General features: G+C 36.6%; 1 long non-coding RNA gene across 4 annotated transcripts; it reads right to left on the reverse strand.

The window, feature by feature from the left end:
- Positions 1 to 372: 372 nt before the first annotated feature.
- LOC121414228 lies at positions 373 to 51,545 on the reverse strand. Of its 4 annotated transcripts, none has more exons than XR_005969826.1 (5): positions 51,507 to 51,545; positions 38,908 to 39,962; positions 23,920 to 24,069; positions 12,798 to 13,028; positions 373 to 1,411 (listed from the first exon to the last, which is right to left on the reverse strand). It is a non-coding gene; the product is annotated as an uncharacterized LOC121414228 (long non-coding RNA). The 4 variants fall into 4 exon arrangements; XR_005969827.1 differs by lacking the exon at positions 373 to 1,411 and adding an exon at positions 12,297 to 12,544; XR_005969824.1 differs by lacking the exon at positions 373 to 1,411 and having other exon boundaries at positions 12,677 to 13,028.
- Between the last annotated feature and the right edge of the window lie 7,954 nt (positions 51,546 to 59,499).

Raw genomic sequence — 59,499 nt, forward strand, 5'->3', positions numbered from 1 at the left:
CATATCAAGTTGTACCATGGGGAAACATGAATAGCAAATTAGCCCTTTGACAACTGATAATGTAATTCCCATTGGTTCCAATCCATATATATGGTAACAGTTCTAAACTGAATGGTTGCTATAACAGCAGTCTGTGTATTCATATCAAGTTGTACCATTTGGGAAACATGAAAATGTGAATAACAAATTAGTCCTTTGACAACTGATAATGTAATTCCCATTGGTTCTATCCTATATATATGGTGAAAGTTCTAATTAAAATAAATAGTTGCTACAGCAGAAATCTTTGTGGCTAAGGCTATATATATGCAGCCATAATAAGATATCTGCAGGAAATACAAGGATATTCATATTGAGTTGTACAATTGGGAGACATGAACGTGTGAATAACAACTTAGCCCTCGACAACTGATAATGGAATTCTTGTTGGTTCTTTATGTACAGGGACTATTAGGGTTCAGAAGTCAAAGGGTTAAAACGAATAAAAAGAAAATAAGCTTTGCATTGTTTTTGCATTAATTTACAGTGCTCACCAATGTTAAAATAGCACAAAATAATTAGTTATCACACATTGGGAAGCTGCTGAAGTGAAACCAGGACTGCCTGAAAGCATCCCTCGCAGCCTGCGGCATTCGGATCCTTGCTCGGGAACTGCTTACCTTTGACCGTTGCACCTGGAACTGAACTCTCCGCAAAGGTGTTTGACTGTTTGCGAAGAGGCACCCCCTGTGAGGTTGGATCGGCCGGACTCAACAGGCCCTACAGAGCATTTACCTGACTGCACTCCCACTGAAGTGTGCCCATGATGTGGCCACTGTTGTGCATTCCAGTTTGGGTTCTGCTCAAATCATGTACAGGCATCTCTGTTGATTGCGAAAGAGTTCCAACACCACTGTTTTTATCATTACCTGAAATAATAAGCTATCTTTCTGCAAATACTGGCCTCCATCAGAAGCAATTGTACCGATGCCAACTTCCAGGAATAGCAAAAATAGCAATACACATCAAAACTGAACTTCCAAGTACCTAACTTTTGTGACGATACAGTGTCTTTTGAAAGCCAGAGTACAGCGTCACACAGACATGAACAAGTAATACCCACTGGCAAATGTGACGCAAGACTGATGTGTTCTTAAAAAGGATACAGTGACAAATGCTGGTTTATTTGTTGTCACTGACACTAGCCTGGCCCAAGACGATGTATGCAAAAGCAACAAACACGACTCCATGACTCCATCGCAGGCAGTGTTGATATTATGCTAACCTTGATTTGTGTACACAATTAGTGCCAACCACCCCGGCGTAGGAGTGATCGATGATCGCTTTTCCAGTGATGCTGGCCGCAAATGGCGTAAAGGTATCTTGCTGGTACTGTGCGTGACAATGATTGGTCTTCTATTGTATCCATCATCTACAAGTGCAAATAATATGTCAGATATATGGTCAGAAGTTGGTACATTCGTCAGCCGTTTTATTTGCAGCCATCTTTTTGGCTACATTGCTCATTGAGGTTTGGGGCATCGGGAGAGGTGTAACATGTTTGTGGAAGGCCACGATCACAATTTATCAAGCAGTCCCATTGCCTCATGTTGGATTTGCATCTGCCTATTTCTGTGTGAAGTTGGTTGAAGGACTTCCATGATTTCCATAGATCTAGCTTGTAACCTGGGGGTTTTGTTCTTTAGTAAGGAAGAGAATACTTTCCATGCCGGTTGAGACTGCGCCTCTTGTCAAAGACCGGTGATCAAGAACAGAGCACTCCAGTACATGATGACACTTCTTGCAAATGTTGGGCACTGCACATGAAATGACAATCATAACTTCTCAGCAATCATTCTTTAGAATTTCATATCTGATGAAGGAATTCATCAATAATGGCATTTCAAGAGAAAACAGCCACAAATGGCAAAGACATCTTGAAAGTTCTGGAAATGTAATAGTTGGGATCTACAAACTTGCAAAACAGGAAACACTCCTCCAGAAACCTTTGAGAGTACTTTTTTTCATGTAACTTCATATCGACTCTTTTGTAATCACCACAAAAAAGCTTAAGCAAAAGGCATTAATGATTTCTTTCCAAGAGATACCAGCTGGCATACAGCTAATAAATCATGCAAGGCATTTTTTTATATACCACCAGTAACAGCATTCCTTCCGAGAAGATGACATTCATCCAGAATCTTTCCTTGAAATATCAACACTAATTAGTGTCTTTAGCAATCTGCACAGTTGGTACAAGCACTACATCAATTTCAATATGAGATTCCTCAAACGTTCCATGACGCTTGCTCTGGCGAGTATTGCTCCAATAGAAAATCTGCTTATCAAACCAAACATAAAACCTAACTTCCAAAATTGAATAAATCCTAATCCTCATCTTATATACAGTATCATTCTGATCCAAACACTCTATTACAATCCTTACTCTAACCCTATTCCCACTGGGATATCAAGACCGGAGCAATTGTCGTAGGAGCAAGTGCCGTGTCATCCATCGAAAAGCAGTTGAAAGATATTGTCTTCAAAACCCAATACACAATGTTAAACAAGTTCCTAACTACAGCAGTATGGATGATGAATATTCTAATGTAGACCAGACCCAAACATTAGGCATTTTCAGGAACGTTCTGTTAATAGCATTGTCCTTTGATTTCAATCACATACTTCACACATACATGTATGGCAGATGCAATGCTACAGTCACAACTGGCAGAAAAAATTGCTCCAAACTGACCAATGATATACATGTATGCCATTATATTTAATCAGTTATGAGCATGTTTCATTGGTGGGACTGAGGCAGGAGTATGGAACCAGTGTTCAATGTTGATTTTCAAATTTAGACAGCAACATAATAATGATAATAATAGCTGCATTAATAAAGCGCTTTTTGCCAGAGGATACAAAGCGCTGCTATCATTAACCCAGATTTAGCTTGGGCTACCATCACCGGCACTCAATTCACGCAAGGAATTTCTCCTGCCGGGTAGTACCCATTCACCTCACCTGGATCGAGTGCAGCACAGAGTGGATAAATTTCTTGAAGGAAAACACGCCATGGCTAGGATTCGAACCCACGACCCTCTGTTTCAACATGAATCATGATTGAAAACGTAATTACAAAATGCTGAAATAATGAGAAACAAAGTGTCGGTTCAATGTCCCCCAGTCCAAGTCGTGAAAGTAAATAATTTCCAGGTCATGATTCGAAGGAAAATTTAAAAACTGAGAAAGATGGGTATGAAAACTTGATCAGCTTAAGATTTTACAACCTTGAGCATCACGAGTGCAACAAAATTGGACAGTGAACACGATTGAGTTTCGAACGTCTTGATTTTTTCTCTCGCAGTGAAAGCTTTCACAAGCACGTGTCAGAATGGACCTTTATTGTGATGGGTCAAAATGCGCAGTAAAGCTGCACTAATGAGAGAAGGAAATTTAAAGATGATCAATGTATAATCAGCTTTTGACACTTAGCAGCGGAACCCTGATCGCGTTTGTGTTCGGTGTTTTGTAAACATGTTTTCAATCATGATTCACGTTGCTGTTTCAATTAGAATATTGACATTGAACGCACCCTAAGTCAAGAGTCACAAACCAAAATGCAAAAAATAGAGAGTGATTGCTGGCAAGCAAAGTGTCATCAACATTGATGTTTCAAGCCCACCCAACGCACAATATGACACAGGAAGTACATGTATATAGGTCACATTGGAATTGTATACAATACATCTAAGAAATCCCCCAGAAGCATGTCTTTCATGCATGAGATATCTGCTGCTTTGGATTGAAATGTTAACATAAGTGATCTGTCCGCAAATCGCCTTTCAAAAAGCACCCTTTTCAGCGTTACACGTTTGGGAGTATCATTTTCTATCATTGAAAGAACTAAAGCATTACCTTTAGAATAAAATAATTTTCAATTCAAGTATCTCCTCTCTTAAATCTTGGCTGTAATAATAATAATAAAACATTGTTTAAGACATCAACAATGATACTGAAACCAGGCTCAAGGAGAGAGTAAAACAGATAGATAATTACAAAGAGCTATTTTATTGTCATTCCTCCCTGTATAGTGTTATAACAATCATTATCCTTAAACCAAGATTTGTTTCACACGTGTGGGTAAATGATAATGATGATCGGTTTGGCAGATCATTGCTTGAATAAAAATATGTAACGAAACAGAAATAACGGGATGTACAGGGCTGAGTGACATGAAGCTCAGCAATTTTTCTAGGGCTAATTTTATGATTAATCATAGACAATAATCAGTGCAATTCATCTTAGAAATGAGTCCCGCAATCAATCACAAACTTTGATTTTATTAGCCCGTATTCTGAAGTCGGGTTTAACTTTAACTCGGGTTCAAAGTTGTGGTCTAAGTATGGATAACCAATTGTTACATAAATCACTAACTGTAGAGATATCATATTTCACCTCATTTGGCTCTCAAATCATTATAACTGTTTAACTTTCGGAAGTATTTCACCTCATTAGGCTCTCAAATCATTATAACTGTTTAACTTTCATCAGGTCATCCGTCACTGAGATCATTTTTAATTGTCTGAGAATGATATCGGGGTTTGATAGTTTTCTACTAAATTTTAGTACAATGAAGAAGCACATTGAACGTAGTCTGCTATGCAGACTCTGAATGGCTCATGAAGTGGGATCCGCAGCTGGTTTGCAAAGCAAACCAGCCTGAAAGGGCGAGCGACGCGAGCCATTTCACATCTGCAGCTCCAGTAGACCTAGTCTGCTATGCAGACCCCTTGAATCAGCTGTGATACACACACTGCAAATGTGGGTCTACAGTTGTAGACTACATTGAACATAAGAAAACATACAATGTTTACAAAATTCCCGTATTTTGGCTTTCCATAATTTTATCACTGTGTTTAATCCATGGCAGAGTCAAATCATTCTTTAGAAGAAGGGGCATTGAGCACAGGATTTGACAAAACTGCTAGGCCCGTATTCTGAAGTCAGGTTTAAAGTTGTGGTTTAAGTATGGGAAGCCAAAAGTATCAAAACTGTTAAGTTGAATGTTTCTTATGTTTACTGTGCTCTTTCCTGATTATCGATGGTGAAGACAATAATCTATTCATACTTCTTAGAAAATTATGAATGATTTGAAAGCCAAATGAGCTGAAATCTACTGTTAGTGAATTGGCTATCCATACTTAAACCTCGACTTGCTATCAGAATACGAGCCCATGTGTCAAAAGAGCCATTAAAAATCCCAAAACAGCAAGAGTGCTAAGTTATAAACAGAATTCCCCTAAATACATCAGCCCCATGCAGTTCTGATACTATCTCTGGCATTCAGGGATTGTTTGCTTTTGTCTGCAATTTGCGAAGTTATATCCCAATCTACCGACTGTTCATGGCGTTGATTTCATAAACGTTATATTAATATTACCCCAGCACATATCCTGATAGGCAATACTAATGAATAGAGCAGACATGGTTTGTGAACAACAAGACTTTGGCAGATATCCCGACTAGCATTAATGTGACTGTTGTGGTGTCATATCAATATCCGCACAAAACTAGCTGCTCGATGAGTTGGAACTTAAGAAACTTTAAAGTTATACTGACCATCTGGGGTCATTGCAGAAAGAGTTGCGTTTAAACGCAGGTCAAGAAAATCAATCGCAAGTCTCTAATGGGCGCTGTTGATTGGTTGAAAATCAAGTTGCGCGTGATTATTTTTAGAGTTGCAATTGATTGCAACTCTTTCTGCAACTGGCCGCAGAACAGATGATCTACATTTAATATGAAAAAAATATAGTATGTGAAATGCTCTTCTTGGGGGCTAAAATGCAAAATACATGTATATATCTGAGCTTCATTTATCTTTCAGCTTTTACTTTAGGCCTGTACAATAATGGGATCGACATACTTTGGAAGTCAGTGGCCCATATTCTGAAGTCGGGTTTAAATTAAACTCAGGTTTAAAGTTGTTGTTTAAAGGACAAGTCCACCCCAATAAAAACTTGATTTGAATAAAAAGAGAAAAATTCAACAAGCATAACACTGAAAATTTCATCAAAATCGGATGTAAAATAGAAAAGTTATGGCATTTTCAAATTTCGCTTATTTTCACCAAAATAGTTATATGAACGAGCCAGTTACATCCAAATGAGAGAGTTGATGACATCACTCACTCACTATTTATTTTGCATTTTATCATATGAAATATTGGTATTTTCTCGTCGTTGTCATGTGAAATGAAGTTTCATTCCTCCCTGAAACCGTGGAATTCCATTATTTTAACATTTTGTGCTTCAGGCAAGGAGGTCCTAATCGTCAAATTCGTAAAAATTGAAATATTGTATAATTCAAACAATTTTTCTCTGTTGATTCAAATCAACATTTTTCTGAGGTGGACTTGACCTTTAAGTATGGGAAGCCAAAAGTATCAATTTTTTTCATGAAGTTGCATGTTTCTTATGTTTAATGTGCTCTTTCCTGATTAATCAAATGTGAAGACAATCATTTATTTGTACTTCCTAGACAATTACGAATGATTTGAGCTCAATTATGATATCTCTCCTGTTAGTGATTTATGTAACAATTGGCTGTCCACACTTAAACCACAACATTAAACCTGAGTTTAAGTTAAACCCGACTTCAGAATACGGGCCAGTGAGTCTGAATCCCTGGGAAAAAAGACGTAGCCATAACGATTAGGGATGAGTCAACTTTTAAAACCAAAATGAAAAGAAAAATATAACATAATAAGTATGTGTCATCTTCCATGCGGGAAGAACCTTCAGTTGTGTATAGCCATGGCATGTAGTTGATACTTCAAAGGTCTGTTCACACTCCAAGATGTTGATACGTTGCTGAAGAATCGCTGAAGAATGGGTTCTAGCATGCATATCAATGGACTTTGAAAACGCTTGCAATGCTCCCTAGGGAATGTAAAAATAATGTTTAAATCCTATTGCAGCAAAACATTAGTCTGCAGGCACAGACCCTGACTGATACTTAGATCAACAAGTGGGTCTCCACACAAAGACTAGCACATACATGTATACAAAACTTCCTATGAAAAGTGATAGGGCCTTCAGTACACAAGGCATTATAGACTGCAAAATCAGACCCGTAAATCGAGTGACGGGCTTGCACAGCAGACTAGCCTAACATCCTCTGGTATTCAAAGGCATCAATCAACATTTTGCCACTCCACACCCAGGTGGTAAATAGTAAAATAAAGGTGAAAGCCTAATTTTAAATTGGTTTGATCCTCACTAAGAGAAACAATGAATTTAAGCGTGTGAACCCGCGTATACATAACCCTAGCACTGTATGATCCTTGTTTAATAAAAAAAAATGGATTATAATAAACACATGGTTACTGAACCATGTATATCAGCATATATATGTCTTGTTAGTTCGTTGAAGCTGTATGAATCAAATTAATAGAAACAATGTTTTCCGACAATGTGAACACATGATTACAAAATGATATTTCTCAGTGTATGTTTTAGAGCTTGTTAAAAAGCTGTATGATCCTTGTTAAACAGAAATGACGATTTATGATGGTGTAAACATGGGATTACAGAAACCAATGTCAGCATATTATGAGTTCTTTTATATGATCCTCTTTCATAAAAACGATGAATTCTATAAGTATGAACACAGGGTTAAAGAACCCTATTTGTCAGCGTGTGTCTTTGGCGAGGCTGATCAACTAGGTAATGTACTGAAAAGTCAAATTTCCTGTTTTCCAAGGCATTCTTAACCCAATGTGAGGGAGTGACATAGGATGTAACTTGGTATCAGATGATGTGCTCTATCTATCATCTGCCCATTCACATTTGGCTAACTTTCAAATTGATTATTCATTCTTTAAAGGGAAACACTGAAGAACTAAAGGGAGATCAAACTAATCCCTATGCTAAATTTGGTCTCTCTTTGACTTATACCTTTATTTAATTGTACATATATTAATAATATTAATACTAGAATAAATTAGCATATAATTTTATTTTCAATGAAAAACTAAAATATTTCTGAGAGATAAAGTAGTTATTTTGCTACTTGGTATTTAAAATAAGCAAACTATTATGGTATGAATGTAAAGTAGTACACAGTGTTATCATTAGAGTGACCCTATACATGTAGTACAAGATTATTATATGCTTTTCACACTGGATTTCCTTAACCCCATACTATCCTTAACCCTTACTATCCTTAACCCCGCACAATCTTTTTTACACTGTCTTTCTTAACCCTATACTATGTGCTTAGCCGTGGTTAACGCCTTAACCGCGAACTTTCGCAAAGCTCATGAATATTGATGATTTTGCTACACAGAGCGTGATTAACATGCAATTTCGACTTCTGTGATTGGCTAATGCTTAGCATCACTTTTCCTTAGCCTGGTTTCTTATCACACTGCATCTCTTAGCACCGCCGGCTAACCCCGCTTTGTTGCAGGGCCAGATAGTACTGTTATAGTACTATAGCTAGCACTATAGATACTTTTTACCGTGCTAGCCCACTTTGCTAAAACATAGTGTGAATCTGAAGTGGGCTAAGCTTAGCCCTCTAATTTCCTGGGGTTAAGGAAAATATTTGAAGTGTGAAAAGCATATAATGCTCACAATCAATAGTGTTGTATTATGGGTTAAGAACCAAGCTGGCCAGAATTGAGTAGCTGAGGACTTTTTTTTAAGTCAGAATGCTTGATTTTTTACTAATTGCTGAGCAAAATATAACACAAAACTTTCTGTACCAGTGTATCTGGATCAAATATGGGGTACGATTTTCATGTACCTTCTTTAGCTTCTACACACACATTAAAGTTATTAACTCACACATAACTCACAAAGTCGACCTGAATAAAGGACAAATAATTATTTGATTATTTCCTTGTCAAAAGTAAATTTCTTTTGCAAAGATACAAACATACAATCCCAGTTATTCTTCTTTCCCCTCTCCTCTTTCTCTCTCTCTCTCTCTCATTCTTCATTCATCTCACATAACTCACCCCCTCGATGGTTTCCATGCCGATCGAGGGGAAGTGTGGGAAATACAGAACAGGAAAAGAGCAATAAGTAATGAAAACAAAAACATGTATTCCCTGATTAATCTCATCTATTTTAGGCAAAAGACATCCTTGGAGAGAATATGCATCATACTCCAGATTAGCTGCACAGCCTTTTCTCATTTTGTACACATTTATAGATTTAATCTATGTTTTTTTAATCTATAAAGCTAGCAAGCAAACTCGTTTGTCACAAATTAATGTCCATTGTCTCTGTTCTATTGCATGTATACATCGTTTCATTCTAATGTTCTGTTCATTAATTCATGCAATTTTTCTGTGATGAGTGCATGTCAAAAAGCTTACGTCTGCTTTTATTAAAGGCTATTTTAGGAAAGAATCAACACGATTTTGTGCTCAGGAGAGGACAAAAAGTTTAATTATCTGGGGTCACTTTAGTGGACAACCAAAATGACCCCCATGGATTTAAAACAATTGATAAAGTCAGTGTTTATAAATAGCAAGCCTGCATCCTGCTAGCTACTAGTATTTACAACAAATAGCCCTACATGTATATTTGCCTAAAAGGCAAACAATGGGGTATAGTCATAATTAGCACACGCTTATAGCCATACAATGCAATATCAACAAGTTGCCAATGGGGTGTAAATTAATAAGTTCCTCCAGAGGGGAGGTGCTTAGTTCACACGTATAGAGTAATACATCTCTGGTAGCATATATGACCTAGGCAGAAGCTCTAACTACATGTACATGTATGCCTTTGGTGTTAGAATTAAGTCTGATGCTGTTACACAAAATATAAATGATGCATGACACACAACAGGACCAGAAACCTGTATCTTATAAATTCCTCTGCAAAATTTGAAGCGCAATTTCGTCTAGAGAGAGAAAAAAAGGGAACTTTGTCACTTTTATCCTCACCAAGACGGCTCCTTCTGGACAATTTAGGGTGTGTTTATGCAGGTGCGAGGACAGAATCAGCGATTTCAAACGTCGATTCAAAACTCTGATCGTAAACGTGGTTCTGGGAGTGCTGTTTATGCTTAACTCTTCAGAGCAAATCATGACCTCCAGCTGGCTTCGCATCGCAAAAGCGAGGTCAAATTGGGCGCGCCTTTTTTCGAAAGTTTTTTTTCTGATTGTTGTTATTACGTGGAGATAACATGGAGCAATACGACTGTATTTGCCCGCGGATTTTCATCTCACCGGAAGCCTGTACCAAATGACATCATTTAAACATGTTTACGATCGTGGTTCTGTTTATACTTCCCCAGAAAGCCTGATTCTGGTCAAACAACGTTTACAAACGCACCTTTTTGTGAGTTTACGATCGGCATTTTGAAACAGCGTTTAAATGAAAGCATGGACGCAACCGTGTTTTGGACTAATCACGTTTGGAAACGCTGCTTCTGGCCTGAAAAGTGGAAGCATAAACACGGCCTTAGACTAAAAAATGGTGGATGGGAAATTGTTAAAATGCAGGTTTTGTGTAAGCTTTTATTCAGAGGAGAAAAAAAATAGAAAGCTTTTAACTTTTCTCTACTTCTTCGACAGCTTCTTCTGGACAACTGATGGGTGGATGGGCGATTTTGCAGAAATGTTGGTTTTTGTGTTCATTTTTGTTCTACTCTTGCATAGAATATTGCACAGAATGCCCTCTGTACATACTTGTATGCATTGTAGTGAGTTGACAGTATACATGTACGTTTTTCATTCATTCTTTGATAATATTATCAGGAAGTTCAGAAACTGAAGATGATTTACAATGTGTCTAGCCCACAATCGAAGTGGTATGTTTCAGTTTCATAGTAGATTATAGCATCCATGGGCAATGTATACTGTGGATATTATTTTCTGGTTTCTCTGAAAAAGGAATACAAATGTGAAAAATGAATTTTCAATATCAATGTCAAGCACCAACTGTGGTAAAGGAAGATATTCATCTTATTTCCAAATAGCATTACAAAATATTATTTAATAAAAAAATATTGCAAAATTACAACACTCTTTGATATCAAGAAAGTGTTTGGGAAACAGACACATACAAACTGGGGCATCAGAATAAACTTGCGATCAATTACAAACCTATGTGACCTCCCCGAACCAATCACATGTCTTGAAATTAGTTACAAATTTGCAATTGTTGCTGATTTGTTTATTTGCAACAAGGAGCATTAGCTGATTTGCTAGAGTTTTAAGGCCTGAATATTAAAGTCCTTGTCAAATCTTTCAGACTCTCAGACTGTTGACTGTGTCAGTTTGAATATGACTGATAGCACACTTTTTCAAAACACAGAAACATCACCAGCACATTTTCAAAAAGTTTCATAACTCTAAATAATTTTCTCAACTCTAAATAACATTTAAATTTGTATTCAACTATCAATAAAACAATTTTTTTTTAACCAGGGTAGCAAAATAAACAATAATGTGTGAATGGAAATGAATAATCATGGTCAAATTGATGTAGAAGATTAATGACACGGACAAACATTCCATAAAGACATTGATACAAGAAGGACAATGATGCGCCACGGTGAGCAACTGCTCAGCTGGCCTTGAAAGCACTGTACATTTAGGCCTACACTGTACAGTTAATACTGTACATACAATATTAGCCTCCTAAAATGGTAAAAATCAACTCATGAACTGAAAAAAATGACAAGATGCAGTTAGTTTTGTGTAGTTATTGACATTAATAGTTATGGATACATTACATTGCTGTATATTTTAGGGATGCTTGTACATGTATGACTGGTGTCTGTTATAAGTGGTAGCATGGTGGCAGAGGTAGTGGTGGTGGTGGTGGTAGTGATTCTGATTGTGGTGTTAATGGAAATGGTAAGCACCAGTTGGTGAAAGTTACGGTGGTACTCATCAATGGAAAAAAGGTGGTGGTTGTAAAAATGGTGGTAATAGTGGTGGTGGTAGTAGTGCTGATTGTGGTGGTAATGGAAGTGGTAAAGTTGTGGTGGTCATTGATGGCAAAATGGTGGTGATGATGGTAGTAGTGGTGTTTATAGAGGTGATGATATGACAGTGGTGCTTATCATGGTGGTGGTGTTTACAGGTGATGCTAGTGGTGCTGATTGTGGTGGTGGCCCCTGTTTATAGAGGTGATGAAAGTGGTGCTGATGGTGGTGGTGGTGGCATTTATAGAGGTGATGGTAGTGGTGCTGATCGAGGTGGTGGTGTTTATAGAGGTGATGCTAGTGGTGCTGATTGTGGTGGTGGCCCCTGTTTATAGAGGTGATGAAAGTGGTGCTGATGGTGGTGGTGGTGGCATTTATAGAGGTGATGGTAGTGGTGCTGATAAGGTGGTGGTGTATAGTGGTGATGCTAAGGGGTGTTGGTCGTGGTGATGGTGGTGCTGATTGTGGTGGTGGTGTTGGTGGTGGTTACAGGTATAATGAGAGTAGCAGTAGTGGAGATGGTTGGTCAATATCATGGTAGTGTACTGTGCATGGTGGCAGTCTGATAGGTCTTCTGAGCAAAGACTCACTCATGATCAAAATGCACCTTGATACAAAAGGAAACAAAAGGATGAAGTTAGTAGTTTAAAACAAAAGTATACAAAAACAAAAGTATACAAAAATTACAAGCACTGCTAAACTTGTTAATGAAATACTGGGATAAGAATAAACAATGTCATTAATGTGATGAAATATATGGTTAGTGGTGAGGGTAAAAACAATGATTAGTTGATTGGTGAGATGAATTCATGCGGTGTAGGATGCAGCATTCTGGCAGGAAAACAAAGATCAAAACTCACTCGCTAATCGGTCCATCTTCGGGACCTCGCTCCTCGTCGTCCAGGGAATACTTCTTCACGCGGCTGCTCCGTCTGATGCTGATGCGTCGCACGATCCCATTGCGGTTGACGCGATCTTTGAGGCGGTTCCATATTTTTCCGGAAGCTGCAGCCGACATACCGGCCTCGCTTGCTTCACATCAGGAGAGAAAAACGGGCGTGTGTAAAATCCACGGCTGGAGCTTCCAAAGCCTGCGGCGGATAAGAAAATGTGAGAGTCTCTCATGAAATGCGTGCCTATCGATTCACTTTCTATCCGGTCAGAGGAAAGAATTCAGCTATGTATTCACAGACTGTTTTGCGGCTCTTGAAAACACTGCAATATGTGTGTTCGCAAGAACAATTACAGGCCACACGTATGTGCTTTACAGATGTCCCTTCACGCCTTCCATGTGTTTCCAGCCCTGCTCTCCAGGATTGAGCGAGTGGGAAGATCTGAAATTGAAAGCATATCTGCAATAAACACAAGTCCTTCTATATCCCCTGGATGGGATTGAAAGTGCTTCTCAAGTGAAAAGAAATAAATTTCACCAGCCAGCGCTTGAAAATGTAATTTTGACCACTGACAAGCTCATAATAGATGTATCGAATAAGATAGAGAGGGGAGGGTTGAAGGATAACACAATGAACAATAGAAGAGAAAGTGAATATTGTAAAATTAAAATACATTCTAGGGAACAAGGTGTGAAAGCAAGGAGAGACTAAAGGAAGACAGACAGAACGAAAGATGAAGAGGAATAGAAAAAGGCTTATTGATACAGGCATAAAGGAGAATGAAAAATTTCAAAATTAATCAAAAGGAAAGTTGCTTTATTTCTAATTAAGGTAATTTCATTTTGGACGTGAATGAGAGAGAAAATGAGAAAAAAGTAATAAAGGGATGGTAATGAAGAAGGAGAAAGAAATAAAAACAATGGACCATGATAATAATAATAATAACGAATGATTAAAAGAAAGAGGTTCAATACCAAGACAAAAAGAACATAGGGCTCTCAGAATGGAAAAAGTGGAGGAGAGAAGAAAAAAGATAGGCAGAGGAGGGAAAGAAAGATAACGAAAGCAAGATAGAGAAAGACAGAAAGAAAAAAAAGGGACAGAATGAAAGAGAAAGGTAGAATAATAAAGATAGTTAGAGAAGGAGGGAGAGGGAAGATAGAGTGAAGAATAGGTAGATAAAGATAGGTAGAGAAAAATAGAAAAAGGTATAGATGGAAAAAAAATAGAGTGAAAGAGGGAAGGAGATCAAGAATCAAGATCAAGCAGCTTAGAATAAATACAAGTAAAAAAAAAACATGCAGATGACTTAAGATCTGGAGAAAAGAAAAGAGACATGAAGACAGACACAGAAAAAATATAAAGGGAGATAGAGGGAGAAAGAGTAGAAGGAAAGAGGGTTTTACTGGCTCTCAGAAAGATGGATATGATATCCATTCTGACCAGAAATTGCAACACTTGACAAAGAAATCACGGACATTATTACTGCCTCCTCTTGCTGTTCAGGGATCCAACCATCGCAGATTTATCCTTACAGTCAGGTGCATGCATGGTGCAATGTATACGACTGCCTAAAATTGCATCAAGGCAGAGAGGATATGAAATAAACTCAATTTTGACAAGCACGAGGGTTTCGAGTCGCGATAAATCACAAGTCGTTTAGTGGAGTCGGGTAAGTGAACCCACGTGTGGATGATTGGCTTTCGCCTCGCCTGACAACGACGTTGCCCAGCACTAGTCCTGGTGGTCTAACATTGACGATCAGTGCAAGCCTCATCAGAGGCAATTAAGCCCCGAATGAGCGAGTCACTGGTCGGCTTAACGTCGTTTAATCAATTTGGCAGGGTGACTGTCATGCTTCATCAATAACCTACGTGGATTTATGTCACAGGTTCTGATTTATACAATTAATGGGGATAAATGAGTATAAAATTGATTCATAAATTGAACAAATCAACAAATCAGTGGCTATAATGAGAGCATTAACACTGATGATTACTTTCATGCAAAATGGGTAAAAAAACATGAACAAGCACCAAATTATTTATACAGTTTCTCATTTTGAACAAGTATGATATATTAACTGACTGAGTAAATCGGGTGATCTAATGTAATCATATCATAATCGCAGATAATCATTTTAATACAGAATGGACAAAAATACAACATCTAAACTGTTTTGGTAATGCAGAGATTTGGTTGTAATTTATAGGTCAAATTCATAATGGGAAATTGACAACATGCATGGAATGGTTGGGTACTACATGTATGTGAGTCATGTTTATAATATCAAAAGAGAAAAATAAAATAACAGCCTTGCTGTGAACAACAAGAGGCCAGGGAAGGCAAAACAAGCATTGGAAATAACAGTATTAATAAACAATTTAGTCATGATCCAGGCTAATGTACACCTGTAATGTTTGGCCCCTTTCATCTTTGGTTACTCGATAAAACTATTTAATAGCAAAGTTTAAAGGGATGGTCCGGGCTGTAAATATGTAAAGGTCAAGTCCACCCCAGAAAATTGTTGATTTGAATTGATAGAGAAAAATCAAACAAACATAACACTGCAAATGTCATCGAAATCGGATGTAAAATAAGAAAGTTATGACATTTTCCAAGTTTCACAAAACAATTAAATGCACAACTCAGCGATATCCAAACGAGAGAGTCGATGATGTCCATCACTCACTATTTCATTTGTTTTTATATTTTGAATAATACAATATTTCAATTTTTACAGATCTGACAATAAGGACCAACTTGACTTAACCATAAATGTTAAAAAATTGGTAATTCCACATGTTCAGGGAGAAAGAAAACTTTGCTGCACTTGACAAGGATGAGAAAATTAGAATATTTCATTTTTCGTAGAATAAAATACAAAAGAAATAGTGAGTGGGTGACGTCATCAGTCTGCAAATTGCATACCGAAAAATGTCATATCTTCATATCTGATTTTGATGAAATTTTCAGTGTTTTGCTTGTTGGATTTTTCTCCCTTTTTTCAAATAGAATGGACTTATCCTTTAAATAGAGTAAAATTTACAGAACAAACTGCTGAAAGTTTCATCAAAATCGGATAACAAATGACAAAGTTATCAAATTTTTAAGTTTATCAATAATTTGTGGAAACAGTTATATGCACATCGTTATGGATATTCATTAGGTGGGCTGATGATGTCACATCCCCACTTTCCCTTTTCTTATGTTATTATATGAAATCATAAACATTTCATTATTTCAATGTTTAATGATGTGTCTCTATCATAATGAAATTAGTTGCAGCAATAAATAACTAATGCACTTTAATAATCAGTTGTCAATCCCATTGTTTTAGTTCTTGGTAAACAATTTTTGAATAAACCTAATTTCATATAATAAAATCCCAAAGAACAAGTGGGGATATGACATCATCAGCCCGCCTAATGAATATTCATAAAGACATGCCTAGAACTGTTTCATCGGAATAATGACAATCTTTAAAATTCAATAACTTTGTTATTTGTTACTCTGATTTTGATCAAATTTTCAGCATTTTGCTTTGTGAATTCAAATTGAGATATAAATATCTCCAGCCTGGACCATCCCTTATAATGAAACTCCAAAGTGTATACATGCTGTACCATCACTGACTTCCTGTAGTTTACATGCACATCTAAATTATTGAGATCCAACATTACAACAGCAAAAGAATACTGAGGAATGATAAAAATAAAATGATTCGTTCTTTTAATGGTTCCTCCCCAGGGAGTAGAGATGGTGCATTCTATGTGTGAAGCAGTGATTGATCCAAAGGCCATGGTAATATAAAGCATTAATAAACACAGGAATTGTTATTATTATTATTATCATTAGACTGACTAGTCTATTAAAGAAAATGTTCAAATAGACAAAGTACATGTAACTCCCCAGGGAGTGGAGAAGGTGCGCAGTTTGTGTGAAAGAGTGATGGATTCAATGACCAAGGTAATAACATTTGCAAACTGTATAAAGGTGATTCTAAATGCAAGAATTATTCAAAAGCATTCTCTGTAAAAGTATTGTTGGATTGGATTGGATATTACTTTCAAGATAATATGCAAATAGAAAAAAAAAGACATTCACTTTTTAATGAACATATTAATCAACCACTCACTTTTATGTAAAAATCCAAGGTACAGATCAAGAATAGTTCAACAGGTATCCAAGGATCAACAATTACAGACAGTTTAAAAGTTCCCAGGCCAGTCCGACTGTTTTCAAAAGTTTCCCAAAAAGGTCCACTTCCCACGGCCGGTTGCGGGAGAGTACTGATCAGTGTGTGGGCTCCTATGCACAAACCAAGCGAGTGCGCTCTCTAAACCAGGATGTGATTTGTATTTTTTCTTGACGATGCACGCACTGCAAGCTGCACACTCACACAAATTCATGCCTAGTCTGCAGGTACAGACCCTTAACCACACTCTAACTAACATGTGGGTTACACTTCGTGATTCCAAAGGTTCGTAATTCCGAAGGTTCTTTATTCCGAAGGTTCGTAATTCCGAAACACGTAAATTGCCTAGACCTCAATGTTCGTTAATCCAAAAACGTAAAAGGGTTCATTATTCCGAACATTTGTGGCGTTATTCCGAATCCGAAAACGAAAAAAGGTTTGATGTTCCGAAGGTTCGTTAATTTGAAAACAAAATAAGGTTCGTTAAACATTTTGTTTTTGGAGTAAAGAACCCTCGGAATTACAAACCTCATTTCGTTTTCGGACTAACAATCCAACGGAATTTCGAACCTTTGGAATATCCGAAGCTGCGGAATTACGAATGTATGCGGACATGTGAGTATTGAAAAAAGTCTAAATGCATATTACAACTGGGGGTTGTGGTGCACGCCTGTAATCCAAGATTCATGTACAAATTATGGGGAAGTTAAAAATTGATGTAGATGTTCAAGTTCGAGCCCCGGTCACGTACGTAAAGGTCGGTCTCTGACCTACACAATCATATCTGATTGATACACGTCTGACAGAAATCATTTACACACACCTATTGGATGAGTTTGAAACAATTGAAAATAAGGTTGAGGATATAATCAAATTTAGGCCCAGTCATCAGAAAACCAGACTAGGACACCGTTGTCACTACTTTCCCACAACTCATTTACAGGAAACTAGTTTGACGTGTAATGAGAACGGTCGAAGCGGTCTTGGAAGCGTTCTTCCAAACCGGTTAGGATTTCTACCTCGCGATGCAGTTTGGAAGATCGCTTTGCCTCCATAAACTGGTTTTAGGGTGAGGACACAACCTTTCTTTGGGAAGCAATCTTTGCACATTTTAAACGTGCTACACCACACACTGTATGTGGAATACCTACGCTGCGGTTTCAAATCTCGCGAGAAACATGTCACCCACTGAGAGTGTTTCGATAGCAACAAGACCGTTTTACGGGAAGTGGTTTTGAAAACCACTTTCAGGTGATCAAATGGGAACACTAGCAAAGCAATCTTCCAAACTGGTTTCCTGAACGGTTTCCAGTAAACAAGCTTTAGAAAGTATGAGAACGGTGTCTACTTCAACTGTGTTAGCATGTCAACCAAGGGTCCGTGTAGGAAAACTACATGCACAAGGCTTCAGTTTTCTTTAGACTTCCTGTCTAATGAGTTTAAGTAGGAAATCAGCTGTTACTCCAATATGCAGCTAAATTGTGAGAAATACCGGTATTAGCACTAATAGGATTTTTTTTTTTTTACTCTGCCTTCCAACTGTTTAAGCATGGACCTACTACTCTGACATAGGTCCATGGTTTAAGAGACCTTAAAGACACATGTAAACAGTAAAAGCACTGTTAAAATTTGTTGTAGAATGCTGCTTACCACTGTAAAAGAACCTTACATTAGTTTACAGTTTAAAAAAAAAATCATGCTTGATTTATTAATGAGTTAAATATTTAAAATTAAATATCTAAAATTAAACTTAGTTGTTTAAGATTGTGAACACATTTAAACTGTTTAAACAACTACTGTTAAGTAAAACAGTTGTATAAAAATTAAATAACATTTGTACTTTTTACTGTCATTAGCAGTGGCCCGGGCCAACCAACAATGAGAGTAGGGCCACCAAAATTCTGCAAAAGTCAACACTTGGTGGTCCTGTTGGGCTACCAATGTTTTGATAAATTGTATAAATATTTTCCATTGTTTGAGGGCCACCAAGAATGTGAAATTAATGATTTTGGTGGACCGATCGTGCCACCAAGAAAAAAGTTAGTGATGAGCATTGTATGATGTTAATGATGGATTTTATAGTGCGCAAATATAAATTGAATATTCTATGAATACTGTTTGATCCAGCTTTCCAAGGTCTGTTTACAATGCAAGAGTATGAAGACTTTCTCTTTCAATAAATAAGGAAATTTTACAGGGGGCAGACTGTGCATGGGATAATAGGCTCATTAAAAGGAGAAATGTCCTAAAAATAAAACATAATGTTAATACTTTTTCTTTCATTGAATATTACAAAAGTGGAAGAGCCGTGGTGAAGTGGTTCTGACTCTCGCCTCGTAAACAGAGAGTTGTGTTTTCGAATCCCGCCGTGGTCTAGCGTCCTTTGGCAAGGCGTTAATCCACACTTTGCCACTCTCGACCCAGGTGCTAAATGGGTACCCGGTAGGATGCGAAAGATATTGTATGTTTGGTTTTGCCAGCGCCATAATGAGGCTGCGATGAATGCAAGGAATGCTCCAAAGGGAGTGGAAAACCGATGTTCGTGACATATAACAATTAAAACATCGCTGTACTTGTTTGGGGGGGGTTCAATTCAGGGAATAGTGGCCCCGATAATTGCCAAGGGTATCGTTTTGTTTCCAATACTTGTTAAAGGTAGGGTTTCACTCGCCAATAATTTTAAGGGGTGAATTTTCAGAACATGGAAAATACTTGTTAGGGTGCTTTTCGAGACCCCATTGTCGCGCATGGTATCCACTCGTCAATGGGAGTGCCCCCAACCCCGGGATTTTCTCCATGTTTTCCTGGACCTGGCTACATGTAGCCTACATGCACACATGGGCCGACATTCCAGGTGGACAGGGGGACGTGTCCTCCCTACCCAAAATAGTAGGGGGGACACAATATCAAATGTCCCGTATTATTTTCGGTCTTTTATGATGGAAAGAAAGAAATTAAAATAAAACATGTAGTTTGGACGAGATGACCTTACTTATTGGGTGATAACCTTTTTTTTTTTTGTCTTCCAGCCTCTGGTCCCCCTCCCCCCTACCTTTGGAGACAGATTTCCACCCTTCCAAGCACAACTGAATCGTTTTTATAACCTCCTTTTATAATGATACTGTACTAATTCAAGAATCCTTGTAAACAAGGAAATAAGTTGCAAACTACAGCATGTTAGATTTTTTAAAATCAACTCTGAAAACCCACAATCATGTACCAAACTTCCTATCGGATTATACAGGAAATATGGGTTTATCTTTAACTCTCTACAATATCCTCGTTGAAGATATGACCAGGATCTATTACAGTCAGAAAAGGGAAATGGGGAATATACCATTCTTAGGCCTTATTAAAGTCAATAATTAATAGCATTTTCCTATTTATATATCAGCCACTTTAAAGTCTCACTAATTTTTCCTATACCCAGAGGTCATTTCCAAAGGGAGGTGTGAAATCTTAATGGCAAAGTAAAAGATATTAAAGGACAAGTCCACCCCACAAAAACTTGATTTGAATAAAAGGAGAAAAAATCAACTGGCAAAACACTGAAAATTTCATCAAAATCGGATGTAAAATAAGAAAGTTATGACATTTTAAAGTTTCGCTTCATTTCACAAAACAGTGATATGCACATCTCGGTCGGTATGCAAATGAGGGAACTGATGACATCACTCAGTCACTATTTCTTTTGTATTTTATTATATGAAATATTTTGATTTTCATGTCATTGTCATGTGAAATGAAGTTTCATTCCTATCTGAACACGTGGAATTCCATTATTTTAACATTTTGTGCTTCAGGCAAGGAGGTCCTAATCATCAAATTCGTAAAAATTGAAATATTGTATAATTCAAACAATTAAAAACAAAATAAATAGTGAGTGAGTGACGTCATCGACTCTCTCATTTGGATGTAACTGGCTCGTTCATATAACTATTTTGTTACAAATAAGCGAAACTTTGAAACTTTCTTATTTTACATCCAATTTTGATGAAATCTTCAGCACTGTGCTTGTCTGATTCAAATCAACATTTTTCTGAGGACTTGACCTTTAATAATAACTTCACATGATCACATAATTATCCAAGTTCTCACTAAAAGTTGCCACTGGATTGCAGGTGGGGTCTAAATAACTCCAGGATTTTATCAAGGATTTGTTTACTGCAGATAGTAAAAGATGAAAAGTCAAAAAGATGGATCAACTTTATAGACAAGTGGAATGCCTCTGGCCGTCTCACCTGCATCACGCGGTTCAATATAGCAGCAGTGCTGACTTTGAAAACTACTCTAACTCGCACAAGATGTTCAGTGATACATGGTTACTCTTATGTCCACTTTTTATGAACTAGACCAATAAACTTACAGAGATATGATGGTTATTCAACAAAAAACCCCAACATGGCCAAAGTTCATTGACCTTACATGACCTTTGATCTTGATCATGTGACCTGAAACTCGCACAGGATGTTCAGTGATACTTGATTACTCTTATGTACAAGTTTCATGAATCAGATCCATAAAATTTTAAAGTTATGATGGTAATTCAACAGATACACCCAATTCGGCCAAAGTTCATTGACCTTTGACCTTGGTCATGTGACCTGAAATGCGCACAGGATGTTCAGTGATACTTGATTACTCTAATGTCCAAGTTTAACGAACTAGACCAATAAAATTTCAAAGTTATGATGGTAATTCAACAGATACCCCCGATTCGGCCAAAGTTCATTGACCCTAAATGACCTTTGACCTTAATCATGAGGCCTGAAACTTGCGCAAAATGTTCAATGATGCTTGATTACTATCATGTCCAAGTTTCATGAATCAGATCCATAAATATTCAAAGTCATGATGGGAATTCAACAGATACACCCAATTCGGCCAAAGTTCATTGACCCTAAATGACCTTTGACCTTGGTCATGTGACGTGAAACTCATGCAGGATGTTCAGTGATACTTGATTAACCTAATGTCCAAGTTTCATGAACTAGGTCCATATATTTTCTAAGTTATGATGACATTTCAAAAACTTAACCTCAGGTTAAGATTTTGATGTTGATTCTTCCAACATGGTCTAAGTTCATTGACCCTAAATGACCTTTGACCTTGGTCATGTGACATGAAACTCTAATCGGATATTCAGTAATACTTGATTAACCTTATGGCCAAGTTTCATGAACTAGGTCCATATACTTTCTAAGTTATGATGTCATTTCAAAAACTTAACCTCAGGTTAAGATTTGATGTTGACGCCGCCACTGCTGACGTCGGAAAAGTGGCGCCTATAGTCTCACTCTGCTATGCAGATGAGACAAAAAATTGCTTCTGATTGAAAAAAAGAGATGAATGTACAACTTTCTCCTAGAAAGTTAAAGGGGAAGTTCACCCTGAAGAAAAATTTATTACAAAAAATAGCAGAAAAGAAAACAATTTAAAAATATTGGTTTGAGGAATATCTATCATAGATTAAGATTAGAATTTCAAGTTTTGGATTTGTAAAGTCATAAACGAGCCGCTGCCCTGCCCCATATATAACAAAAATTGCACAAATTTCAATTGTTTTAATGGTTCCTGATGGCCTTATTTTTTTGTTTTATAGGAATGGGTGTGAAATGCATTGTCTATGAACTGAAGCCTGTACAATTTTCTGAGAAAATGATGATTCATTGAATTTTTACCATACGATTTGTAGGCTACAATATAGTGAAGGAAAGCTGCTCGCATCAATGACGTCACAAATGAAATAATTAAAATTCTGCTCCTTTTTTATAAAATACTTCTATGTGGATTTTTCTCAAACCTTTGGCAATATTTTTTCTGCTATTTTAACAATCAACTTTCTGTCAGGGTCAGATATACACGATGGAGTGAACTGAAATCACTATGCAGAGTAAAATAAAGAGGGCCTACAAAAAATTGCTCTTGAGAAGAAAGGTGCTTCAAGTGGATTAAAAGGTTTGGTGCACTGAGATAGAAATTTCAGAGTACACAAAGCTCAACTGGGAACAGCTATACATGTATGACCATGCGAAATGTTTGTACGTACATGTAGGTAGATGTACACATAGCTCCATGTACATATCTAAAAACAGGACTGTTTACACTCAAATTTTGAAAAGATTATTATAGTTCGTCTTAAACATACTTTCATCACGGCTATATCTTTAAACTCGGTTTTATTCAGTCTCCATCCCTCACATATTTATTTTACAGTATTCATTAAATTATGGAATCATTTGATTGATTACACGTACATCTGATGTACTATATCTCGTTTATTTTTCAAGACGTCCACTTGTCAGTGGCCACAGAATCCGGAAAGGGGGTGGCTGGGTGGACTTCAGCCCCATCCCCCCACTTTTTTTCCAAAACAATGTAAAAAAAATGTAAAAATAACCATCTGATTGTGATTTTTTTGTATGGTCAGCGCCACCCCCCTTTAAAACTATTCCAGCAGCCCCTGATTGTGACCATACCATCATAACGTCAGATCATATCCATAAATCAAACTCTCTCAAATCATGAAATGAAAGCTCAAAATGACCTCACTGAAAATGACCATCAAGCACGTATGGGAAAGTGTCTTTTTACTGGTAAGAAAAAGACCCAACATCCGGCTAAAATGCCATGCTTACTTTTTATTTTATAATTTCTCAGCATTTTTTTCTAAGAAAACCATTTGGCATTTTTTGTAATACATACATGTACCTGTACAAACACCTAGGAGATCAAGTTAATGGATTCTGTTTTAACTCAAGATCTTTATCACTTCGGATATTGTGTAAGTGCTATCACTGTAGTTGAGAACTTGTGCAGTACTACATGTACGTGGAGCAAATTACTCAAAAATTTTGGAAAAGATTGGGCCTTAAAATAATTCAAGCTTACCTTTTGATTTTCCAAAGGGTACACATTCACGAACAGACGAGAAGGAGATGAAACACTTGGCTCAGTGTAGGCCTATACATTTTACATGTCAGCCCACATATAAATATTGCCCAGTGCATAAATGAAAGTAAAGCATCAAATTATCATTACCTGAAATAAAAACAAACGAGAAAACAAAATTGAATTAATTAATGACAGTCCTATAAACAATGTCACACTTCTTTCTTGTTATTATGTTGGTATCGGTTTTGATACAATATGACCCTGTCTATATAAAATGCACATAGATAAAGTCCTTTTTTCAACAGCACTTTCTCTTTCCTTAAAAGGGAGAGAGGATTGACAGTGGAAAACACTGCCACTCTAGGCGGTGCTGCACCAGCCGGGTTTTATAACTCAATCTCGAGATTTTAGCCCGATCGGACTTCCTCGCGATTAATCTCGAGATTCAAGAAACCCCGTTTCCACCAACGCAAGAAGAGCGATGAGCGAGGCATCGTTGCATTATGGTCTGACACCCTGAATAAAATAATCCTGAGTGCGTCTGCACCTGCGAATTAGCATGATAATATGTAAAATAGCACGCTATTTTGCAAATAATCCTAGGTTGACTTGGGAATGCAATCTCCAGATTAATCCTGCGAATTAACGCAATAATTGCGTCTCCATTAGAAATAACCTCAAGATTTTTCAGATCGGGATAATTTGCCAGATCAGAAATAGCACGCTAATTTGAAAACTCAGGTTGGTGCAAACGGCTCTTCTTTGAGGCTGTTCTCACTATGTTCCTAAACCTAGTTTACTGGAAACTAGTGGAAACTAGTTTAACGCATAGTGAGAACGGTCAAAGCGGTCTTGGAAGCGATCTTCCAAACCAGTTTGGAAAACCACCTCGCGATGTAGTCTTCAAGATCGCTTGGCCTCATTAAACTGGTTTTAGCGTAAGTGAGGACACAACCGTTCTTCGGGAAGCGATCTTCGCACATTTTGAGCACGCTACTCCACACGACAGGTGTACAATGCCGATGCTGCGGTTTCGAATTTCGCGCAAAACGTGTCACCCCACTGAGAGCGTTTCCATAGCAACAAGAGCGCTTTACATGAAGTGATTTTGAAAACTACTTTCGTGTGATCAATTGGGAACGCTAGCAAAGCGATCTTCCAAAGTGGTTTCCTGAATCGGTTTCCAGAAAACTAGTTTTAGAAAGTGTAATGAGAACGGCCTCTTTGGCCCTAAAGTTGCACCCTTTTCCATCCTTTCCATTCCAGTAGATAAGGGATAATTTATTTTGTAAATTAGCTATTATACATGTAAGTTTATCAAACCCAAATACTTCGAAAACAAATCATAAACATCCATTGCGATGTCAGGTATTCTCTATCCAAGTTTATTCTTTCTACATCCATCATGGTTTATTGGAAGGTCGGTATGAAAGAGCACACAGCCTGGACCCATAAAGTCCTCACAATGAATCCATTTATACTCCCGACCTACAAGGAAATGCTTTCATCAAAACACACTGCACTGATGGCCTATGAAAGCATCTCATCCCATCAATGGACTTGAGTTTGCTTGTCATGAAATCTTTGCTATAAAGAAATTCAAAGGGGAAGTTCACCCTGAAGGAATGTTTGTCGTGAAAATAGCAGAAAAAAATAATTTTAAAATTATTCTAGCATTGAGAAACTCCAATCTCGTTTCAGTCTCCTTTCTCCACACAAACAAAGGCAAACAAAATTGTCTGTTATAGTTGTAATCAATTTGTTTAATTATTGTTTTAAACTTGGGAGAGTGCGGTCACCGACACCTCAAAAAACAAACAATGCGACACCGACACCTCAAAAACAAATAATACGATCATTCTCAAATTAACAACAGCTCAAAAACATAATGCAACAACTGACGTCGAACACAGCTTGCATGCTGATTTGAATTACTAAGACAATACTAGTAATTGTCAAATTACATATTCCGAAGTTGCTCTGATGTATACCATGTACAATGCTTACGTATTCATGAAACATCAATATTTGAGATATTGGTCGTACATTTTGTTATGTCAATCAAACTGATCGATTACTGTACGTGTGAATTTCCTTTATAGTTAGAATGATGAAACGATAATCAGAATATTAAATTATCGAATTTTAGAAATTGAGTTATCATTCAATTTGATAACTGTACTAAGATTTTGCTTGCATAAACAAGCAAAACCAAGAACCTTGAGATAGGCGAAAACAGAGATCAATCTAATAAGGAAAATTCTCTGAAATTCCTATCCGACCCCATTAAGGCGATCAAGCATACACAGAAATTAGCTCCAAGGTCAACCTACATTTTTCATTAACCATATCCCTGATTCGAATGTAAATAAATTGTTTGACCTGCTAAAATATGGTTTTATAAATCTCCGTAATAAAAGAAGTCTCGGGGGAAAAAATGCTTCTGTCCTGTATGGTGTGATGACCGCGACTGAAAGCTAACCCGAATTCTCCTTTCCACCTACATGTAACATAGCAACAATAACATGTTGCGTAATCACATGCAATTCAACATCCCCCCCTCAAATGAGATAACAATTCTCTTTCTATACAATGCTACGAGAATTTCACATTAAAGATTGAGAAAGTTAATAGTAATTGTAAGTTTTGGATTTGTGAGGTCATAACGAGCAGCAAAAATTTCAATTTTTCAATGGTTCATGATGACTTTCTTTTTTAGGAATGGGTGTGAAATGATTTGTCTATTGATGTACTGAAGATACAGTAATAACCATTATCACTTTTCTGAGAAAATGGCATTTCATTGATTTCTTACCATCCGATATGTAGCACTAGGAGAGCTGCTCAGATATGCTCCATGAGTATAGTGTCGAAATAGCTTGTTTTACAATTTACAATTAGGCTGACCAAAACCTGATAAAAATATTTTTTTTTACTTAAAGTCAGGTAGCTACATGTAGTACCACTGATTTGCAGGCACAGTTCTATTTTTATTAATAGAAAAAAAAAATGGCAAGTGTACGCTTTGCTACATAGGCCCGTATTCTGAAGTCGGGTTTAACTTAAACCCAGGTTTAAAGTTCTGGTTTAAGTATGGACAGCCAATCGTTACATAAATCATTAACAGTAGAAATATAATATTTCAGCTCATTTGGCTCTCAAATCATTCGTAACTGTCTAAGAAGTATAAGTAGATTATTGCCTTCATCGATGAATCAGGAAAGAGCACGGTAAACATGAAACATGAAAAAATTGACACTTTTGGCTTGCCATAATTTTAGTATAGAGTTAGACCATGGTCTAAGTTAAACCTGACTTCAGAATACGGGCCTCAGTGTCTACACATCTTAAATCCTTCAAATATGAAATTCTCTAATTCCATGTGCAACAGGTACTTGCTATGATTGCACAACACAAGTACACTGTACATTCACAAACCCATCCTCCAATTATCCGCCAAAGAGCAATGCGGATAATTTATTAAAAATTGCATTCACAAACTCCGAAAATAATCCGCACTATTTTTTACGAGCGCCCGCCCTGAAAAAGGCGGATAATTGCCATGGCAACTGCACACACCCCCTCCGATGGGGTTGTGCTGGTGCCTTGTGACTGCACCATGGCAATTAATATTACTTTGGAAATGCATTCATAAAGTTAAAATCTGGTCCCGATGCCGCTATTATGCGAATAATTGCAGCATCGAAATAATGCTGATAACTCTGCTCCCATTCCAATTTTACAACCAAATTATGCGGATGTTATCTGCATAATTTGGTAATGAAAGGGGTATTAGGCCTACAGTGGCAGTCAGCAATCTTTGAGTGTAATTACGCTTGAATCTACACTCGAGCCCAGAACAATAGAGTGACCAAGCCAGAACAATAGAAGAACAATGGATTCACTGGACCATTTCCTTTGTTCTGGCTCGAGTGTAAGATGCTCAAATATTTCTGACTGGGTCTCTACGATACATGATAATCACATACATCATAGGCCGTGTTTATGCTTCCACTTTTCAGGCCAGAATCAGCGTTTCCAAACGTGATTAGTCCAAAACATGGTTGCGTCCATGCTTACTTTCATTTAAACGCTGTTTCAAAACGGCGATCGTAAACTCACAAAAAGGTGCGTTTGTAAACTTAGTTTGACCAGAATCAGGCTTTCTGGGGAAGTATAAACAGAACCATCTCGTAAACGTGTTTAAATGACGTCATTTGGTACATGCTTCCGGTGAGATGAAAATCCGCGGGCAAATACAGTCGCATTGCTCCATGTTATCTCCACGTAAAAACAACACTCAGAAATAAAACTTTCGAAAAAGGGCGCGCCCAGTTTGACCTCACTTCCTGCGAAGCCAGCTGGAGATCGTGTTTTCGCCTCTGAAAAGTTAAGCTAAACAGCACTCCCAGAACCACGTTTACCATCGGCCAGGGTTGGCGATTTTTTTGATTTTTTTTAAAAAATCAAAAAAATCGGATTTATTTGATTTAAATCAGATTTTTTTTATTTAAATCAGATTTTTTTGATTTTTTTGATTTTTTTAAAGTTCCTTCGAAAAAAAGGGTAATTATTCCCCCCCCCCCCTTACTCTTACAATGACATCAATATTGATGTTATACATTTCACCCCTAATATTGTTCTTAACCACATATTTTGTAATTAAAATCCAGTAAAAATGGACAATTAAAAATAAATTTGAGGAATCATGTATCTGAACTTAATTCTATCATACATAGGCCTATGAAGGAATATTCCATAGGGAATTCCCAGTGAGTAGAGAAAATTCCCCTCTGGGATTTTTCATTCAAATATTTAAAAAATCCAAGAGAAAAAATCCCTTATCAAAACTGCCAACAAACCCTTTGCCAATTACTAGTATTCATGTATATTGTAAGAGAAATAATTCAAATCAATGATTTTTTTCAATTAGTCACAGCTTTACAATAGTCAAAGAGAGACTACAACTGTATATGTTTAGGATCTTTTTGATAAAAAGCTCTTCTCTTGCTACAGATATAGATGCAAAACTCTCAGTTTTGGAGAACAATATAGGAGATAGCTTAGTCAAAGGGTGACTATACTACATTCTGTTACTGTGATTTTTTTACATTAATCTACAATTTTTATTCCCATATTCTCTACAAAAAAATCTGTTTGATCCATGAAGTATGAAAAAAAATCTACTTACTTTTAACTTAAAGGATAAAAACTGTAAAACTGCTTAAATTACAACATATTTATGTATTACAAAAAGAAGTATTTTATTTTAAATGAGACACAGCTTACAACTGCCAATGATTGTAACTGAAGTACCTGCATCTTAACATTAAAATGCAGTGTTAAATGTTTATTCTGAGTTTTGCAAATTGTTGTTATAGAGCTCTTTCCATTATTACATGCAGATACAAAACTTCCATTATTTGTAGCACTGAACATAACATGGGCTGCAGTGACTTAAAAGGTTTATAAGAGAAAGCTTTTCTCAACAGTCAAATTATGACTGTACTTATGTTAATGTGATTTTTATGATTATGTTATTCAAAACATCAAATGTATGATAAATGTAACAATACGAAATAAGAGGCATGTTAAATATGTTGATTACATGCAGGTATCATTTTTTTATTTTACATGACAGAAGTAGTTATGTGTAGGCGAAGGATCAAAACTGGAAAACTGCCAACAAACCTTTTCTCATTGACTTTTATATATTTTTTTTACAAACTGCTCTCTGAAAAGTCTTTGGATTATGTGAAAACTTTACGTTAAGAAAGAAATTGACTAATAATAACTGACAAAGAATGTAAAATTTCAGAAGAAAAACTCGACATAATTTACAAAAAATGAGTACCTATTGACAATATACATCTGTAGTTTTTAAGGAATTACCTGATTTTATTAATTTGATTTTAATTTGTTTTAAGTAGATATGAAGACTTTGTTGATCTTTTATTGATATAAAGTTAATTCAAAGTTTTTCAGTTGACTTGAAGAATTAAAACTGCATTGAACAAATACTTTGTCCATGATTTGTACATTTTTCAATGGAAGTGATTTAAATCAATGATTTTTAAAAAAAAATCATGGTGATTTAAATCGCGATTTAAATCACGATTTAAATCAACATGATTTAAATCCGCCAACCCTGTGATCGGCGTTTTGAATCGACGTTTGAAAACGCTGATTCTGTCCTCGCAATGGAAGCATAAACACACCCATATTCAACTTGGAGGGGAAATACAAGCAATACTCCCTCATGACGTCAATGAACTTCAACATCATCAATTAGTCAACTTTATACAACCTAAATATATCATGAATAATTGACGTTTAATAGGCAGTGTCAATAATTTGTAATGTCCATCTTCATGTCAACAGAGATAACAAGGGCTATGGCCATGTAGAGGGTCATCTTATTCCCCAGTATCTCCCCTTGCTGAAAGTCATCTGATGTTGTTGAAATATGGCCGCTGTCAGCCGGTCTTAGAACAGGTCATCAATCAAACTAGAAAAGCTACTAAGGCATTTTTATTAGACTACTACTGTAGCAAGGCTGACTTCTAAGAGCACTGCTCAGTATTGTAGAACTTCAGGAATATAGGAGGAAGATAATACAAAAGTATACTGTCAAGTTCCAGAGCCATCTAATGGTGGTTTCCAATTGATAATGTAAATTGCATGCAATTCACGTCACTGAACCTTAAAAAATGCTTTAGACACGACTGTCCTTTACCACTTTCATACTTGAAGATCAACATTACATTCTTGAACTCAAATAAATGCTTTAGAGATGATTTATAACAATCCAAAAGCGAAAGCAAAATCTATTTGACAAGTCTACATGCACAAGGGAAATTCTATGATCCATAATAATTCCCACTTTAATGGGTGATATTGAATGAACAGATAAAATTATTTCCAAATTTCGGAGAAAATTTGATTTTATGTACAGGCCTACACAAGACATAATTCATGAATCGAAGGGGAAGCTGCTAGAACTGTGGGATCACAAGTAAAACATTCAAATCTGTATAAATACTGTTTCTTCTTTGATGCATTTTTACCAAACTTTCAATGCATGTTTTTCTCCCCTTCCTGTTTTAATTATGAAAGACCAACTTTAATGAACTTGACATCAGGGGAAATGAGCCCTTTAGCTGCGTCGCACAGAAGCACTGGTCAGCCACAATTCTGAGGCCATTCAAGAATCTTCAAACTTGCAAATTTGCCAAATATTCAAATGGTTTAATAATGGTGTAAATGGTACTGAACACGTAAGGGGGGAAATATCAAAGAAGGGCAAAGAGAGGAGAACTGCGGTACAACCTACGTTTTAATAGAGACAGATCGACAGAGAAAGAAAGAAACAGAGCTCTAGAGACTAGACAGAGAGGGAAATGTTCCTCAATTAATTCCCTTGGCTACCAAAGCTCAGCATCAAAGATTCTAATAAAGTCATTAGAGTCTTGTTAAGTAGGTGTCAAGCTCTTTACAATGCACAATGCTCCCCTATAAGAAGCATCTCAGCTGAATAGTAAAGGGAATTACGTAATTGAACAGGCATGTGGCAATTTCTTGCTGTTATCAAAGAGCCTACCTTGTAAATTGTAGGCGAGGGAACATCGAGTTCACTAGGTAATCTAAAGACAGGATACCAACTAGAAATGTAAATCAAATCTGTCCTCAATATGTGATTTGAATCTTAATTTTTGTGTGCAAACCATCAAACCATCTGTACATGGACAGAAATCCCAGGGGGGACAGGGGGAAGTGTTCCCCTTTAATACCCAAAAAAGGAGGGAGGCACAATATCAAATGTCCCCAAACTAATTTTGGTCTCTTATGATGGAAAGAAATACATTTAATTCAAAATCTAAATAAAACAAGTATTTTGGACAAGATGACCTCATTTTACTACCTTAATCAGGATGAAGTTCCGTAGTTTACTTCATGTACTATTTATATTCCCCTTTTGAAATATGAAAACCACCAAGAATATTGTTTTTGTCCTAAAATTCATATCTTACTTTTTTAGTAAAGTTAATATATTTGCTCCATTGCCCATCTCGAGTAGATGTGAATATACATGTAGCTAGTACATTTTCATTCTCATCATGATTAACATTGTACACAGTATTAACAACAAATTTCATAGTAGTTACCAGTTTAAACAGCCATGCTCACTTTATGAAATCTAAATGCTGTTGTTTATAAAGTTTTTTTAACAATTGCTTAAACTGTGAAAGTATTGTAAAGTTCATTCAGTGAACAGTGTTGTAATAAAAAAATAATAAACAGCATTATTACTGGGAATAGTCATTCTCAAGTCAAATTTTTGCTCATTTCAAAACTTGCCAATACTTTATAGTACATGGCCATCTTGATCTCTTTGAGACGCATACATGTATACAGGGTGTCAGACTCTAGCAAAGAGAACAAGATGGCCATGTAAACATCGGCAGGCTTTTTCCCGTCTTCTCATAATATTTTTCTCGTTTTTTAATGTTTGTTTAAAAATTAGATCAATATTGTATAATCTCTGACTTCTTTGTACTTCTCCGTTCGTGAATTCATTTATCGGGATACCAGATTCTGATCAGCGCAACGCCAGAGGATTCCAGAACAAAATTCTGACATGACTGGGGCCTTGTTTCTATATAAAGCACTGTATACTATTACCCTGGCTTTAATATGGCTGCCCTGATTGGACGCTGGAGCATTCAAGAGATTTCTTCCTACAGTACCTGGTACCCATCTGGGTCGAGAGTGGCAAATGTAAATAAATGCCTTTTCAAAGGACGGAGTGCTGCATTGGGGTTTGAACCCCAGACCACATGGTTCAATGTCTATGCTGCAGTTTCAAATTTCCCACCAAGAGCGTTCCTGTAGCAACAAGACTGCTTTACGGCCGATCAGATATGAACGCTAACAGAGCAATCTTCCAAACCGGTTTCCAAAAACTGCTTTTAGGATAACAGTGAGAGCGGGGTCTAAAATCCCAGCTATTTATGTGCATACTGTGGGGGTTGAATTCCACTTTCCCCACATGATAAATAATACTCAGCTGACAAGCTGGGAATGGAAGATTTCAAGAAAGAGTCAAATTGAACAAGACAAGAAATTTAATAAAAGAATGGGTGGCTACTGGCTATTGAAATTAACTTTCATGAGTCCCTTTTGGAATTTCTCTATGACAATCATTACAAGAATTAGGTTCAAAAATAGCCTTTCAAAACACAACTTTAAGATGTACATGTAGGTGTATGTTTGTGTTTTAATAACTAGAGAAAGATGCAATAATGGCTGCTTTAAACAAAACATTTCTTTGTGTGTGTACTAGTTTGCTGATCTGGTTGACTTTAAATTTCTTGCAAATAATCTCAAAAGTTGATTGGAAGATTTTCAGTAATGAATGGCAAGAGGGGAATAGCCTTGATGGGCCAGAGGCTTATTGCTACTCCCTCACATCCCATTCATTCGCTTTTTTGTATTTTGTCTAAGTTTTTAAATTGTCATTGTTGTTATCATATTCTGGAATCATTTGATTGATTTTATCTCAATGTATGTATTGTATCTTGTTTCATTTTGGATTTTTTTATCGGATTTATTGGAGATGGGGAAATAAATTTGAATTTTGAAAACTGTGATTCAAGCAGACCTACATATAAGGCATTCATGTACTTGCATGCACGTATGCGGAGCACCGTGGTCTGGTGGTTCTTACTCGAACAGAAGGATGTGGGTTCCAATCCCAGCCACAGCGTCATTTCCTTCAGCAAGAAACTGATCCAAAATGTGCTGCACTCAACCTAGGTGTGTTTACCCCTTCGGATCGAACCCAAGCACCTTTGGCAGCTGCAGCTACAGCCAGGGCTAATACATGCACTACACCATTGAATAGGCAACTAGATTTAATCGGCGCCGCAAAAATTGCTGTATCAATTATTCTGCACACTTGGGCTACATGTACATGTACATGTAGAGCTCAAGGTTTGGAGGCTAGATACAACATAAAGCTGGAGCTCATTACCAAGCATCTGCCATACATGTTATACATCTTAAATCAATCTCTCCTATTTAGTAGCAACAGGAGAAATGGTCATCAAAACATCTCCATGGCCCTATAGATGTTCGCGAGTTCCTATGGACTCCAATAACATCCAGGGAAGAATTGGAACCAACTACATGTCTCTCTTGTAATCCTTAAAACCCCTTCCACAATACTTTTAACAGATTACACTAACAAGTTTGTTTCTTATTTTCATTTTTTCCCATCGTTTGGTAGCATTTTTTATATTCCTATTACTTTTTTAGAGTGATATCTCCTTTGGGGGTATAAAATTTTAGTTTTGGAAATGAAAACAAAAATTATCCCAAAGGTGATTGATTGATTGATCACAAAGCATGATCAGCTACAGTGTATATAGAAATATTAATAAAGAAAGTTTCATAATCCAAATACAAATAATAATTACAAAACCTCTGCAGTGAGTATTTGAAATGAACAAAAATAAGCTTCAATGTATACACTACATGTAAAATACATGTAGAGCAACTTGATTTTTTAAGTACTCAAAATGACTTCAAATTTGTTTACCAAAAAAGTGCTCCCCTATATTTTGTCTCTCATCTCTTCCTCCCCCAGAACCCCCACCCTGGCCTCAGTGGCCTGCCTCCTCCCCCCCCCTTCCTCCCTCCACTGTCCTATTCTCCCCTCTTCACTTTTTTTTCTTTTGTTTTCTGTGTCTCTACCCCCCCCCTCTCTCTCCCCCCCCCCCCCCCCGTCTCTATAGGTGGTTTCAAACCGCCTCGATCACAAGAAACTACGGGAACTGTTTTCGGCTAAAAAATACCCATTATTTCTGCATTCACACCGCCCGAAACACACCCTTCGGGATAAGTTCCTGAAGTTACGAGCATGCGCATAGTATGGTCTGATAAGCAGGCAAGGCGCGAGATTCAAAATCACTAGCCCAGCAGCCACCCACAGCTCCCGCACCCAACGACACGCTGGGTTAAAGTTCCAGTAATTTGCTTTCACATCGCCAAAATACCTGCGACCTTGGAAAAATCCTCGCGAAAGTTCTCGTAATTTCGCCAAGTACCTACTATTTAGCGGGTATTTTCTTTCGGGGAGATTACGCGTAGTTTGCTTTCACATTACCAAAATACCTGGTATTTTCTGATCGGGGTAAATTTCCCGATCAGAGAATACCTGGAACTGACGAACTTCGAGGCGGTCTGAAACCACCTACTGTCTGTCTCTAACTTTCCACTTGTGGTTGTACTTTTTTCACTCACTTGCTTTCCTACTTGTCTGATCAATAAAAAGGTACAAAATCTAGCTCAAGCCTCAAGATACTTTATCTGCATTATTACACCTCCCAAAGAAAAACAAATTTCTTGTACTTTTAATACGTACATGTATACTTGCAAGTTGACTCCTGCACCTTTTCCTTGCCTCAAACTACATATATGTACAGTACTATAAACAGTTCTCATGATTCGCAATTATCCTTTTAACCTCTAAAAAATAAATCCTTCTATTAAAAACTTTTTTAATAATCATGTACCTTGTCAACATTTTCTTTCAGGGAGCTTTCATTGAAGCAAAACACTGGTCAAGTGGTAGGGTGTTGAAGAGTGGTGTACATGTACATACAATGTATAAAGTACATGTTTTGCATAGAAAATGGTATTTCTATGCTTTAGACATGTTACATTCGTATGAATGTTGAATATATGTTTTATTTTGCTTTTTGCGTGTGTATGCCAATTGAAGCTGAATTCCTGTTTCAACTTTTAACAGACAATAAATATTTTCAGGGAATAATTTTGCTTTACAAATTTGAATAGCATTTTTGGTCATAAGAGAATGGCTCTCAACTAGTAATTTATAGTCCTATGTAAAAATATAAAAGACCTTATGCAAAGCAGTCTTTCAAAAATATGAAGCAAATTGAGATGCGATACCAGGAAAATTATTCCCTGATTTTCAATATGTTATAAAAAATACCAAGTATTTTTGTGCTCGAGTTGGTGTGAGAGCTCCTTCTATTCCCCTAGTGACAGATGGATGGGTAAAGGTGGTGGTGATGATGATAGCAAGATAAAACTTCACTCATCACTTCAAATGGTTCCCACATCAAAAGATAGTCAATGATTGCTGCATCTATTAGCTTAAGATTGAAGAGAGGAACACTGAACAATATAGCATGGCAATGCTGAAAGCAAGATGGCACTCACAGACCTAAAATCATTTTCACAGGAGAGTGCATCACGCTTTGCAGTGCAGGGTCCTACTTGTACTGTACAAGTACATCTCTGATATTTACATTAGGACTTGATACATGTATACTGCCTTTATGTTTCTGAATAGGTAAAGGTCACTGCAAGATCCAAACACTTGACCACAGACACTTCCCTGGAGTCCAGGGAGCATTTCATGAAAAGACTTGCCGTAAGTTTTACCCGACAAGTCCAGTTTTATCTCATAGTAGTTACCATACATGTAGTAACAGTGGTTCTTCGCCAATCACATTCAGGGAAAGTTGTCAGATCTGACAACTTGTCGGGAAAAATATCAATGAAACACTCCAATGAACATCAGCATCAAAAAGCTTTTTTCCTTGTTTAAAGCAGATACGAACCAATAGCGCCATCTCGAGTCCTCAACTACTACTCATTACATTTATACCACAATAATTATGTTACCAAGTAGCAAAACAATTACTTTTCCTCTCAAAACATTTTAGTTTCTCTAGAATTATAGGTCAATTTATTCTCTGTAATATTGAAAACATATATTTTGATACTATTTTTAAATCATGACACACAGTCAATGAGAGGCCACACACAGTTCACTCACCCTTTTAAAATTATGCATTTTTATAAAGTTTTACATATTATCACATTATTTGCAAATGGTTCAGTGATACTATTCAAATTCTTTACTGGACTACATGTACCTGAACCACCACAAAGTCAAGCTTTGTATCTATATGTGTACAGTAGGCCTATTGGGAGCAAGCACAGATAGCATGAAGAGATGATTTGAGCTCGAAAGTGGGAACTCCCACTTCTATGATTTGAGAATAAATAGTATGAAGCAAACATGACTTGAAAGTTGGAGAGGTGAGGAAGGACACAAAATGTAAAAAAAATGTGTACAGTAAATGATTACTGGTTCCTGTACAAGTGTAGAAAGATGGAAAAAAGAAAAGTGAGAGAGGGGTGTAGAATACCTGTACATGTCCATTTCATACTCTAAGGAGAATTTTAAAGGGACAGTATTAGAGAGAATAAAAATAATAATAGGCATTTATATAGCGCCATCTATCTAGAAATATTCTATTCCGAGGCACGTTGTTATTATTATTACTACCCCGGCTTTAGCTCAAGCTGCCTTTCAGCGATCATGCATTCAAGGAATTAATCCTGCCGGGTACCCATTCACCTCACCTGGGTCGAGTGCAGCACATTGTGGATAAATTTATTGCTGAAGGAAATTACACCATGGCTGGGATTTGAACCCATGACCCTCTGTTTCAAAGTCGGACGACTTATCCACTGGGCCACAACACTCCACAGAGAAGTATTAACGTACATGCAAAGGCTTTAATTATTAAAGGAAAGAGACATGAGAGAGATGATATCAGGCCTCACTCCAATCCTGGAGCCTGAGGCCAGAACACCCTACTGGTAAATGTTGTTCTGTGCCTCCCCCCTCCCCCCCCCCCCCCGAAAAGTGAGAGGAAAGCAGAATGGGTGAGAAAGAAAGAGAGATGGGGCAGAGAGACGAGAAATAGTGAACGAACGATTATGAAGAAACAAGGATGAGATACAAAACAGAGGCCCACAGTTTAGATTGATGGCATTTTACGAGATCTCCATGGAGACGACAAGCCATTCAATATGATTTATCATCCACATACCTCAAGTTCATGTTCAGGTCAAAGGTTTAAAAAGAAACACTATTAAATGCACAATACAATATACTGTAGTTTGCCTGTGTTTCAGAGTGAATCACATGTATGAGTACTCACACTTTATAGTCTGGGGATCTTTCTTTTTGTTTCATTAAAATCACATGATAGGAAAATGGATTTTAATCAAACAGCCAAAAAGAATTTGCATTGATCAACAAAAGGCACATTAAGGCAAACGCTTGACCCATTCAAACATCTTGTAGTTCGTGACTTTGGCTGAAGGGTGTTATCATTTTTGTGGAAGCTGTTATAAGAAAAAGACTTGCTCTTTACAGAGGTATTTCTATGAATTACCTACTGTTTCACATACATGTAGAATACATGTACAGTAGTAATGATGATTGAGAAGAGAAGTGACAAATGGTCCTTCTCAAGCAAATTCTTTCTACTTTTATCAAACTTGACGCACCAAAAAACTTTCTATTCAGAAAGTTGAAATCTGGGGCCTGTTACTCATAGAGAAAGAGTACAGCGTACATGTATGTCAACTATCATGGTACAACAGATACAATTCAGAGCATTTCATGAAAGGACTCGTCAGATGCTTTATCCGACAAGTCCTTTTTAATCAACAGATACCATATAGTAACATTGCTTCTTTGCCAATCAAAATCCAAGAAATTTGTCAGATCTGACAACTTGTAGGACAAAAATATTGATGAAATGCTCCTCTGGCCAGCCCCGTCTTACAAAGAGTTACATGTACGATTGATCCAATCAATCGTAACTCCATGGAAATCCATCAGTGCCCTTATTTTTTCTACAGGAAATTTGCAAAATGTTCTTTGTAAACAAAGGAGAACACACCAACTTGTCAACATATCAATGAATCTATGGATATACATGTATAGCTGTACATTCATATTTATAAAATCTTTTCAACAAACATGCATTTTATATGCTGACTTTGCTGGCTTTCCATAGTTGCAAGATGAGCCCCTGGAGTTGGAACCTTATCATCTTCCAAGAACCTTGATATTCAAACAATACTCACCTCATTTCTCTATATCGTCCATCTCGACGATGACGTCCAGGACACAGACGGACCGCACAGCTCCTCGGATGCTCCCAACACCACCGGCAGAAAGATTCACATCTGAAGGAGCCTCGGCTTGCGTCGACGTCAACGAGACACCGAAGAAGACTATCACCATTCCAGGTATGAATAGACCGCAAAGTACTTCAACATCTGGTGGATGGATCCAACGTCGAGATGCTCACACTTCTCCGCCATCAGCAAAAGCAGCTGAGAAGAGATCGATTTACAGTACTGTTTGTGAAAGCTCTACCCGTTAGGTTTCACTGAGTTCTTGAATGATGTGGAGGAGAGTAAAGCAGTGATTGTTTTTTTACACAGTATGTTCACTAGTATAAAGTACAGTGTACATGTATGTACATATACTGTATATTAAAGTTCATAGGAAAAAAATTATGCTTCCTTCTTGATTGATTGATCACAATCCACACAAAATTATCGTGTTCGGAATTTCAAACATCAAAGATATTACAGACAATCATTTGTTTCCTATTATGTAGTGAGTTTGTACGCTGCAAAAAGTCCATTAAGTTTCTCAATCTTAGTTTCGCAATTTATTCTTATATTTCATGATTCCAAGTTTGTTGACTAACATACGCTCTCCATTTGGTCAAATCTTAATGCTTTCCATGATAAGAGTTCAAAAGCTGAGAAAAGATGATGCGATACGCAGTTTATAGTCAAAGTGTCCACCTCCCTCTCCCTTGCTCCCACCTCAACACTATAAAAGACTGCTATAAACACATGAGAAGTTCATTCTATCCAAACTCGCTCCCTCCTCATAACGATGCACCAACCATCGCCAGATGAAAAGCGAGAGAGGATAATCAGGTGTCGCTGGAGAGCGGTATTCCAAACATCACCTCTCGACCGTTCTTTGCATTCACAGCTAGCATCACACACATCATCTGTGAGAGTCTTCACTAGCTTCTAACGCTACCATAATCACAGCAGCAAGCTGCCAACCAAAGCTGGGGAGGTGGCTGACAAACGACTTGTGATGGGCCCGATATCTGTATGAGTGAAAAAAGGCACGGGTTAATTAGGAGCAAATACGATTGATCAGTTTCAATTGAATTGAGGGACAGCTATTCAAATTAGCTCCATTACGGAGGTCACTTCATTTAAATCAAGGAAGACATTTGTTGCACATGTGCATTTGAGTTTAACTAAGATCGACAGATTAATGGTCTGTACTGTGCATTTGTGTAGTTCCAACAAAGTACTGAACAAAAAGCATTTGCCGTGAAAGATTCAAATTATCTATTCTGCATTAGAACATGAGACTTCAATCCTTTCTAGTACATGTTTGTAAATTCCTCTCTATAAAATGTACATGTCTCCCTCTCACCTCCCCCCCCCCTTTTTTTGTAGATATCAGAAAGTGGATTTTTCACTTTTCTATTAGAACAGCACATCCCCGGATGAAAATATACCTTTGAGTACCCTACCCCATCTGTCCCTTCTCTGCCCAAGTAACTAGCATTTTTAGGCACCATCTTTTTTAAAAAAGTATAAAAGGGAAATATATAAAATAAAAGAAATTAATGTGAAGTACCTGGGAAGCATTTCTTGAAAGGACTTGTCAGACAACTTTCACACTTGCACAGTTACTGAGTATTAAAAACATCTACATGTACATGTAGGCCTGTAATTCTAATCGGAATAAGGGAAAATGTCAGATCTGACAACTTGTCCGACAACAAATGCCGATGAAAGCCACTCCCTGGCCTGGTTATTCCCCTATTCAAGTGAAAATTCTTGGGCATGTATAGTTTGCAGTATTTATCATTCAACAATATTCTCAGAATTCCTCTTTTAAATGTCACTACATGTAAATCAAAGTCCTACGGTACCATATTCAACTGCCACATTCATTTTACCCCCAAAAAAAATTAAAGGCAATTACCGAGCAAACCACAGAATGGCTCTAATTTACGACCAATAAGAGAGTAGACTAAACAATTTCACTCTTTGCGGGAGTTCGGTTGATTTCTTTATAGGCGAGATTGCAGACGTGGATCGCAATCAAAGTTGAATACACAATACAGTCGGTGCAAATTAGACCCATGATGCTACAATGTGCATTCAAATGATATTTCATCAATCAACATTGATTCTCCCTTATTTCCGGTGTATAGCCATTTGACCTAGGAACTATAAAGGTTGCCTTCAAGTTGGAAACAGAGGAATTGTCTCTCAAAAGACATGTAGGGCCATACCTTTTTTTAGTGTTTCACTTTCGTGCATTTACAAAGACCGTTATTTTCAGGAATGACGAGAAAAAGCTTGTTCAAACATGAAACGCAATTATGATTTAAAACATTACCGTACCTCATTTCCAAGCCAATTCCCCAATTTGTATTTTCAATCAATGTGCATGAATTTGAATCTGAATTTATTAACAAACTTCATTCAATTATAAATATTTATGACTGTACAGGTGTAGCCTATGTCATATAAAATCAGTTATACATGTACATCAATACATTTTCCATATATTGTAGATTTCTAATTATATACATTTTATATTTACAAAGAGAAATGACAAATTGAAATTTAACAGAAAAGGTATAAAATAATGCTGAACATAATACATAAATTATCGAACACAGATCAGGAAGTAACTAAATGTATCGATATATCTTTGGTGTACATAACTCTAGTAATATGTAGTTCCATAGTCATACAAGACCAACAAGTAATCTGGCTTTGAAATGGTGTAGCTTTTTCAAGAACAGGCGATGAAGTACACAGTTATGAGAATCAATCACACTAATTAAAAAAGATGATCTCGATTTTAATTCGATATAAATTTATCACAACTCTTACTCTCTGTCAGAAGATGAGAACTGGATGTTCAAACATTTTGGAGACAGAATTTTCTTGAGGCAAATAAATTCACTAAAATCGCGACGGGCCTACATTTCTGTATGTAGTACATACATGTATTAAAGGTCTCGTTATAAATTTATGTGTATTGTTTTGCTTTCAAAATGTAGAGGGCTCCATTCCCCTACAAGAGTATCCAGTAAAGAGTACAATCCCCTACAGAAATTTAAGTGTGCTGCAAGCTCGCATTTAATGCTACATTGTATTTTTAGCTCTGGTAGCTCACTTTAAGCGATTTACAGGCTAGCATTGAACAAAGATCACTTAAAGTATTTCCAGATCTTATAAAAGCTACCCACAAGACAAAATCTGAGAAATAATCCCAAACACCACTATGCATCCAAACAAACCACCCCCCCCCCCCCACATCACTACTCCTGATCAGACTCCAGAGGTAGAGTGCACACTAAATTCAGAATCTCTAAAGTCTATATTACTCATTAATATTCTAAGGGGCACTACAGGCTAAAATGAGTATGAAAAAGACAACCAAAACTACAGGAATTTCATTAAAAAAATCAGACAAGAAATAACAAGTTATTGCATAAAAAAATTTGAAGAAGAAAATGCTAGTTTGTTAGAACTGGAGAAACTATTCAGGTATCAAAATGTATTATGAAACACAAAATAATTCCTGTACAGACAGCGCTCATTTCTGTCGAATACCCTTTTTACACAGGCTACAATTTCCTTAACCCCGTACTATAGGTGGGGCTAAATGGCAATTTAGCCCCACCTATAGTACGGGGTTAAGCTTAGCCCACTTTCCTTAATTACACAGCATTTTTGCAAAGTGGGCTAACCCCACCTTTAGTACGGGATTATTTGGCCCTGCAAAAAAGCAGGGTTATCCCAGCAATTGCGGTGCTAAGAGCGATAGTACGGGGTTGAGATCGCTAGTGTAAAACGATAGTGGGCTAAGCTTAACCCCGTACTATAGGTGGGGCTAAATGGCAATTTAGCCCCACCTATAGTACGGGGTTAAGGAAATTTTAGCCTGTGTAAAAAGGTACGAGTGAAGTACTTGTACTACGAATGATCGACAAAAACCACTAGTCCGGGGTTAGCGAGTTTCGTGTGTGAAAAGCAAGCATTGCTTATCCGGGGTTAGCAATAACAATTTGGCATGTGCGAAAAGGAAAAAAAAATAGTACGGGGTTAAGAATAGTACGGGGTTAGCGATAGTCCGGGGCTAAGAAAATCCTGTGTAAAAAGGGTATAAGAAATAAATAATTGGATGTTTGTGTGTCCTGTACTTGTAGGCTCACCTGATTTTTTGCTGCATGCCCACAAAATTGTCCTACTGTTTGGCAGCTTTTTTAAGACAATTCAAAGGCAAATGTATTGCACTTCAGGGCCCCGTTGCATAAAAATTATTATCATTATGGTAACTTTGCCACCCAAGTAATCCTTGAGTCTCATCGGCTGATGAGCATTGTTACCATGGTAACCATTGAATGGCAAAGTTACCATAACATTTACCCCCAGTACACTTTTATGAAATGGTGCCCTGAGGGCTCGCTCTAGATACCAGTTACGAAGGCTGATCAGTACAGAATAATCCAAAATATAGCATTAGCATGATGAACGGGCTACAATTCCACAAAATAAGAAAAAAGGGTTCATACCTTATCTGGCACAAAATTCACTTGCCTTAGAAGTTACAGTGCTGCACTTAATACAAATCAGATTCCTTTATTATCAAATTCAAATGCACATAGGATCTGCATAGTATGTATTGCCTCTACCCGTTGAGGAAAAAGCTACTAAGATCCACTAATTTGTTGTATTTCAAGGACCAATTCTGGCTGGCTGTGATCTTGTTTGCACAATAGTTAAGGAGTATTTGTTCGATAGACATCTGTTGCTGCTGTATAGACATTCAGAATCAATAGTAGAATTAAAACAGCAATGAGGGAGCCATTAACAAAGCTCAAACAAGATGTTTAGGGGGTCATTCAGACACTAAAAAATCATAGAAAATATTCACTGCACAAATATACCTTTTTTTTAATACATGTACACCTGTATGTCACTTTTTATATTTGAGGGGAACTCCAAACTGACTAGAATATGATTTGAACATAAACAGAATACTAAAAATTTTATCAAAATCGTACAATGAAAAAGAAAGTTTTTTATGACAAATAAAGATTGACACAGTTGTCTTCTTGAACATGCAATGGCCAAATTGATGATGTCACATCCCAAAATGTTCTTTTGTATTTTTGTTATATGAAATTGTGCTTTCCATTTCAAGAATTTTAAAATATGATTTTTAATGAATTATATTCGTATTGCTGTATTAACTTGTTTCATTATTAGGGAGATATCATACACACATGGATGAAAATATGAAATTGATTTTGATGAAATTTTCAGCATTCAGCTTGGTGAATTTTGCTGAATTTATTGAGACATCATTCTCAGCCTGGAGTACGGTACCCCCTTTTAACCAATATCTCTTCTGGTAAACAGGTTTTCAAGGCAGCTTTCCTGATATGTAAAACTTTGCTTAAAAATTTGAAGGATCAATTATGAAAAAAAATGTTTAGTGTAACATTCACTTTTTCTCACAAAAAAAACAGTTTTGCATGGCTCTCTCGATCTCTTCCCTTCCCTTTCCCCTCCCCCCTCACTCTCTCTCTCCCTCTCGTCCCCCCTCTCTTGCCCCTTCTATTTTCCCTACCTCCCTTCATCTCTATCTCTCTCTAGAGCTAACAACTATGTTTATTTTAATTCTGCATCACTGTGAACATTTCAATTTATTTTTTAGTGTAATACTGTAAAAAACAAATTGCTTGACAAAATTTGGTTTGAGCACATACCATTCAGTGAATGAAAGCCACTTCTGCGTAAGTTGTCCTTTCAAACCAAATTCAGGGCAATTTTTGTTGTTTTCTCTGTTTATTTTTGTTATAATATTCATTTCCCATTGACACAGTACTACCGGTACTTTTCATTTCCGTTGTAAAAAAATGTATATAGTCAAGTTACGTCTTGGTTCTTATTCCCTTCGTAGCACTTCTTGAGGATCACCATCAATCAATAAAATGTATATTCCTTTTTTTTCCGGACAACGCAGCATGGGATCGCACTTCACAATATACTAGTATTTTGGTTTTTACATGTATTTGTAAATAGTGCACATCGTTTGCAAAGATCTCCCTAAGAGCATCATCTCCATCAATGGTGAGAGTTTACAATTTAGCAGGTCATTCAGCCGATTCATTCATGCATTCATAATGATGTCACAGCTCTCAATGCTGTCTACAGCAAAACACTAGAATATTGCTGCTAGTGAATGATTCATCTTCCTGAATTTTGGCAAGAAATTTATTACGCACATTATGCTGCACTCAACCCAGGCGAGGTGAGCACACCAATATCTAGATCAAAATGAACTTTTATTGTGAAAATACCTGTATGCACAAGTATTTCACAACCATTTGTTCTTAACCAAGAAAAAAAATAACCTGCATACATGTACATATCAAAATTATTATTTAACAAATGATAAGATTTGAAACTTGATTATATTAAGTAATTATTATTGTTATAATAATTATCTATAATACTTACAATCAAGTTTCAAATTTCATCATTTGTTTAAATAATAATTTTTACCAATAAATTGTTCTTCAAAACAGCATTTTGTAACATCGCTTATAAATCGAAGCTACGTCATAACGAAGCGGTTCAAGGGTCAAGTATATTGTATGTGCGGTGTTTCAAAATGGATCGAGGGATCCACATGAGATTGGTCTCGAAAGAAGCCTCTCATTTTTCAAATTTACACTTACTGTTTTTGCACCTTCATACGCATTAAAGGCACACGTATGAAGGTGTATTGATTTATAAAATCAAACAAATTTACGTGATTTCTATCTTCAAGTTCAAAAATGGATTTCCTAAGGAAATCCATATTTGTTGACAAGTTTCGCTTATATGTGAAAGTCCTCGAGGCTAGTTTCATCATAGACTAGTGCTGTTGTCGATAGGCCTCATATCGACATTGATGTCGACATACGAAGGATTTTCAATGTTTCCGACATGTCGACATGCACGCACCCACATCGACATGCAAACATAAAATAAAAAGGGGTCTAGCCTAAAGTCACGAGTATAAAGCTTAGCTGAAAAGTTAGAAGCTTTTATCCACAGTAAGTGGCGCGATTAAAAGGTTTATTCAGCTATAAAGCGGCACATTAAATGAAAAAAGAATACCTGCGAGCTGCGCGGCAGCAGAAATACGTCAGTGCCTGAGTGTGGGCCGGCCTGCCCGATCGAGCTGGCCCCTCGACGATCGTGAGCGTAGCGTAGCCGTAGTAGCATTCACCGTACCCATCGCTATTCACCGTGCTTGATAATACGTTGCTCCTCAATGCATTACTTTTCACATAAACGTTTTTGTCAAAGTTGTGACCGCCGCAATTGAGCGCTTAATTCAAATCACGAAGTCACAGAAAACTTCCCTTCCTTCGTTTGGAGATCGTTGCACGGATCGCCGCGGAAGTGATACTGAAATTATCGGTCGATTTTCATTATTTTTTACTGCCAATTTGAGGAGCTTGCGTTTGCAGCACATGTGTACCAGCGTATAATACGCAATGATCATTATTGTAAATGGTGATTCTCAAATTGGCTCCGAGTGTTATTGCGCAATGCTTTCGAGACCGGATCGTGGTACAAAACTTGATTCTCCAGAAAAAGATGTGGATTAAATCGGTGATTTTGAAAGTGAATTCACTCTAGCTTAGTGAAAATATGTTTTCCCGAACTGAGCCTGTATTATATAGATCTAGATCTAGTGTGGGGATATTCTTCGTGTCAAGGTGAATACGTTTGATTGAGAGTGTTATGTTCCACGATCGATTGATTTTTTTGTTAAAGGGGAAGTTCACCCTGAAGAAAAGTTTTTCGTAAAAATAGTAGAAAAAAATAATAAAAAATATTGGTGAAGGTTCGAGGAAAATCCGTTAAAGATTAAGAAAGTTATTAGAATTCAAAGTTTTGGATTTGTGACGTCATATGCGAGCAGCATTCCTACATAGCGAAGAGTAAAAAATCAATGAATTTCAAATTTTGTATGGTTCCTGATGACTTTATTTTGTTTTCTATTCATGATCGGGTGTGAAATGATTTGTCTATTGATATACAAAAGGCACAATAAAAACCATTTTCAATTTTCTGAGAAAATGACATTTCATAGATTTTTTACCATATGCTTTGTAGGAATGCTGCTCACATGATGACGTCACAAATTCAAAACTTTGAATTCTAATAACTTTCTTGATCATTGACGGATTTTCCTCAAACCTTCACCAATATTTTTCCTTATTTTTTCTGCTACTTTTACAACAAACTTTTCTTTAGGGTGAACTTCCCCTTTAAGGAGCCTAGGCTAAATTACGGTCCCTTTTTCATGTCGACATTGTCGATGTCGGGATTAATTTTTAAGCGACATGTCGACATGGATTTTTGTTCCCGACAACAGCACTATCATAGACCAAAAGCTTCGGTCTCTGTTTTATTGGTTGTTCAGCTGAACTCTGCTGGCTCCACTCACCAATTACAGAGACCGAAGTTCTTACTCAATCTGTACAGGGACTCAATGGCCAATATGTTTATGTATTTAGTTCGGATAAACCAGGTAAGTGGGAGTTGCCCAACAGCCGAAGTAAGTCACTGTTTTTTCCACTTGTAAGTTAATTTTTTCCTGTTTGGTGCATTTCAGGCCAAGACGGAATAATATTCTTTATTTTGGCCCAGTTCTTTTTATATATTTTTATGAAATAAAGACAAAAATCGATAAGCACCGTCGGGGATTTAGCTTTGTTTACCCCCTAATGCAGCTGCACAATCGCAAACTGTCTGTGTACAAGGAGAAATAAAAAAAACTTAAAATGTTTTAAAAGTCCTCGAAACAGATGGTTGCCAGCTGTCTAGTACCGTCGTTGAATTTGGGGATGATAAAATGTCAGAAATTGTTAAATAAATCCCCAGAAACAACAGTTACTTCTGTCTAAAATCTATGATGGATATTCCTCAAACATTCACCAATATTTTTTTTTATATAATTATTTTTAAAACTAGTATCTCGTTAGGGTGAACTTTCCACTTCAACTAAACCAGAATTAGGGTGTCTGGAGAAAAAAATATATTTTTCTTATTTCAAGAAAATATCACATTTTCTTTGTGAATTTGAAGAGAAATGACCTTCAGACTGACAGAAATGTAATATTTTTGAAAAAAAATCAAATTATTGGCAGCTGCAAAAGAAGAATGAAATTAGGTCAATTTTCAGCATTTCTCTGCCACAGACTGTGTACATGTAGTTAAGAAATGGACACACACAATTCCAAATTTTTAGCTTCTGAGAGCTGTTATGAATTTATCATTACTGCCAAAAACTTACAAAAAAGTCCATTAAGAGTCCAATATTTGGAAACCAGATCACAATGAAAAATTGCAACAAAGTGAAAAAATGTGTAAAGCAGACATTTCATTTTCCCCGTAGAAAACGCATGGGGAAATCTCCACACACACAAATAAGAGGTTGAAATATATCTTTAACTCCTGGTGCACGCGAATTTTTCATACCCTTTTTGTTCAAAATAATGTGTCATTACATTATAGCTAAGATTTCAAATTGTGCTACGACACTTACCGAACCATATGGATCGTTTGTTGGCTTTTTTTTAAATAAAAAAAGGATTTTTTCTTGATCTTCACGTAGACGCCTATAGATCAGCGTAGATATCAATTTTTGCCTAAAGAGGACGCGCGATATTATTCATAAGCCAGTTTATTTGCAGTTATGCAGCTTGTACTGCTACTAGTGCTAGCTGCATTCTAGGTGCTCAGCATTAATTTCTTGCTCGTTCAATCCACTTTCATCATCATCTTGTCAAGAGATGGCATACTTTACCTATAAGTACATACATGAGAAGAAAAAACGAGATGCAACCTGTTGATTTTTTTTGTACAATTGCCTGAATTGAGACTGTTCGATAGGAAAAATTCGCATTTCAATTGTTGTTTGCATGATTTCCACCGCAGTATTCGGACGGACAGAGTATCTTGGCCGAAATTTGGAGGTAAGCATTAAAACATCATTTTTACAAATAATTTCGAATAAATTCATAAAATTAAGTAAGGTGATTGATGTAAATTACGTATTGGATAAATCTATATGTTGAACTTTTTGGCATGTTTTATTCCCTGACATTCGTGTGATGAATGAAAACGTCAAAATGCACTATGAAATCACATGCATTGTGCGAGGTTAGTGTAGCTAACCTCGCATGCTTGTGTGATTTAAAATGATCATTATAAACTTGTCCTACTGTCAAAAGGAGCCCCTGAAAATTGAAACTGAATGGCTGAATTTTCTCTTTACATACATGCCAAACACAACACAAGTTAATACTCAAATATAACATTTTTCTAGCAGCCTGAACTTCCCGAAAAAAATGTGCCATATTTTCCCCTAAATCATCCTGTTTTATGCTGACACTTTTCAGTGTGGCTTCAGACCCACTCAGAGTACCAGGGGCCTGTTGCATGAAATGGTCTTTCGTAGAACCGTTCTACGTAAGAACGAGATATCGCTCAACTGTTTCACAAAGCCGATTTGGGCGATACGAAGAATGGTCCTTGGAAAGACACCTCCAGACATGTCCTACGTAGGCATGATCTTCTTTGCACACCGCCCGCCACCGTCGGCAATGAGAGAAAATGCGGTTACGGCAAGCCACACTGACATATCACCTTTAAACATATTTTTTAGGGGGTTGATGCGTTTTATCTGGGATGGCGCCAAGTTATTTTTTTTTACATGGGGGCTAGTTGTCATCACTTTTCAGGTCGACAAGACGACCATAACGGAAGTCATTTTAACTTCTCTGAGGGTAATGTAAGCCCAAATATTTTCAAAATATGTTTTCTTTTATTCTCCCTATACGTCCTATCCCCACCCCTTTTCCATTAAAAAATAAATAAACTTGAACTATGAAATGGGCTGCACTCCCTCTCTGACTCCTTATGCTTTCTCAATATAGATAATTAAACAACATGAAAACAAATTTCTTAAAAAGTAATTGATGTAAGTAAAAAACGTGTTAATAACGTTCAGCAAAAAAAAGACACAAAACTAAGATGTTAAACATGCTAAATCATTTATTTTTATTCATTTTCATTATAATTATTATTTTTGATGAGCTTGATTATAATCAATGAAAATTAATTCTTGAATGGATTTGGGATAACTTGAGATGTAACAAAACAAAGATCTGCACAAATAGCTAATTGAATTTAGGCCCATAGCTTACGAATCCATCACAATCATATAAATGAAGATAAGTTCACAAAGAAAAGATTATGAAAAGTCCATACGAAGAGGCGCATTTCAAATCGCAGGGTAGGCCTTTAAAGAATCACGTTAGTCATATATATTTTGTATATTCTTAAACCTTATATTCTTATATAAATTTCCATTATTTCAGTGATCAACTAAATATGACCAACGTTTATGATCGTTTTATTTTTTGCATTATTTCCGGTTAACGGTATTTTTTCCATTGCGGATTACACAGCTTTTTCTATGCTTTAATTATTATTGCATAGCTACTTTATTCACTTGGCCATGTTTGCAGCAATTTTCATATTTTCCTTGTCTTCGGATACTCATGCAACTGAGGTATGTTTATATTCTAAACACTCACATTTGTATTTCTTGCGTTATATCTAACAAATAAAATAAATTACATATTTCACACGCAGCCTCTCATATTTTCCTTTTTAGTCTCATAGAATCAGACACTGTTGATTTTGTTTACACCATTCAAACCCTTTTTTTACCTCAACAAATAACATATTAACGCATAATTTGCAAAATTGTCATCATATATAAGTATTCTATAAAATAAAGAATATTGAACTACTAAAATCTCTAAATTACTACGTTAAATCAATTTTTATATCGGGCAAGGGTCTCTTTCGTTGAAATATCAATGAAAGGTGTCTTTAAAAGGACATCGTGTTCTAAATAAGGGAAATAATGAAAATTTCGATTTTATTCAGTTAATTATGTTTGTGAATCTTTAAAGTTTTTTCTCTTTTTACCTCATAAAGTAAGCTCCATACATTAATTCTACAATCAGTAATAAATAAAACATCATTTGATCTCTTTTTATTGAAATAAATGATTTTAAGAAAACTCGTCATTCCGAAATAAAAGGTTCAGCCTGAACCTTTTATTTCGGAATGACGAGTTTTCTTAGGTGACGATGAAGACTAAATATTTTTCCGATACTATCGATATAAAACGATGTCGCGGACTTGGAAGACAAAATTGCCTTCGTGAAACGGAAAGCGCTGATTTGTCGCCAATCTTCCTATCTCGGAAGAATGGTCCTAGGACGTTCCTACGTATCGCTCATCTCGTCATGCAACAGGCCCCAGAATGCTAGAGCACGGCGAGGCGGCCAAGCCGAACCCGGCACGGCCACGGCGGGCGAGACACTGCACTGCCAGTGAGCCGTACCGGTACCGCGGACCGGTAATTAAATGCGCCATAAATTCGAGAATGCCCAAAAAGGCAATATAAAAATCAAAAGTCGAAATGCAGACTGCTTTTGAAATAAAAAAAAATGACTGCTTACCACTAGAGTTACATTGCTTCCTTCCTCAGTTATATCCGCAGTATTTTGCGCAATATGACATACGGTATGCTTTTATAAGGTGATGATAAACTGCAACTCCAATTCGTTTGACCCTGGCGAAAGCTTCCCGTTACTGAGAAGCCATTTTGGTTGATAACCTTGGTAGGCGAAGTAATGTGATCTCTGAATGGCTGCGCAGTTTTTAACGACGGCGGTGATTGGTCAATTGTTTTACACCTGTTAATTGTTTTGCAGAAGTATGGTATGCGAGGTCGATATGACTGCTCGCAAAATGGGCGTGTCATATCAAGCACAGGGCGGGTCCCAATGACATAAATGTCTTCTCTTGATAATTTTTTTATACTATGATCAGTTATGAGTATTGAAACACAATTTATGGGCGTATGAAGTCACATTTACAAAATTGAACTACCGGCAGTGTACATCTCTGTTGTGTGTGGTCACAGTGGTCCCTAGAAGAGGGGAAGAGGGGCGCCCCCCCCAAAAAAAAAGGTGACCCTTTTACACACAAACAAATAATTGAATGTTGAATTAAAAAAAACATAATTTATTTACTGAACTCACTAACAGTATCAAGATATTCTCATTTTTCCCCTCTGTTTTCAATTATTAAACCTTTTTATTATTTTGTTTTTATTGAAAAACAGTAATGAAAAATCAAAATATTTTGCATGTCAAAATTGCACGATATAGTGCAAAATCATTTTCACAGAAAAAGGGAAAAAGGGTCATTTTTACTTTATTAAACACATGTTTGTAACTGGGTGGAAACTACCGGTGTGCATTTGGGAAAGCTGTAAAAAAAGTAGGTATTTTTTTTGGGGGGGGGTTCAAAATTAATAGAGGTCGTTTAGGGCCCACCTTAATTATGAATGCATTAGGCCTATACAAAAATAGTATTGACGGCAAACGTTTACGCATTTCAGGGGCCTGTGAACGATATTTAAACAGAAATGTTCGTTAGTTACCAATTGCCCCCCCCCCCCTCCAAAACTTTTTAATAAAAAATGCAGGTGATTTTTAGTAAAAAGAAATTGACAAGCAAAGGGGGGGGGGGGCCTGTTCCCAACCGATAAGGATTTTAATGATGGAGATTTTGGGAAAATATTTACATTTTGGCATTCCAAGCAATTTTCCAGAGAGTACTGCCTATAATGGTATATAACAGCACACGGAGCACCAGCTAAAGAAATGTGACAAGCAAAAAAAAAGGTCTTCAACCACAAATAAAGGATTCAGTACCAAAAATTGACAAGCCAAAAAAAGGTCTTTAGGTTCAAAAGAAGGGGGCACATTCTGGATTCATTGTATTCTACATTACAAATAATTAATTTTGCTTCTCAAAGGGGGGGGGCAGTCTGCCCCCCCCCCTTGGGTACGCTAGTGCGGAGCACTCCCCAAAAAATCTTTAGCATATAATGCCATGTGGTATTGAATCGTGATATTGAAAAGTTTATATGTGTTTATTCATCTTTTTTATCTCTGCTCTTTATTCGAAATACTCTCAAATTCGCAATAAAATCATAACCAATCTATATTTTACATGTACCGCTATTCCACATTTTGTTATAATTTTATAAAATGAATAATTGTTTTCCCCCTAAAATATAAAGCCAATGCAGTAATTTATAAACGTATTTGTAATATTGCTCTTATCACTTAATTTTCACTTCAATCATGATACACAAATCAAATTTACACTCCGTGAAACATGATCACAATCACTGGTGGATGGGGGGGGGGGTAATGTAAAAATGTCTTTAAACACAAGTGTGCCCCACCCCTTTGAAAGTGAAGCCATTCTGTCAATTTTTTTTTTTCATGGATGAAATTTCCTTAATTTTAGGGTGAAAACTGAAAACCTTTGCTAATTTGCTTGTCTAATTTTCCTCGGAGAAATATGAATGTGCCTTCCCCCTTTTGGAAGATCCTGGATCCGCCCCTGATCTTAGCATAAAGTACATGTATATATTCAAATGACGTAATATAATGACGGGAGAAAACATTTATAATTAAAAAACACTATATGATAAAAAATGATGATGAACATCCATATCAAATTGTTCGAAATAGACATGAAATGAAATACTCCGAAAATTTGCTTTGCCTAATTGATCGTGGGCCCGGCTGCCGCTGTGCAGCGCCAGATCGACGAACAGGGTAGCAGCAACGCCTATATCTTTTAACGTCAGTTGGTCTAATCAAATACATGCCTGAAACAAAGCAGCCAAAAAATTTGTTTAATATTGAGAAGAAAAAAAATGAGGGAACCACTGAGTGGCGTAAAGACGGGGTGGCATTTGCAAAAGAACAAGAAAGAAAACATTAAAACATTTTGTTGTTGTTGGTTGAATTACACAATGTTTTTTTTTCTAGATTTGAAGAGGACCAACAGACTTGACTGAACAATAAAATGTTAAACAATGGTAATTCCACAAGTTCAGGGAGAAATAAATTTTGTTTCACAGGACAATTTGGAAAAAAGTAGAATATTTCATATAATTAAATACAAAAGAAATAATGACTCATGTCATCAGATCAGTCATTTGCATACAGAACTGAAATTGCATATAACTATTTCCTGAAATCTAGCGAAACCTAAAAATGTCATAACTTTCTTATTTTTAACCCGATTTTGATGAATTTTCAGTGTTATGCTAATGGGATTTTTCTCTTTTTATTCAAATCAACTTTTTTTTGGGGAGGACTTGTCCTTTAACCAGAGTTCAGAAAGCGGGCCAGACAAATTAAAAGGTTTAAGTATGAATTCTGATTCAATTATAATGATTTCACATTACACACTATTTTCACATGTTGTATATTTTGAGGAAGAAATGAAATATGATTTAAAAATGGGAGTGACACAAAGAAAAAAAAAAGCAAAATGTTAAAGGGTTAACGGAATACAGTCACTAGAGGGCGTAGTTTTCGAAATTGTTGCAGTGCCATCAATCGCTGCAACATGGCATGCATGGCGATCTACCGTGTGATTAAAAAAAAATTGACACCCCCGGGGGCCCAGGGTGACCAGACGTCCCGTATTTCCCGGGATTGTCCCGTATTTTGCTCCTGTGTCCCGGCGTCCCGACAAACCCTTCCCGGGACGCCTATTTGTCCCGTATTTCAGAATATTGAACAAAATGTAGTTAAGACATTTAAAAATGACGAATTTTCATTAAATAACCAACAGCTGACGAAGCAGGGACAATTAAATCGATAACTGTAAATTTTTGCAAGTTCTGCGGTGATTTCTTGCTAACCCAATACTTTGCAAACGCCTCATGCCTGTGTGGCAGGCTACTAGCTAGGCATGTATATTTTCAATGGTGCAAACAATCTCACATGATAAACAGTTTTTCCACCAAAATAATTACAAAATCGGCGGGAAATTCTTATAATTATACTATGGATTTTCAGATTAATGATTTAGAGATGTAATCAGAGGAACAAGTTATTGACTTTTCATAGATCTAGTTGTTTCAGCTTTCGTTTTGGGTCTTGGTGTGTACGATGCCGCGATGTTTCACCTAATTTTTAAGTTTGACAATATGTTTCACTTTGAAATTTTATTCATTTCTAAAACATTTTATTTTTTTTATTTTAAAATTACATTTTAAAAACACCAATTTTTATTAGATGATTGGATTTTTTGTTTACTGAAGTTTGAACTTTTCCCTTTGTCTTTCTTTTATATATGCCCTAACCTTTCTGCTTGCCCTTTTTTGTTCCATCTATCTTTATTTCCTCTCTTTCTTTCCTAGACATTTTCTTTTCTCTCTCTCTGTTCATTTCTTCTTTCTTTCCTTCTTTCTCTTACTTTCCTTCTTTATCAAATATCCTTTTTATTTCCTTCATTCTTTTTTTCCTTATAATTACCTTGGTTTCCTTCTCTCTTCATCTCCTGTTTCTTTTCGTTCTTTCTCTCCTCCCATTATTTTCTCTTTTTGCGTTCTCTCCTCCCTTCATTCTTCCCTTGAACCGCTCTTTCTTCCTTTCTTTATTTTTTCTCTTTCTATTCTTTGCCCTTATTCTATTTCTTTCTTTATTTTGCTTCTTTCTTTTTTCCCCTTCCTTCCTTCCTTCCTTCCTCCCTCCCTCCCTCCCTCCCTCCCTTCCTTCCAGTTTTCTTCTTTCGTTCTTTCAAAGAATGAAGGAAACATGTTTATTTTTTTCATTATTTCTTTCCTCCTTCTTTTTCTTACCTTTTCCCCTTTCATTCTCTCCTTTATTTGTCTTTCAGACATTTATTCATCTTCCCTTCCTTTCTTTTTATTTATTTCTTTCTATATTCATTTCAAAGAATGACGGAAACCTGTTTTTTATCTCTTTTATTATTTCTTTCATCCTTCTTTTATTCTAACTTTCTGTTATTTTTTCTGTTTTCCTTTATTTTCTTTCCTTCTCAATCATGTCTTTTCTTTCTCTCCTTTATTCTTTCGTTCACCTTCTCTTACAATTCTTTATATTTTTTTCAAAAGTCTAACACTTTGTGTGGGCTTCTTTGTTGATCTTCGTTTGTCAATTGTCCCGTATTTCATTTTGTGAAATCTGGTCACCCTGGGGGGGCCACTTCCATTCACGAGTGGATACCATGCGCGACCATGGGGTCTCGAAAAGCACACTAAACACGTAATTTCCATATTCTGAAAATGCACGTATTGGCGTGTGAAACCCTACCCTTAAAGGAGAATGAAACCATTGGAACAAGATAGCTTGTGTGAAAACAGAAAAATCAAAGAAACAGATCAACAAAAGCTTGAGAAAAATCGGACAAATAATGAGAAAGTTATGAGCATTTGAATATTGCGATCACTAATGCTATTGAGATAGCAAATTGGCAATGCGACAAAGATGTGTGATGTCACTTGTGAACAACTCTCCCCATTACTTTAGTATATATTTCACTTGAATTGCCTATTTTATCACATCTATCCATAGATCATGTGTTCTTTCTACATGAGGGCATGTATTACATATTTTTTAAGAATACATCATGGATAAAGAGTTTGTATCATCATTAGAAAAAGCAAAAAGAGACATTTTGAGGGCCCTATAGCCCACCAAAGGGAAAGTTGTTCATCAGTGACATCACACATCCTTGTCGCATTGCCAATGGGAGGATCTCCATAGCATTAGTGATTGCAATATTCAAATGCTCATAACTTTCTCATTATTTGTCCGATTTTTCTCAAACTTTCTTTATTCTTATTCTTTGATTTTTCTGTTTCTACACAAGCCTGTTTGTTCCAAAGGTTTCATTACCCTTTAACAAGTATTGGAAACAAAACGATACTCTTGGCAAATATTCCCTGAAATGAATCCCTAAACAAGTACAGGAATGTTTTATTGTTACGGGTCTTTCGGTCGTCGGCTTTACCTTATTTGGTTTAGTACGACCCCACCTTCTACACCTCGCGCAAATCGGACTCTAAACACGAAGTGTTGGGGCAAAAAGGACATCCTTTATAAAACATTTTAATTTTGTTTTATCATCCCCACAAATTCGACCCTAAACACGTAATTTTCCTAGCGAAATAGATACCTTTTTTCATTATTTTTGTGTTTTTGACACCCTTATCACGTTACGTACGTAACGTGCCCTATCGTGAAAAAGACATCCTTTTTACGTGTTTTTTGGTCGCGCATGGTATCCACTCGTCAATGTAAGTGGCCCCCCGATTGGACACCTCACAAATCCCTAATTTAAGGGGGAAATAGGTCATGACCGCATAATCATTATATATGTCTGCAAAGAGTATCCTCTCCAAAATAAACTGATATCATATTTATGTGGTATCATTGGCGGCGGAAGCCCAAAATTTTAGGAGGGGACAACCCAAAAAAATTTGACAAGCAAAAAAAAAAAAAAAAAAGGGTTTCAACCCAAAAATTTTAGGGGGGACGTAGGAAAATAAATTGACAGGCAAAAAAAAAGGTCATCAACAACAAATTTAGGGGGGACCGTCCCCCCTCCTCAAATTTAGGGGGGACACGTCCCCCCTGTCCCCGCCGCCTATGTGTGGTATGTCTTCATGCTTGGATAATCAGTATTATTTGCAGTGATGTTAATTTTGATTTGCGTCAAAGTATTAAGGCAAGACTGCAATGAATGAATTCAGATGCCAATGATGGCATAATCCTGCACGAGTTTATAATAAACATATCTGCAAATCCATTTTCAATAAAACAAACTTGAGAATTGATGCTAAAAAGTGTTTATTAAACAGTTATGATTTAAATTATTGGAGAGGTTCTTTGAGATGGATTTCTTCAAAATTGAAAATAAGAGTTATGGAAGTTTGAAGACCTGCATTAATTGTATTGAGCCTACTTCAAAATGGCCGATTTTGTAGACAAATCTCCATCTGATTTTACACCATTTTTCAGGTTTTCCCCTTTAATTTACATATTTCTGATTATCGCCTCTTGATTTGGATTATATTTCCCCAGGACATTTAAAATTAGAAAGATATCAGTTGGAACAATTGTAAATGTCATGGTTTCTCCAACTAATCGGCCACTTTGAAGCATGTTTGCCAACCTGAGAATCTCCATAACGTGAACAAGATTTTTCAAACTTCCAAACTCTTATTTTATAACCGATTTCAATAGACTACTCGCAAATTGATTCTCTCCTTGAACTCTTTCTTCTCTTATTGTTACTCTTGTTTTTTTCTCCCCTTTTTAGTAAGTATAGCACTTGTTGTGACTGTTTCACTATAATCAAGTTTAAACTCCCAAATGTCGGTCTACTTTATTTACCTCCGATTTTAATGAAAATTGTTCAGTTATTGACAGTGATTCCCTGCCTGCCCGCCCCTCTCTCATCTTTATGAATATTCGCCCCCCCCCTTCATCTCCCTCTCCCGCCTCGTTCCCTCTCCTCCTCTATGTCAAGATTGGTATTGGGTGGACTTTCATTCAACCCTTACTGTCCTTGTTGAATATTTTGATCCCTCTCTCTCCATTTCTGCTCTCCTTCTTTCCCTCATTCTCTCTCAGATTATTGTGTGGACTTAATTCAACCTTTATTTGACTCCCTCTCTGTCCTCAGCGCTTTGTAACTTTTGAAAAAAGCACTCAATAAGAAGTAATTATTTATTTAATTATTTATTATTCCACCTGCTCCTTCGCTCTCCGCTTGGTGTTGGTGGACTTTCATCCAACCTTTATGGTCCTTGTTGAATATTTTAATCCCCCTCTCTACATTTCTGCTCCCCTTCTTTCCCTCAATCCCCCTTTACTTCCTCCCCTCTCTCAGATTGGTGTTGTGTGGACTTGATTATTCAACTTTTAATACCTTGATGACAACACATCCCAACATCTGCAAAATGAAATAATGGGGTAATAAAAAGGCAATTCCATACGGATCACTATACAAAAAAGTTTTATTCTGATAAAACCTAATTTTCTATACTATTAAAAATATATCTGAAATCACAAAATTTCAAATACTTATAAAAATAAAACATTTCTGTTATCTGAATAACATGTGGTGTAGTGATTGAGTCAATTGCATACTGCATGTCAATAACTTCATATACGTGTCATGTATCCGGATATATCAAATAGTTGGCATTGTAGGAGAAAGTTGTATAAAATTGTATTACATTTTGAATAAAAGCATGGCTACTTTTTTAAGTCACGATGGATTAACTGCATTCACTAATCAACCAATCACTGAAAGAATAAACACACAAATACAAGTATAAAGACCAATACACTCGAAAACTAAGTGGAGCTTACATAAGTCTGTATGTAAACTGAAACAGACATTACTCTTATTCTAAAAAAAACACATTTTACATGATAATACACCCTGTAGAATCTCATCTAGCAGTATTATTCTGACTTACTCTGCCAACATTGAATAGGCCTATACATAAACTGTATAGCCAATCTAGGCTACAATACATTTGAAATGTAACAGATATCAAGGATTGATAACACTGGATATAAGGATAATAATAAT

This window comes from Lytechinus variegatus, chromosome 4 (assembly GCF_018143015.1).
Source record: "Lytechinus variegatus isolate NC3 chromosome 4, Lvar_3.0, whole genome shotgun sequence".
Classification (NCBI taxonomy): domain Eukaryota; kingdom Metazoa; phylum Echinodermata; class Echinoidea; order Temnopleuroida; family Toxopneustidae; genus Lytechinus; species Lytechinus variegatus.